Source organism: Gymnoscopelus braueri (genome assembly GCF_963280865.1).
Source record: "Gymnoscopelus braueri genome assembly, chromosome: 16".
Classification (NCBI taxonomy): domain Eukaryota; kingdom Metazoa; phylum Chordata; class Actinopteri; order Myctophiformes; family Myctophidae; genus Gymnoscopelus; species Gymnoscopelus braueri.
Window position 1 is genome coordinate 21,358,225 of NC_137616.1, and position 72,089 is coordinate 21,430,313.

The 72,089-nt window shown below is 41.2% G+C and overlaps 2 protein-coding genes across 3 annotated transcripts in view; both read right to left on the minus strand.

The window, feature by feature from the left end:
* Window positions 1-1,319: 1,319 nt before the first annotated feature.
* On the minus strand, window positions 1,320-50,924 carry LOC308103810 (low density lipoprotein receptor adapter protein 1; the record flags this gene model as incomplete). Its single annotated transcript, XM_080453985.1, has 10 exons — window positions 50,799-50,924; window positions 25,335-25,477; window positions 19,810-19,922; window positions 12,334-12,448; window positions 11,299-11,371; window positions 10,775-10,861; window positions 9,325-9,452; window positions 7,800-7,834; window positions 2,452-2,480; window positions 1,320-1,366 (listed from the first exon to the last, which is right to left on the minus strand). Exons 1-10 carry the CDS (start codon window positions 50,881-50,883, stop codon window positions 1,320-1,322), a joined length of 855 nt encoding a protein of 284 aa, XP_080310111.1. The 5' UTR covers window positions 50,884-50,924.
* Window positions 50,925-56,458: 5,534 nt separating this feature from the next.
* The window catches only part of LOC308103220 (E3 ubiquitin-protein ligase RNF19A), a 23,131-nt gene continuing 7,500 nt past the window's right edge, over window positions 56,459-72,089 (minus strand). The window contains exons 2-10 of one of the 2 annotated variants that reach the window (XM_080453119.1): window positions 71,767-72,089; window positions 69,906-70,396; window positions 66,356-66,561; window positions 65,534-65,681; window positions 64,067-64,229; window positions 62,712-62,826; window positions 57,696-57,827; window positions 57,268-57,517; window positions 56,459-56,943 (exon numbers count right to left, since the gene is read on the minus strand). The exon at window positions 71,767-72,089 is cut by the window's right edge and continues 284 nt beyond it. In XM_080453119.1, the coding sequence (XP_080309245.1) occupies window positions 56,673-56,943; window positions 57,268-57,517; window positions 57,696-57,827; window positions 62,712-62,826; window positions 64,067-64,229; window positions 65,534-65,681; window positions 66,356-66,561; window positions 69,906-70,396; window positions 71,767-71,910 (1,920 nt within the window). In that variant the 5' untranslated portion in view covers window positions 71,911-72,089 and the 3' untranslated portion in view covers window positions 56,459-56,672. Of the gene's footprint in view, window positions 56,944-57,267; window positions 57,539-57,695; window positions 57,828-62,711; window positions 62,827-64,066; window positions 64,230-65,533; window positions 65,682-66,355; window positions 66,562-69,905; window positions 70,397-71,766 lie in introns of both variants that reach the window. The other variant, XM_080453118.1, reaches the window with a different exon arrangement.

Below are 72,089 nucleotides of genomic sequence, written 5' to 3' on the forward strand. Positions count from 1 at the left end.
AACTATACACACTACATGTGGCTGAGACAGATGATACATGTGGCTGAGACAGATGAGAGAGTGAATAGGTAGTTAGATACACATTGTGTATTCATGTAGGCTTCATCTGGCCGCCGACCTGAAAGGTTGCGGGACATGCAGACGTGCGGGGCAGTTGCCTGTAAATGCACTGGTCAACAAACCGAACAATTCCCCTGCATCCATCCAATGTCCGCTACTACACCCCAGTTTTTACCAGGTTGCTTGCAGCCTGGTCTAGGAAGAGACTGATCAACTACTCGACACTTTCTAAACACTTTCTAGCGACCTTTTCATCATTGGCTGTCCTTCAATCCTGTAAGCCAATGGTGAGACTTACCCGAGACTTCTCCATACTGTGAACGACGGGCGTCCTCCCATTCATAGCCCAGGAAAAAAAAAGTGTGGTCGTCGCCATCAAACAAACTGTTAAAAAAAGACAAAGTGTGGTCGTCGCCACCAAAGAAACTATTGACTTGAGCGATTTGTTACTCCGCGAGCGAAAGGGTACAGGACCACGGGTCCATTTGGCTCCGTGCGGGGACGCTGGAGAGAAACTTGGTATTAATATGACTGCGTCATCATTTCCTGTGTTCTATATGAACACTGAGGATTTTACTGTTTAACATGCTCCTCCGTTTTCTGCAAAACCAGGTTGGGTCACTCAGTAAGAGATATGTGCAGTGTGTTGAATATTTGATGCACCCAGAAACATGAAAGAAAGCTCACAGGAAGCTGGTTCTGAAGGGAAGCTGGTTACGAAAATCTTTGTTCAGGTGTGGATTAATTTATCGTGATTGTACAAACAGGGGAGACATTGAATGACACAAGATTTTGGCAAATCAACTGCATGACGGTTTGTGTTTTCTCTGGTAACAACCTCAATTATATTTGTCTGATAGTTGTATACATCGTGTGCAGAATAATATTACATGAGCGACTGCATGAATTTCATAATAAGAGAATAAGAGGCAGGCTGGCTTGCAGGCCTGCTAGTTTATATTGTTATGGTAGTGTTTGACTTGTTTGCAATCATTGCAGAATATCAAGTATAGGTAGTCTTGTGGTTCGGGCTGCACACTGGGGACAGTGGGGGGCAGTGTTGAATGTTCTGCTGTTTGCACAGTTGATGTCTGCTGTACGGTCTTCTGAGCTGGTTTCGGGGGTTGTGCTACATTTTGGCAAACTGATTCCTTTTGTGGCATGCGTGAACTGTGGTGCTGTACATTGAGCTGCCATTGTGGCATCCGAGTTGTGACAGCTCATGGACAAGGGATCTTCAAGGGAAACCCCCCGGAAACTCAGAGCTGCATCGTCAGAGACTGGCTCGGAGCGGGACTCTGCGAGTCTGAGAGAGAGCGAGAGAGCGAGAGAGCGAGAGAGCGAGAGAGCGAGAGAGAGAGAGAGAGAGAGAGCTGCGAGAGAGAGAGAGAGAGAGACACCCCAGATGGACACAGACAGGGAAGCAGACAGAGCAATCAGAGGGTAGAGGTGGAGGGAAATATACTTTAATTGCTAGAGGTCAGAGGTAGAAAATACATATTCATTGCATATCATCAACAGGATATACGAAGAGGTCAACCAAAAGAAAGAGTGAAGAAATGGAAAAAAAAAACAGCAAGGGTAAGGCAGGGTAGTGCAGTGCATTTGAATGATGGAATGACAATGAGCAAATAAGGGAGGTCCATATAAAGAGGTATTTTGCCAAAACTGACCAACAGTGACAGACAGAGATCAAACATACCAACTGAATGGCTACATATACAGTAATGTAATGGAACTAACTGTTGCTTACTAGAAGACCTCATGCTTAAGTGACTACAGAAGCAACAGTTTTATTAACATGCTTTTAGGTAAAATCAAGATGCTGAAGTCACTTTCCTCCAGCAAATACTGGACAGAGGAAAGAAGGCCTGATGGGGTTGGTGGGGTTTTCAATATTCATGGTCTTATGCAGGGTTCGATTTGTAAAAAACAAGAAAAAAACAGGGGAGACATTTTCTTAACACACTTAAGCCATAAATGTACAGTACTTCTTCGTACAACAAAAGGTGAAAATAGACAACAAGCTCACAATGTGTCATGTTGCAATGTGAGCTTGAAGATCTGCTATTACAGCTATTTTTTAATCAATTCCCAAAAAGGGACACCAGGGTTAATGAGATTAACATACATGTTTAATTCAATTGTGATACTATAAGACCTAAATATCAGACAGTCTACATTTCCCAAAAGGAAATGCATTCATTTAATACAGTCTGACCAGAAACGGGCATGGCGAAACATATCCGCACCAACAATAAAAATTAATAAGGGGGGATATCAAAAGGTATTAATCCCCCCCCCCCCATCTCCCCCAGCAAATCGAACCCTGGTCTTATGCCACATGCAGTTCAAGGATGATCTGAAACAAAAAGATCTCACCTCACTTACCAGTGTCCATCTCCTCTACCTCCATATTGCTGTATGCCAGGTATAAAGGACAGAACAAATCATGCACAACACCACTCAAAACGAGGAAAGGGCATTCACTACAGATCTGTCAAAAAAGGCTATGCTCCTCAGGACTGCTCAAAATATGCGGGGGATCCAGTACCCATAAAGGTTGATAACCTCTGCACTAGAAGTCACCTTGAGATAATGCTACGAAAGCTGGTTTGCTGGATCAATTGGAGCTCAAAATAACCAAAAAATAAACAAACGCTGCCTCGGCTACCCATGAGGTTGGTGATTGATTGTGGTGTTTAAAATGGCCTCTGGCTGTTCGGATTGCTATAAAAGGGAGAGAATAAATAACATCTTAAAAGAGGTTACAGCCTCTCATATGTCACTATAGTGGTATGTGTGTGTGTGTGTGTGTGTGTGTGTGTGTGTGTGTGTGTGTGTGTGTGTGTGTGTGTGTGTGTGTGTGTGTGTGTGTGTGTGTGTGTGTGTGTGTGTGTGTGTGTGTGTGTGTGTGTGTGTGTGTGTGTGTGTGTGTGTGTGTGTGTGTGTGTGTGTGCAACTACTGTATAAGGTCAGGATCAAACACTCCATAATCTCTGAGGTTGAGAACGAGACTGAAAGCACCTTAGAGGAGCTAGTGAGGCATCATTTTGTATAAAGCCTGGAAATCTGAACAGGAAACTACCCCATCTGTATAGGAAACAACAAAACCCAAAGCATTTCTGCTTATGCCTCCAGGAATGTCATTGCTTTATTTAACGGCCCCAATTACCACTGTCATGTGTCGGGCGCCATCTAACCTAACGGCCTCAAACTTGCCATGTGTGTCCCATATGACCCGGGGGTGTGCACTGCAGAGAGGCAATTTGATCAGACCAATGGTTTCTGAGTACAGAGAAACCATGGACATCTGTATCTGTCTGACCGCTGGTCTGCGGAGGATGCACCGATTCTGAGGAGGAAGCGACTCAGATACTCTGATGTAAACTTCTCCCCATTGTATCTTGGTTATTTATTAATCTACTTTCTTTTTGTTTGTTTCTGTTTTATTTTTTTATTTTTCTCACATTCAGTCCGGTCTGTGTTTTGTCATGTCCCATAAAAGTAAAAAAGAACCATGGTGATATGTTCACAATGATAACTAAACCTTATCTTATCTCATCTCTGTATGTCTCACCAATAAAAAAAATACGAATACAAAAAAGAACAAGTGGCAGCATGTGCAACAGAATAGAAAGTACGAGAGCTGTGGTCATAGTGAAGCGAAAGAAAGCGTCGATGCGATGCGCAAAATGCGATGCGCGTGGAGCTGACAACGGGTAGAACAAGAACATCAGATGACAGGAGTATTACACAATAGGTGAGGTGCTTAGTCCCGACTTGCATCGTTCCCGATTTGCATGGCCCCGAGGCCTTGTTATGAAGCATTATAAGGAAAAGAAGCTTTGAAAACACTAGTACCCAAAGACATGGTTTTCATAGAAAGTGTTATCAGAACACAGAATGGTAAAATGATCAGAATCAAAATGCATAAGTACTGAATGTTGCCTGCAGAGAAGGAACTCGATAGCAGGCTGCATTACCCCTCTTCCTGTATTCATTGTGTACTGAAGCCAAGACAAATTATTACTTAGTTATGACATGATCAATATGCATAATTTACCATAACACTGAACACCAACTGCTGACATTCCCCTTTGTCTTTCAAAATGTATAACGCACACATGCACACCTGCACACCTGCCTCACATTTATTTGTTTGCTTTAACCAAAATCGTCCCCATCCACCAACATCACAGTGGATCTATTAGCTGGGGGCCGACACAGTTTAATGAGCTGCCAGCTCTCTAATGTCAGGACTACTCATCCCTCCATTCCTCTCCTCCATATCTGGAAGAATGGTGCAGTGCTGTACGACACACACACACACACACACACATACATACATGCAAGCATGCATGGACACACACACACACACACACACACACACACACACACACACACACACACACACACACACACACACACACACACACACACACACACACACACACACACACACACACACACACACACACACACACACACACACACACACACACACACACACACACACACTTTAGCTGATTATATGGGGAAATGAAAAGACTGCGTGGAGTGTTCTGTGTTTTTTCAAGTAGGTCGTTTATATACAAGTCAGGTGACCCCCAAGAGTCCTTGAGGGGGCTCCAGGGGGTCCCCAGCAAAGCGAGGAACAGTTAACACTTAATACGTATTTTACATACAGTACATAATGCATACATATATTTAACCTTGACAATTATTTTCTTATGGGTTTCTGGCACAAAATCTTTTAAAATGGGGGTCCACGGCCAAATACAAACAACATTTGGGGGTCCTTGACGTGTTTGAGAACCACTGGTATACATTTCCTATTGCCTGTAGTGTAGTGTAGAACTTTGCAGAGTGAAATGCTCTGTAGAATGAACTTCTGAGGGCGATCGATGAGAACATAAGAGGCAGCTTATTGGTAGTTTGTCAGAGTTTGACTGTGAAGTGTGCGCATTTGGGCCCACTTACTGTGTGTGTGTGTGTGTGTGTGTGTGTGTGTGTGTGTGTGTGTGTGTGTGTGTGTGTGTGTGTGTGTGTAAAAATGCAGGGTACAGTACAGTAGGTCTGTAACAATTAAACAGACTAATCGATTCAATCAATTATAAAAAAAGAATTGATAATCAATTATTTACTAATTACGATTAGGAATCTATTTTGGGCATTATAGGCCCCTATAGCTGCAGATCTGCCATTTTTGCACGAAATCGTTGTGTGACGAAGCATAAAATACCCCTTAAGTTGTTAATGGATTCCTGGATATATACAAAAAAATATTATCCACCTTTCTAGTTCAGTCTTGCATGGCTCAAGTTGAACAGAATTCAGTGTCTTGCTCTAGGGTCTAGGCTCACTCTTGTATACCAATGAGGGTATGTATGATTTAGCTTAGTACAGCTTGGCTAAATCAGGGAAAATCTTAAAGAATGGAGCCATCAATACCAAGTATAATTGTATTCCATTTGTAGCAATAAATCTAATTTAAATGTCTAATTTATGACTTGAGCGTCCCTAACTGAAATAGTCAGGGCTAGTTCACAATCAAGGCCTTGAACAACTAATTTGTAACCTTGAAATGAGACTAGAGAGCAGATGTTCTATTAGCAAACGCTTTGCTGCATGGAAGCAACAGTTTCATATTGAAAGACGAAACTAAATATTTGAAATACTTATAGTATACTTATGATATACTTGCGTATAGTACTTACATTTTTAGTACATTTTGGAAACCAAAATGAGAAAGAAAAAATTATAATACACAAATAATTAGTAAGTACCTAGTACAAATGTTACACTTTACAAATAAGATGGTGAAGGGTACCACGCTTTCCCCAGCCTCCCCAAGATCAGAAATAAAACAAAACACTACAAAAATAGATTGACAAATGATCATCGCTTTTCTGTCTTTCTGCCGGTGTGTCTGTCACATGATGATGTGTGTTAAGTGTTCAAGTGGACTGTCGGGTATCTGCAGCATCTGGCCATTTGATGCAATCGCAGCGTGTGAGAGGACAGTCTACACAGGGTCTGAGCACGAAGCTGCACACCTCCATGATTCTCTAACAGCCCTGCCTGGCTGGCTACCAGTCGTGGAATACAAGGACAGATGGCTTAAGATTGGACTGGCAACATGTGGTCACTTTTCCCTCCCTCCGCTACTTAATAACTCAGTTAGGGAAAAGATACAAACTTACAGTATTTAAATAATCCAATTATACTTCCCTCAGCATGGAAACAAATCCATTATTTTGTTAACAGCTTGAACCCTGGCACTAAGGGGTCAGTCTCTTTCTTGTAGGATACTTTACAGGCTTGAAATGATATCCAATGATAATCTGAAAAATGACTGTAAATTCCATAACGAAATCTACAAATAAGTATGGGAGGCAATTCTCGATTAAATACACCATAGTTCTATAAATTCCAGGCATACATTAATAGAAGTATTTCACAGACTACACTATTCAAAGTCCAGGCTTTATGCCATAATTCCCCAACAACATCTCTCTTTTACACATAAAAGAGAGATGTTGGGGTATGATGGCATAAAGCCAAACAAGAGACCGGAACTCTTACCCATGAGTTTTGGTCCTGCTCCAATTTAAATTCATTTGGACCCTTATATTTGGCGTTATATCAAATGGCCTATGATAAATCACACCACATCCACTACTTGATTACTTCTTCGGATCAGTGATCAGTAAATCTTTCCATGAATACATTTTGAGGGGTTGGTCCGGCCGGGTGTTGTGCACTTTCAAGAATCTCAAACCTATCTGGTGTGTGAAGGTGGTATTGTCACTACAGTGGCGAGGGAACGGTAATCGTGATTTCTTATGAAGTAGGGATTGGCTTGTGGGGGCCCTGTTCAAGAAACAATGTGCACTCTGCTCCTGTTTGTTTGTTTCTTTTTCTTGGGGGTTGTGTGTGTATTGGGTTTTATGTTGTTTGTTTGTTTCCTTTATCCCTTGTATTTTCTGCATTTAGATTGTATGTGATATTGTGCTAATTTGTATCTTGTTGATCAAGACAGTTTTATTTTCTGCTTTATCACTGCATTTAGCCCATAACCTGTAAAAACGACAGTCATAATAAATGCATTTTGAGGGGCAAGCCATTTCCCTAATATGTACACTGTTGTCCAAATGGAACCTGGGGAATATGCTTCATATTATCACCATACTTTGCTATTCGTTTACGAACTCTTCCTGAAAACATGGCAACACCTATTTGATAAATGGACAGTTTAGAGTGCCATCCCATGCACTTAAAAATATAAAATATAAGATTTGATTATATTTGAGTCCAATGTAGGTCCAATGTATGTTTGAAGAAAAGAAAACGGAAGAAACAACATTGCATCTGTCCTTCAAAAAATAAAAAAGGAATACAAAAGTACAGAACTACAGAAGAGGGCAAGTCCATTGCTACGGTGATCAGTAGGCTCACTGTGTTCTTGAAGCTACTCTGATCACAAAACTATGAAACAACCTTGACATTCACAGAGATTGTGCATGCTGTCTGCACTGTCAAGACCACAATAAGCACGGACTATGCATGTGCAAGTGTCAGTGTCAAGTGAAAGAACAATGACATCCGTTCCCAAATATACTGTAGGTATTGTGAAGTTGGAGTGTAGTATGACCTTGTATTAAGTGATGCAGCACAGAAGCGCGCGTGGCTGCGCGCGTGCATGCACACACAAACACATTTTAAAACTAAATTACCTTGAGAAGGCATCATCAAGGCCATCATCCACATCCTGTTGAGACACAAAAGACAGGAATCAATGCATACATCCACAGTGTACCCATCGACCTCTATTGTCACATTTTAATCAAATGACAATTAATAAACGAGTCACAGAGCCACAATTGAATATTGCCTTTGGAGAAGACTTCAATTTTAGTATCAGTAAAGCAATCAATATTCATAAGCCCATTTTTCAGGATTTATGCTATTTGGCAATATACCGTATATCTGAATAATTGCATTCATACATGGCAGCAACATGGATTTTCTATAGCTAGAAGCTATGCCAAAATGTTTTTACATTTTCTCCAACATACAGTAGAGCAAACGAGACTATCAATCATAAAACCGAGTCAGCAGCAGGAGCAGCAGAGTCTTTATAATGACATCGATATGGACAACCTGATGAGATGTGCATTAATCAAACAATTATCTTCCCCATGAATGAAACTATTTAACAGACCAGAGATGCTTTTTGTTAGGAGATCAGCATGTACAATAAGAAGGGCTATGGTGCCACCTAATGTTAAGTGTCTGTAAATGAACAAAATACAGACTAACTACAGATGGGCGCTCTGCAGAGCACAGAGCTCCGACAGGTAAGGTGGCCTGTCCATAGCTGTGTAATGTCACTTTTTACTGCATAGTATCTAATCTAGAGTATAAGCTATACCCTCCTTCTTTGCTTATCTCTGTGCCTGGACTGCTTCAACGGAACAGGATCTGAAGGAAAAGACTTGTATGGGAGATGACCTCAAGAGTTGGTTGTTCATAGCTACAATGGAGTCTGTACTAATGTATGGGGCCGAGACATGGATGCCAACAGTACAGCCATGGACGGAGTCTACACAAGAATGCTACGAATGGCACGTGGGGTCACAGGGGAGGACCACATCAGAAACCTGGACCTCTACGGGGGGCCTCCCACATGTCACAGACAAGGTCAGAGAGAGAAGGATGAGGCTGGCTGGGCACTGGGTCAGGCACCTGGAGCTGGTGGCAATTCAACTGACAGTGGGAGCCAAAAGGCACAGTCAGTAAGGGAAAGAGGCACACCACCTACGTAGACACACTGCAGCGCAACAGCAGAGCTGAAGACCCTGATGTTAGACAGGAGGGTGTGGAGGGCAGCGATTCAGCTGATGAAATCGATTGTCAAGCACTATACTGTAGCACAATTAGTTGTCAAATTCAAAGCGAAAAACCTTTCACATTGCCTGCATGGCAATGCTGGGACACAACCCCAGATTGAAGACGCCTACCGCAACCAACTGCTTTAACGTACTTATATCAGCATGACACTTTATGCGAGGAGACGGGTGATCATGATTAGACAAGGATACTGTTTAAATACCAGGATATATGGAGCGGACAAAAAACATGGAAACATGAACCAATTATTTACAAATGCCTTTCATAAATAACCTGTCCAAATGTGCACATGAAGAACCAAAGGACAGCCATAGGTCTGAGAGTAGTAACTAATGAGCTGTGTCCTACCCAGGAGTCATGTTTGATGGGTCGTCTCCGTGTCGGGTTGCTCCGAGGTGAGAGTGAACTGAGCGAGGCAGAGAAAAACGGCCGCCTGGGCTTCTCCTCCAGTGTAGTTAGCTTTTGTTTCTCTGAATCTGAGAGAGGCGGTGGGCATGGATGTGAGGATGACAGAGGATGGGGAGGAAAAAGAGAAAAGAGAGAGAGAGAGAGACGGATAGAACAAGGAAATCACAAGCGAGCCGTAGGGGTAGACAGACAAAGACAGACAAACAAAAACACAAAGACAGATACAAGGATAGCAGAGGTGAGAAATGGTGGAGCAGAGAGCAAAGGTCTTGGAGTCTGTACGTCTCCAGCACATTAAGAGAGACATCAACTCAAGCCTGTGGCATTTGCTTCTCTGTGCAAGGCTGCATTTAAAATCATGCTCTTTTCTCTTTCATGTTAAGAGCTTCCTCCTCCGTCCTCAAACCACCACCACTGGGAGAAGAACGACTTTTAATTGGGAGGAAATTAAGAGGGTACGTTTCTCAAATAACAATCTGAACTTCAGCGAATAGATTATTAACTCCAATTTTGCAGACAAGGTCAGGCCTGTAAAGATTCTCCGCTCCGCTAATGAGTATGAAGCTGACAGTAGTAGCATACAACAATCAGGTTATTTTTGGCACAGAGTCTGATGAAAGACCAACTTTAAATGTGTATGAAAGAGGCTTCAGGGCTAACCTATAAGGGAGACTATTCTTAGCACAAAACCAAATTAAAAAAGGTAATGTCAGCTCCTGACGTGACTGACAAATATCACATTTATCTTATCAGGTTTTGTCTCATGGGCTTAGGGGTGGGGTGGATTACTTTAATAATGATTCATTTTACTTTTAATAATAATTTATTCATGAATCCTGGATCATTCAGAGTCATTAAAACCCAGTGTTTAGGAAGTTAAACTAATAATGTATTCTAATGTAAACATACCAGTTGGAATACTATTGTATTTGTTCATTTTAGATGGTTAATATAAGGGTTATGCCTGCAATGACAAACACACAAGCCTGAAATGATGTATTAATCTTTTTCTGTAGTATTTGACTGTGGTCGTTGTTATCTACATACAAACAGTTTCTGCTCAGCCATATCTTCTGTACTACTCAATTTAGCAGAGGTTAATATTTCTCCCCCTTTCTCTCAGAATGACAAAGACCTGAATATTATTAACTGCATACATATTACTTATTTTAATAGCTATTATTGATTGACATCAGAAAAGAATATAGCATTAATTTCATTATTTCTTGGCATCAGTTCACTTTCAGGGAAAATGTAAGATTAGAACAATAATTCCCCTAATAGCATAATACTATTTGCTAAGGTTTCCCTGTTCATCTATGGAGAGAGAATATGCATCAGAAGAACAAATAATAACTGACAATGTGTGTCAGTTAAGAACAAACTATACCTGCTGATACACAGTGTGTATCTGACGTCTCCATCTGTCCTTCACTGGTTGCACAAGTACAGCATGTCCTGCTCTTTTTACCTTTATCTAGGGAGAGAGAGGAAAGACAATGTTCTGATTACTGAATGTCAAACAGACTGGGGCACGCCTATATTTGATAATAAGTTTCCTTGTTTAATTAGTGCTTGCAGAAACACTGCAAGCAAGCAAGCATTGGCTGCTTGCTTGCAGGGTTTCTAAGAACTGCAACTCTCAAACTTAGGCCTGATTTAGATTTAGTTGTGCGACACATTTCTTTAAAAAAAAATAATCTTTAATTATTTGATTACCTTATTAGTGCCGCAGGGGAAATTCTGTTTTCAGTTTCAGCCAGTTGATGGCTGCTCAGATGGCAAACCGGTGACCTTCTGATTACCAGACAGCATCTCTACCAACTAAACTATGGCCACCCCAAAAAAGCTTGCACAACCAAGTGACTCAGGCATTACATGGTAACATTCCCCCGGTTAGACAGACAGACGTACCTTCCTGAGCAACCTCCCACAGATCCAGGGCTACTTTAAAGGCCTGGGCTACTGTTAACGTCACAGCCTGGGCCTAGGGAAATGAAAACAGGTAATGAGCAACATAAATGGATGGAGTCTCACAAAAAGCAACATACAGTAATGCAAAAGTTTATTTTAATTTTAATCATCTACAGCAGGCTTTCTCAAAGTGGGTTCCATGGCACCCTAGGGTCCTGTGACGCAAGTCCAGGGGTGCCGCCCACATAATACTTTGATAATAATTAGAATGTACCAATATCTCTTCAGTTTAACCACTTAGACCCTCTATACTTAGTAAAACGGACTTGAGTTGCACTGTACTTGGTGAGTTATTTTTCATACACCAAATCTCAAAAAATGCAGATCTACAAGCTCAAAATGTGTCGCTTGTCATCTTGTAGATCGGCTATTTTTGCTAGATGTTCCCCCCAGAATAGGGGCGAATCAAGTGGTTAAATGTCAAGTATAAATGTATTTGCAATCTGTCCTAATGGAAACGGATATTCTCTCAAGTTTTCCTCATGACATACTGTATCTTAGGGGGAAATATGTATGTGTTTATGTACTGTACAGCATATGACATAAAAGGTACTATAAAGTATCAATGTAATTCAGGGGTGTCATGAATGAAAAAGTTATTTACAGGGGTGCTAAATGGCTGGATTGTAAAATAATAATAATAATAATAATAATAATAATAATAAATCTCGCTAGAATAAATATGAGGTAACCTTTAAGCCTTAAACTTTAAGGCTTAAAGGTTACCTCATATTTATTCTATCCCTTAAAGTTTACAGGATCACTGTTACCACAAGATGGAGCCCATAAACTTTAAGGGATAGAGTAATGTGAGATAAGCTTTAAGGCTTAAAGCTTATCTCACATTACTCTATCCCTTAAAGTTTACGGTATCACTGTTACCACAAGATGGAGCCACACACCACCTATGACTAAAATGTACCAGACTCATGACAAAATTGCAACAGAAAAGTTTCAAGGTTGCTTTGAACTTACAATCTTCTTCTTTTGGCAGAGGAATGCGTGACACTCCAGCGTTTCATTGAACTGGCTCTGAGAAACGTATGCAAACACCTTGTCCTGAGTTTTGTCGGCTGTGCAGTAGGAAATTCTGGAAGAGAAGATATAATGAAATGTATTTTTTTAACGTTAACTTACAGAGGTTAAGGTGACTGATAACACCCTGTCTCTAACATGCATGACTTTTTGGTGTGAGGAAATCCATCTGAAAACAGGGAGAACATGTCAACTCAACTCCACACAGAGAAGCCCCAGGCAGACTCCAATCAAGGACCTTCTTGCCGCTAACCACTGAACCACTTTGGTACCCAAAAGATGAGATGTAAAACGAATAATCTATATTTTAATACTATTATAAAATATTACAATCAATGTATGTACTGTACAAATTACTGCATTTACAGTGATACTTTACATGTATGAGACATGCAGTATACAGAACACATACTATAGTAAATGTAAAAGATTCGACTATTCTGTGAATGCCCTAGTGTGGACGCACGTAAGACCCGTCGTACAACCTGCGCAGGATCTCTACGCAGCATCTCTGCGAATCTCTTTGGGAAACGCGGCCATGACATTCATGTCCACCTATGGCGAACGTGATTATATTGATGCTGGCTATCACTTTGTGCGATGTGTTATTGACCCCAACAACCTCTTCCATGGTGGCTAGACTGTCTTTTATTAAGGTTGTATAACTTGGTTCCTGTGCCCAAACCTGTTGCATATGCATAAGCAAACCAATCACAGCATGATGTGAGGACAGGTTATGAATATTATGCAGATTAACTTTCACAGATGGGGATGACAGATCGGAGCAATAATGAACAGCAGTGATATCCATGAGAGATGCTTCAGGCTACAGCTGAGGCATTTTGTATTTAATACACTCAGACAACGTGCATGCTTTAAGCACAAGCCACTATATAGCATACATTCGCTGTACCATCTTTCAACAAGTGCAATATGAGAGTGCAGAGAGTGCAATGGGAACATTGGGGAACATGGCACGAGAGGTGAAAATGCAAGTAAAAAATTGCAATAGAAATGCACACAAAACAATATTATTGCAACCAAATATCCAAACTATCTGGGTTTCTGCCATGGGTGGAAAACATAATAACAGAAAATTGATCTTTCCCATGCCTATTATTTCACTGCAGCAACACACGCACGCACGCACGCACGCACGCACGCACGCACGCACGCACGCACGCACGCACGCACGCACGCACGCACGCACGCACGCACGCACACACACACACACACACACACACACACACACACACACACACACACACACACACACACACACACACACACACACACACACACACACACACACACACACACACACACACACACACACACACACACACACACACACACACACACACACACACACACACACACACACACACACACACAGATATTAGACTGGATCTAATATCTGGCTTTCACAGAATCCAATTGTCTGCAAATCCACACAGCCACGGCCTTTGGTTTCAAATGGCCATCTAAAAACAATGCAGACAAAGCGTGCCAGGCTGTTCTCTCACCCCTGACAGCTTGCTCGTGTCCACTGGACCGAAGAACACCAAGCTGATGAATTAGTTTTCCTTTTCTTTTAGGTGGGCGATTAGTATTGACCAATAATGCTTAAGGTCTTAAGGTTTTGCTTCCCTCGACTCATGGATTTGACTGGAAGTCTGGTTTGTGTCCTTGCATGCTAGTCACGAACTTGACCTTATTCTCAGCACTGTGCTTAATTTATTTTAAGCATCACAAGGCAGAAAGTAGGCATATGAATTCTCTCATAGTCCCTGGGTTGCTTTTTTCTTTTAAGGTCCAGATGTTATTTTGATTACACTTATTGTGTAGTATGTTTACTCTAGAAAGCTGTACATTTTCTGCTACAGTATATTGTTACAGTTGGTGTAGGTTTTTATTTCAAATTCACAGGATATGGCGAGCAGGAATAATGAATTATTTATGTGTCTAGCAGGACTGCAGTCAATAATTTCGTAGACTGTAAGGAAATCAACAAAGACTTTGAACACCACACTTCAAAGGGGGCCCTTCAAAATGCTGCTTCTGCAAACAACCATGAAATAACTAGCCGTCATGTCTTTCTCTCATTTTGGTAAATGTTTGCGGCTTGCATCATTGATGCGTGACCCATATAGCAATGCCCAGGACACCCAGCACCGCGTTTCCCCCTCTTCTGTGCTGTGAGTCAATGTGTACATTTGCTGCTTAATTGCTTAAGTGAACAGGCATAAAGTTGGAAGGGATGCCCTATATAAGTTAGTGATATAATTAAAGTCATACTTTGTAACATTCATTTTAGTATTCTTTCTGGTGATGCCGCTCCGTTGTCATTATAGCATAATAACACTATAACTTTTGGATATCAGGAGGTGGCGCTAGAGTCAAGTAATGCTAATCCCTAATTACAGGTCAGACCTGTGTCAATTAATTTCATGTGGTAATGCGATTTAGAGCAATATTAACATTATACTGTAGTTTGCAAGCTACTATACTGTGCCCATCCCGCCCAGTCAGAAACTTACTCTGTGCATTTAGATAACTCAATGAAATTACATTAACTGATTAAGTTGACAAAGTTCACACATTTCCAAAATAGTGTTAATTCATTATGCTTGTCAACTACATACACACCCACTGCCATGAATGCATTCCATCACATTTTTGGCTCCAGTTTGCCTCCCAGTAGCCATGGTCTGATACAGGGAGTGTATTGAAGAAGGACAGGTCAGATAAGTCATATTCTGCAATGTTAAAACCTAGTTGCAACTCCTAGTAGTTAAATCCAACTGATTAATTAAAACTCGATTGGTGTGTGTTGACGCTATGTGATTTCTGCCCAGTGCTCTGAATGTCAATTGGCCGGGTTTCCCAAACGAATTTGAGCTCATGCGTAGCCTAGAAGCTGCGTAAGAGCCTCCACGCAGCTGCGCAGTAGCAACCCCGCCACGCACTATCTTCGTTAGTAGCAGCTGTGTGTGCCCTACGTGCCATCTAAACTGGCTTCAGGAGGCACCATCGTCGTAGGTTCTCAAGCGCACGGCATTACGTGTGTGCTAAAACTACATTCGCGAGACAACATGCACGTAAAGACCTCCTGGACGAAGTCTACGTAAAGCCTACGTAAACTACGTAGTGCTGTCCTACGCTACACAGCAGTTTAAACACCCTTTGCGAAAGTGAAATGGATCATAAAAATACCAGAGCCAACTGTCAGATGTCCTGAAGCAGTCCACTCCAAATACAACTTTTGAATAATATATTTATGAATTAAATTACAGCGGTGAGGTGACATCTGCAAGGTAAATAAAACACTAAAGTGTCCCCATTATGCAAGTAAATTAAATATACTTAAAATACCAAAAGTAAAGATATGCAGAATGTCCCATTTCCCAAATTTAATATGTATTAAAATCTTTTGAAAATAGCAGATCTACAAGCTTGTGAGGCGTTGTGAGCTTGTAGATCTGCTATTTTCAAAAGATTTTTTAACCGTTCATAAACATGGCGAGCGCAAGAGCTGTCACTGTGAGAGGAACTGGGGACTTTAATCATAACGTTTAACTATAAAACTTCGAAATTAAGGAAACATGTTTAGCTCAGCATCATTTATATACCTTTAGTTAACTTGGCATATGCTTAATATTTTTATCAGACGATCGGATCATCTGTGAGAGTACAATTTGTAAACTTCGGGTTCATGCATAGAGGACGAAGCAGCGCAGCCGCTCGCCCTACCCAAAAGAACAGATCTGCAAGCTATCGACACGGCATGTCGCAGTGCGTTGACAGCTTGTATGTCTGTTTTTTTGGGTAGGCATGCACGTTACGCACCGGCACGGCCGTAATTTTATATATATATATATATATATATATATATATATATATATATATATATATATATATATATATAAATTATATGTGTGTGTGTGTGTGTGTGTGTGGTCGGTCGGTCTTTTCATAGATCTATTTCGCTACGATGGGTGTTACGAGCGCCCCAGGGCGCTCGTTACAAACTGCTGCGTAGGACAGCACTCAGGGCTAGAGTAGGATACGCCATTCTGTCTCCCGAATGTAGTTTTAGCAGACACGTAACGCCGTGGACGTGGGAACCGATAGCACGTTGGGCACAACCAGCTGCTACTAATGAGGGTAGAGCGTAGGTTTCGCCGGGTCCCAGGCTCTTACGCAAGCTGCGTAGGCTACCGCATGACCTGAAATCTACGTGGCTGCTATGGTACTGCGCAGCCTGTGTGGACTAGGGCATTAACGAATAGTGATTTATGGTATTCGAATTATTCGACCCAAAAGTATTCGAATATTCGATTATTCGATTTGATTATAAAAAATTTTAAAATTTAAAAATTAAAAAAAATTTTTTTTTCAATTGCATTGATGACTCGACTCAAGGAATGCGAGTTGACGTCACACCAGAGCTCACAGCTGCATGTCTGCTCTAGAAAAGCCACTAAAAAAAAAAATCTAAAAAAAAAAAAAAAAAAATGCTTTTTTTTTTTTTTTTTTTTTTTTTTGAATAGTCGAATAGTGTTTTGATAGTCGAATAGTCGGTTTGATATTCGAATATTCGACTATTCTGTGAATGCCCTAGTGTGGACGCACGTAAGACCCGTCGTACAACCTGCGCAGGATCTCTACGCAGCATCTCTGCGAATCTCTTTGGGAAACGCGGCCATGACATTCATGTCCACCTATGGCGAACGTGATTATATTGATGCTGGATGCCAAACAGACAACAGGCAAACATAAAGCCTAGCCATACCAAAACAACACCAGGGAACTGTACCTCACTTAAGGGAACCGTTAAGGAATCTGACTTTTTTATTATTTTTTGTCCCACTATTTTTTTTCACCCAGTGCCAATTGCCTAAGCTTGTAATCCTGGGCGGTACTCTCCCTCTGCCAGCCTGGGGAGAGCCCCGAACTGAGCTCATGCTTCCTTCAATGCATGAGGAGTGAGCAGGCCGCTTCTTATCACCTGACATGGGGGAGTTTCCCCGGTAGGATGTAGTGCATGGAAGGAACAGGTTATTCCAACCAGTTCCTTTCCTCTCCATCAGGCGCCCCGGCTGACCAAGGGGAGGCAGTACAGAAACCAGGATTACTGCATGTTTTTTGTGAGGGTACCTACCCTAGGGGACATGCAAACTCCACACAGAAAGGCCCTTTCGCCAACCCCACCTAGGGTATGGGCACTGATGACGCGGAGGAAAGAACACTCCCCCAGTGCCCACAGCTGGGGGGGAAATCAGCAGGAATCAAAGCCAGGACCTTCTAGCTGTGAGGAGACAGCGCTACCGACTACGCCACCGTTCCCCAGGAATCTGACTTTTAAGAGGGAATCGTTAAGGAACCGGAATCGTTGAAGCCAGACCCTACCTAGCCAAGGAAGCTGTTTAAGTGCTTAACAAAGGCTAGACTATGCATACCCAGCCCTAACACTGCGATAGCCACCGGAGATAATTACACACAGTACAATTACTTACATTCACCTATCCTATCTCCTCTTTCTATCCCAACTGTTGTATTCATTAAGACAGTCTCATGTAGCCAAACGATCAGAGAGCTGCGCCTGCAGATATTTCTGGTGACATCTAAATTCAGTGTAGAATTGTCTACACAACATTTTGAAGAAAAAAAAAGAAGAAAAAAAATCACTGAAGGGCGCGCTCCCACCGCACTTTTATTTTACCTCTGGGGCGGAATCTGCCAATGCTTTGTCAATGCAAATGCGTGGATTCATGGTCTTGCAGATTTTTTCCAAGAATCCATGCATTTGCATTGACAAAGCATTGGCAGATTCCGCCCCAGAGGTAAAATAAAAGTGCGGTGGGAGCGCGCCCGAAGGGGGTAAAACTAGGTGGAAACAATTCTGGAAAAAAAAGAAAAAAGCAGCATTGCAGAACCAATGCAAAGACTCCAAACGGAACTCAAAACTCATCTTTGTGGTGGTATTTTATGTTGATGAAAATGTGAGTGATGAAAGCTACATCATTCTGAAAGTAGCTAAGCAACTGCCCAACACTGGTGTGTGCAGGTTAAGTCAATCCCCAGTTGCCCTAGTGTGGCCTTGCATCTTATAAAAATTGCCAGGATGGATTTTTTAATTGGGCATGAGAGCGTGCAGCGGTAGTGGGTATTCCTGCAATCAAGGCCTCGGTCATGGTCAAAGGAATAGAACAGAGGGGGGTGTCCTAGACAGGAAAGGAGTGGAGGGGTGATAAAGAAGAAAAGATCAGAGGAGAGAGAGAGAGAGAGAGATCAAACACAAGGATGATTCCCCTGGCCTGTGGTCTGGTGCAGCTGATAAGATGGATCAGACGGCGAGTGGAGCCACACACGTGTATGCACATCAACACATGTACACACACACAGCACACAAAGCCCTTCCTCTCAGAGTCTGTGCTGTAAACACCGTCCAGACGTATAATGTTGACGGTGTAATCCTCAGTGGCATGAGACCCAATCTATAAAGGCTCCTATCGAGAGGAAAGAAGCCTGCCAAATACAATCACAAAAAAGTGGTAGAATCCTAGAATTCTGCTAAAGGGCAAGCTCTCCGTAGTATACACAGCCGATAATGGACAGTCTTTGCTGAAACCACTCGTTACCGGCTTCCAAGTGAATCGATCGAGTGTGAGGCTTACAACAGCTACAGTACACAGTGAAATCCATAGTGTTCTTTCAACTTAGTGTCCATTTGTACACTCTCAGAGCTAAATGATCACAATGGATTTTACTGTGTAAGAGCTGAGAATTGCTTGGTGTAATCACGCAGGGGAGTGCAGGCACCGGACGACACACAAATTGACCTAGATAGTAGGCATGTGAAAATAGGTGAAAACTGCAGCTCTTTCCCTTCAAGACGATGAGGCATTTATTTTTGCCTTGGCTTTGTCTGAGGCTTGATCAAAAGATTCAGTCATTTCATTTGGATGATAATAATTGATGTTATCAAACTAGTATTAGGCAATAAATACCCTATTAAGTCATCAATGCTCAGAATGCTTTATAGATGTTCCTTATGAACATCATTCATCATTCAGACTTCATACTGATGCATGCATGCAAGGTCATATTTCAGGTACCCTTACAATGTCAAGGTAGTATTACATAATGTCAGTATGTATGTATTCTGATATAACAGACCAGGCTTTTTATTTGAGTGCAGTAAAAGAGTGTACCCCCCCCCCCCCCCGCACACACGCACGTGTTTTTTTAAGACATCATTAGTGTGTTTTAGTCAGTGTGTGTGTGTGTGTGTGTGTGTGTGTGTGTGTGTGTGTGTGTGTGCATGTGCGTGTGCGTGTGTTGCATATATTGTTCAAATTGGATATGAATTAAGCATCAATTCGATAGTTTTATACAGGCTACATGACTTACCTGTATATGGACACATTCTCTATGAGATCTGTGGTCTCCGTGTCTGTGAGGAGGATTCCTTTCGGTGAGACAGTCAGGGTTACTTTACGGAACTTCTTGGCACCAGCTCTGGCCTGTTGATATGAAATATGACACATTGTGAGATTCTGTAGGACTGTCCCTGAATATCCAAATATTTGGATACTTGTTCGACAGGCTGGTATTCGAACATGATCATGTGCTTTGTTTTGTACAAACATTTTAATCACTGCACAGCAAGATCATATCTGCACACATTACGGAGTGCAAAAATGCATGAGCAGTGTACAAAACTGCTTTAAAAAGGAGCAATGTTGAGTCACTGAATTCTTATTTTTACATGCCTAGATCATCAACAATAGCCTACATTGCACGATCTCTTCATGACTCTTAAATTTCCTTAGAGACTTACGAATCAATTCAATGGGCTTTATTGGCATGAGAAAACATACGTTTCTCTCTTACACATCTCTTGTGAAGCAGTAAAGTAAAAAAAAAAAAATTCCATCTGCTGGTGAGGCAGTGGCCGGTTTACAGTAGGTTTCTCTCTAAATGGACATAGCGATCCTTATAAATACTTTGCCTTTAAGTGCAAAACTACTTCACAAGAACTTACATGCATTATCAACTACAATACAATGCCAATGAAAACTACAGTGTGTCATCAAGTGATGATTTCAACTCCGCTTTACAGCCACTTTAAGTGCTGGCCTCTGCAAATATCACACTCTCACCACAAAGAACCTTGATTCGATTTGTTGGCAAATTAATATTAGAATGGATGTTCAAACATTTTCTCAGAAAATGAACAGAATATCTAGGTATAGGCTAACGTTTTGATGGCCTGCACCTGCAATAAAAAGAAAAAGTAACATTTCCAGCCAGACTATCTACTTTTATAGATTCAAGTGGTCTTCAAGACTCTTGAAATATTGTCAGGGGCACTTGTTCAATGGCATTTTGATTATGACTGCGCATCCTGGTACACTAGCATCCCAAAGCTCCTTAAAAAGAAGCTAGAAGAGTACAGACCTAGCAAAAAAAATGAGTTAGGTTGATCTGTATACTCCACCACCCCAGAACACAATCTTCTCTCTGCTCATTTTATTAGCCTCAAGTGGCCCAGGGTGTTGGAGAGAGTATCACATTTTAAAATGTGTCTGGTTCACAGGATTGTAAACAAGGTGGTAGCCAAATATCTAGTCCAGACATGTCCCAAAGTCTGACCCAGGGGTCAATCATGGCACCAGGGCAGATTTTATAGTTATTTATGACATTATTGAAAAGTTTTGAAATGTACCTGGGCAGATAGGCAGTTTCTCTGTAGAACTTGTCAGGATTCATAACTGCCTGTTCCTTGTGTTGTCTCATTCTCAAGATGTGTAAGAAAACTATTTTTTATTTTATTTACATTTTTGTGGAGACCTTTTTCACACCTGGTTACATTTGGCTACACTGCCATTTGAACAGAATGTATTGGACAGTCAATATAATAGCAATGCAGTGCACTGCATGCATGTGAAAAAAGGCTGTAAATGTAAAAAAATTAAAAGGTGTTTGTTTTATTCACAGCACAGATGAGTGGCTTACTGTACATTTGGCTACACTGCCAACAAAAGACAATTGATATTGCATGCACTGCAGTTATTATATTTTTTTGTAATGCGATGCATTTGTATGGACCATTTGTTATGGACCAAATGTACAGTATGACAGGAGATGCAGTCAGCCCTATGGTATTTTCATGTTTTCAAATATGGCCCCCTTTGAAAAAAGTGCAATATGTGCCTCATATTTCAAAATACATGTTTATTTGATTGATGAATGGTACAAACTACACAGTTTTGAATTATTGAATTAGATTATGATTAAAATGGAATTTGCTATATACAGTTTACTGAGAGGACCCCTTCTACCATCTGATGACCTGGTCAGTGGTCTGATACAATAAGTTAAATTATTGAATTAGATTATGATTAAAATGGCATTTGCTATATAGAGTATCACTGAAAAAGAATTCAACGCAGTTGAATACATAAATTAATTCAGCAGTTTCTATTAAAAGCCCAGGTAATTGTGGGTTTCACTTTTTACACAAACGTGTTGTTTTGCAACTCAACTGACTGAACGGATATATTCAGGAAGTGACCTAGTTAATTTCATTCACCCCGAAAAACAATCGTACAATCGACATTCAACACTAATGTGAAATGGGTTACCTAGCAAGTCTCAAGTCCATTAGCTCCATTGTTAACTTCAGGTCCTCCATAAAGTAAGTTGGTTGCGTTGGTTCCTTTTATTAAGACCTGGAACGCATCTGTGTAATCTTTTTATTTGAGCTAAAAAGCATTATTTTACACTTTGGCTATTCAAAAATAGCAGATATACAAGCTCATAGTGCGGCACCGAGCAAACATTTTTAAAGCGAACATTTTTAACTCAAATCTTTGCTTCTGGGGGTCCTTGTAACAAAATATTTTGAGATGGGGGTCGGCGGACAAATATATATAATTTTGGGGGTCCTTGACATGAAAAGGTTTGAGAACCACTGATATAAAAACATACGTTTTTCAGAAAACTGTTAGGATTTAGAAGACATTAGTAAGAATCGGTCTTACTCAGGTCTAAATGGGTTAATTGTCTGAAGGTATTTAGTATTGATTATATTTTTCTCTCTGCATTGGTCGAGACAAAGCTGGTCAATAAATGTGACAAAAAATAAAAGATAAAAGATTAGACCTCAACAGTGACTGCAAAGCAAATCTGAAACAGGCTGCTTGAGATGTCCCAGAATGAAATGTGGGGGAATCATAAAAGGTGGCAGAAACACTGGTATGTGTGTCTCACAATGAGAATTGGAGGTCAGGCTGCCACTGAAACATTCAGCTGCACCTGGGACATCAGACAATGAGAATGACACTGACCTCCTGCACTGCAAAATCCCCAGTGTCACTTAAACCCTTACGGGTTCATTTTTTACACACTCTTGGGTTAAATTGACACTTGGGATTTTGCTGTGTACACCCACTTGATTAAACGGCAAATAAACCCTTTTTTTCCTCGTGTCCAATCGATTTCAGACAAAGAATCAATAGAGTGACAGACAATGAGAAAGAGAAAAAATAATTGAGAGAGAAAGAGAAAAGAGACCCAAAATGCACAGGCACAACAACAAAAAGTATTTATGTTTGCAGGGGGACCCAAAACCAAAGAGGCTGACAGTGGCCAGCACTGAAGATGAGGAGGAAGGAGGAGAACGTCATTGCTGAAAAACAAATGGAACATTAAGAAGATCAGGGAGGACAGGAATAGTGCCATGTCTTACTGGCAGAGGGGCCAGTGTGAGAGATGTTAGCATTATAATGTAATGTAATGAGGGAGCAAAAGGGTGGCAGCTTGCTTTTGTCTGCAAAGAGATAAGACACCAGATGTGTTCTGCCTTCGTGTTAACCCATTAACACCGGGTGCCATTTTTTAGATTTTTGGCAAAAATAGCAGATATACAAGCTCGCCGCGCTACAAGCTTGTAGATCTGCCATTTTAGAAAAATCTTGAAAATGTGTGCAAATCTTTGAATATATATATATTTTTAAAGCGAACATTATTATAGCAACAACAGTTTTTTGAAAAAACTTATGTTGCTATAATATCAGTGGTTCTCAAACCTTTTTCATGTCAAGGAGCCCCAAAATGATATGTATTTGGCCGTGGACCCCCATCTCAATAGTTAAAAATGTTTTAAACATAAATATATATTCTAAGATTTGCACACATTTTCATGATTTAAAAAAAAATAGCAGATTTACAAGCTCATAGCGTGGCACTCGGTGCCGCCCTAATAGCCAAAGGAATCAAAAAATGACACACAGATGCGTTCCCGGTCTTAATGGGTTAATAGTGTCACACCATGCGGCCAAAAAGAAAATCTGTCATTTTTCATGCTAAATTGAGTCGTTTCCCAGGGCGGGCCGAATCGGTCTCGTCTCCCTCTTTATACAACATGTACAAAAACTGGGAAGCTCACAAAAGGAATCTATTTGATAACCCCATTCAGAAGAGACAATCGACTTTCTTTTCCACCCCACATTAAATCAATTTAATCTAAAGCCTCCCATCAGGTTGGATTCAGAGTCTAATTGAGAAGTGGAGCAGTGGGGGGGCGGGGTTATTAGCAGGCTATTCTCTGCAGAGACAGGATTCCAACAGATTAACGGAGAAATATTCACTGTGTGTGTGCGTGTGCGTGTGCGTGTGCGTGTGCGTGTGTGTGTGTGTGTGTGTGTGGATTTGCCTGTGTAATGTATGTTCATAAAATCATTTTAATGATCAGGCTTTCCGATTTTTGTATTTCTGCCAGCAGGGAGGCTTATTAGTTACACAGCAGTTTGATAGCAGCTTTACCTATTCTTGGTTGACCGGAGATCCTCAGGGCTCTATACTAGTTACTTTTCTGTTTTCGCTCTACATTAAAAATATCTTCGTTGAAAATAGCCAAGCTTGGAGATTTTCGAAAGTTCTTTTGCAAACATTTTCCCCCCCAATATGGTTGCTGGGGTTTAAGTGGTTAAGAACGACACAGCCTTTTGGAAATTGACAGTTCTCTGAATCCATGTGGACAACCGCATTCAGAAGTCCCTCGTGAGGCTAAGGGCTTTAGAGCCGTATCGGTGTTTTGACTGCTGCAGGCCTGCAACCGATTGATAATCCTGGATTAGTCATGTTTCCTGACCTTGACATACAATAGTGTTTGAAAGCAATCCCTATAGGAAACTAACAAACTATTGTTTACAATATCCTGCCTCATCATACGGCCGCCCTGATGGACAGAGCTGAACAATTACTTGGAAAACATAAAAATGGCTTTGACAGAATCCACAATGGATTTCTGGAGATCAGTTTATATAACGGCTCATAGAACCAATCTTAGTCCACAGAATCACTCTTTTATTGTCCAATCCATACAGGTACAGACTAGTAGTCAAAGATGTACCTTGTTGTGGAATATTGTAACAGATGACGATTCTAACATTTGGAGTGATTTGTGACAGTAACATACTGTATTTGAATTCATAGCCTCAGAATTGTTCTGTTAAGTCAACAGAAACTGGAAACTCTTTCTGGAAAAGGTTATGATTTAACTTCTATCCAAACAGGAATTTCACATTTAAACATGATCTCACATTGAAAGTTACTGTGGTGTATAACAAAGTGTATGTTTTCATGTATGCTATGCTACAGTACAGTGCATTTGGTCAGAAGATGAATGAAATTGTCACTTGTGTTGTCCAGACATTAGGCTACTTCTCTTTTTTAACTGATATTTTGTATCCTGAGTACACTCACACAGAGTGTGATGCAACTTTTATTCGGAACAAGGTACATTTTTCTGAGCTTCCACAATGTGAATGTATCATTTATTTGTCATGCCCCCGATGTGTAAAGATCTAAAGAGTGCAAAGCTGCAAAGTTACAAAGTGCTCAAGCCATTGTGGCAACCTGTCACTCACTGTGGCAACAATTCTCCGGATGGCAGCAGCTGCCATGTCCTCTCCTTTAGGCTGGCCAACCAGAGTCATGCCCAGGTACTTAACGTTGAATGCCATCCCTTCCAGCAGTGTCTCCTTGGTGTCTGTCCAGTTCTCCGGTAGCTCTGATTGGACAAATAGACAGAAAATTGGAATCAGCCATCAAATACAGAAAGATATAATAAATTGTTTCATAACCATTTAGATTAGTTCATATCAAACAGTTAAAGGGATACTTCACTTTAGGGACGGGGAAACATTTAAAAAATATATTAAAAATAAATGAAAAAAGTAATGGAAAATTCATGGCCCCCTCACGCATTAGATTTTGCCATAACTTCTTTCATTTTTTTTTAATATATTTTTTTAATGTTTATTTTATGTGAAAGTGAAGTATCCCTTTAAACATCAAGCAAGTTAAGTTGCTTCAATTAAGAAAGTGCACTTCGGGAATTGCCGGGTGTTCAACAAAGCACAAAATAAGGAGGCAACCAGTCTATGGAAGCAACTCTATTCCTGACAACAGCTCTATTTTTGTAGGAAAGGTTTTGAAAAATAGGATATTTACTTGCGACCCATAAAAATGGGCCCGCAACTGAAAATGGGTCATGACCCTATGTCTGGGAAACACAGAGCTAACTCATTTCACAAAATATGAAGAAATTGTTGTGAGGAACATGTTGCACTGAAATGTGTCTCAGTGCTAAATGTGAAGTGTCACAACAACATGTGAAGATGATTATTTTAGCATCAATAGTGGTAAACCTTTCTATGTTTCTATGTCTGTTGCATTTTTCTATAATTCAGTTTCTCTTTTGTATCTGCAAAGACCACACTATTATGTTTCTGGACCATTTCTTTAAATTATAGGTCAGATCAATAACATCACAGTACAAATTATATTTAAACATCATTATCATTCACTTAATGACACGTCTGAGGAAATTACAAATGCCTGTAACAGAAATACGCTAGACAATACGAAAGCAAAGTGAACTGGTTGCAACATTATGAGCCTAAAAGCTGTCTACTTTAGAAAGCTGCAGTGCCCTACTGCCATCTTGGCTGTCATGTAGCTCTCTACTAATAGCACTACACAGTCCCTTAGGTGGATACTGTGAGGCTGCAAGGAGAACTGTGAGAAAACAGAGGCCATGCAGAGAGCTTAAAATACCCCTCAGTGGCACATGGAACTTAGACAGAACCCTGCAGAAAGGCATCAGGACAGGAATCATACCAAAGTGCTACATGACTCAGGAGAATCAGTCCAACACCATTTCACATTTTTCATATCACAATAGACAAAATAATAGTAACACACCATCTCTTGGCAATTTAAAACCATTCAGACAATATAGGGAAAATGTGGTAATTATTGGAAAATAAACACAATATAATCAACAATTGTAAATGAAATATTGGACAATTGCTTCTGCTTCTATAGCAACGTAAACACCAGACTGTTATTGACAACAACGATCTGCTATCAGGAAGTAACAGACAGCAGAATGCCTTGATTGACCAATCAGAATCGAGTAACTCAATCAAAATTGATTGTTTTGCTTCATTTTTTACTTTGTTTCATGTGGAGACTAGAGGCATTAGCACAGAGAGGATGAGCAAGACGAAGAAGGATGAGGGCAAGAGGGGGACAGAGAGATAACAGGAGCCCAACACCGAAGGACTATCAGCAACGCTCAACGTCGGCCATGCCATCTGTCACCAGCAAGCCCCCAAGCAGCTGTTTAGGCGTTAGAACAAACGCCATCCCCTCATGCCCCTTCCACTGCACTGAATTATTAACTGAGTTCCAATCCCACTCAATGAGCTGGTTCAAAAGCAGAGAGGGGCATTTGATGTTATTTAATGTGACTGGTTATCAGTTCTCATTTCATCGTCCTTTTGATTATTCTGTTTGAGCCGTCAGACAAGAACTGTGAGGAAACATGAACACATGTGGCCAGAAGAAGAGATCCACCTCTACTGGAGACCATTTTAACTCCACCAGTCCATAACAGCTGACAGTTGGGAACAATGATTTTTAAGGGGGGGTGGGGGAACTCAACAGCATTACAGTGATTCAGTTGTAGGGACGTTATGTTATGTTTTATTTTTGGTCACTTTCACTTTATTGGTTAAATTCATAATTCAAAATCTAACACCCGAGATTCTAGGGGGGGTGTTCCAATGAATCCAATGTAGTTATTTAGTCTCAAGCTCTTGTTAATACTTTTCATTGGTTAAATATTAATAAAACCCACATTTTATGTGACACACTTTCACTTACAAAAATATATTTAAAAAAAAAAATTGCAAAAATAGCAGATCTACAAGCTCACAACATGCCATTACGCACTGTGAGCTTGTAGTTCTGCAAATTCGTATGATGAAGTAGGGCATTCATTTATCAAAACAAACATAAAAAGTTGAAATATGGATATACAAGGTCTCTGCCTGACAGCAATGATTTGATTATCAAATCGTTTCACAGTACTGCTGTATTAATGAAGATAAATGCTTCCATTAAAGAGCACAGAAATGTATTTTATTCCACACTGGTAAAAGTGTCAGAAAAACATTGTCTTCCTTCTGCAACAACTCAATGTCAGGCTCAGTTAATTTATTTTGGCTCAATTCCAAGATATCTTTCAAATTTCAAGTCCTGCCAGTGACTGTTGGATGTACTGTAGTAACCGTACACATCACAAAATTCTGTAAAATGATGAAGCCAATATAGCCACATAAGTGCTTAACTAATATGGTCCATATCATAGCTTTGCCAGGCTATAAATATGAATTATTTAAGAGCTTCATGTTGATGCTTTGGGCTTTCAAGTGTATTATCCCTCCAAAGGGGGAATGCTTAATATTTAATAAATCCTTCTCTCTATGTGCACGGGACTATAGAGGGAGAGGGACTGATAAGAGTGACAGGAACAAGCAGAGTGAAACTAATTGGATTTGAAGTTGTTGTTCTTCTAAAGCAAACACCAGAGCTTCACTGAGGAAAATATAAGACTTTGAATTTTCAGGAAGCTGCTGCATTTATGAGCAAATGCTAGAACATGTTTGCATTTGCACATGTGTGTGTGCATTTGTACGTGTACGTGTGCGTGTGTGTGTGTGTGTGTGTGTGTGTGTGTGTGTGTGTGTGTGTGTGTGTGTGTGTGTGTGTGTGAGTGTTCCAATTTAAAATAACATGGAACAAGATTATCAAGGGAGAGGCAGAACTAATGTCTGTATCTTTATTGACACATGCACCTCCTAGGCCAGAAAGTGAAGCCTCCAAGGGATGCCAGGGAGGGCAAATGTAAGAGAGAAGAAAAAGAAAGACAGAAAAATAATTATATACTTTATTTTTTTATTTTTCTCCCCTTTTTCACACACATTTTTGTGTGTTGTCATAGCGGTTGTATCCTACACTCATCTGCCAGTGAGGAACCCCCACCGAGAGGACTTAGAGCCTCCTCCTACTCCTACACTGCGCCACTCGAGAGCCCTTACTTTGTATAATAATAATAATATTTTCACCTCTTTTATAAGTCATTTTGCAATAGAGGGGCAAGAGGCTATAGCTCTCGAAAAGTTTAGGAACCACTGCCTCTTGGGCCTAGGCCATCTGAGAAAGTGCTTTGCAGTTACGACTTAAAAAGTAAAAAGTAAAAATATATTACCATGAAGGCACAGGGGTTACAAGGCATTCATATAGAACCATGATATGCAAACTCTGAGCATTTGAATACTGTAGGTTTGCCTTCTAGCACAAAACATTTAACAGTCCACTGAGCTAAAAACGGTATAGTGCAACATTTCACAGTAGCTGAGGTGACCAGAAGAAGTGTTGCAAGAAGTGGTGCACCCAAGGCTGTGTATGCCTTCAGCCATGCAACACGCAGCTATCACCAGCTGTCTCCTACAGCTCTACACATTATTTAAAATAATACCCTGGTGGATTCTCTCTCTCACACACTGCGGATTAATTGCCAACACAAACACCAGCACAAAGATGTGCACACACACAGGCAGGTTTGCCATTACTATGCAAGCAGACTCGCACACGATTCCAAGTTTTCTACGAAGGACAACCATCACAATGTCATTGCAAAGGCTGGCCTCATAACGGTTTGCTCTGGAATAAAACACAAACATTTGCTGTTTTCCTCTTCTCATATGTCTATATTAAGCTGGCTATTCATTCTGTGATGCTCTCACACACCGACTTGGCACCAGCAGCTGGTTTAAATCAATGCTTCCATGATCTGAAGGACTACAAACACATGAGGAAGTGAAACATTCCAGAGCACTCTCTTCTCCAATCCAGCTGACCCACCTCGTATAAATGTGTTTTACTCATCCTTCAGAACGTTGAATCTAGGCCACCACCTTGACGGGAAAATAGGCCGTGTATGCAGGGAAGATGGTGGGCTGGGAACGGAAAGAGGAGGACTGGAACTGGGTTTCATTCTGATTCTGCCTTGAGGGGGAAACCAGTAAAGCCAAGTACTTCCTTTCAACAACTGCCTCTTCTTCTTCTACCATTCTTTTTAAACCCTCTGTTTTATACTTTTTTCCATCTACACCAAATCTCTTTGCCAAAAATAGCCAATCAATGCGCCGCGTTGCACGCAGATGTGCTATTTTTGGCCAACGTTCCCCCCAGAATAGGCATGCTGGGGTTCTAGTGGTTAATTATTTCATACATACTCACTTACTATACTCATTACTTATGGTGGGATAGTGAATGAGAGAAAGTATCATGAAAGGGCTAAAGTAAAGTAACAAAGAAAAGTTACAGCTATTTTAGACAGTCCCGCTGTCATGCAACAGTGTTGCTCACCAGAAAAATAAAAGATTATAATAATACAAAAGTACAGAACAAACAATTCCAACGTTTGGAAAATAGTCAGCAGTATGTCAAGCATACTGTGAGTTTAGGCCAATAGGCTATACTTGTCAGACCACTGGTATGGTCCTTTAAAAGGTTGTAAGTGATATTGTTTTTAGGAGGCTTGCTATAGAGTGTTTTGTTCAGTAATCACCTCTTCTCTCCAGCTCTTCAGTAAACAGAAAATACATTTTCAGGTAGGTTACCAATGTTATAGTTCAAATTTTGTCTGCTCATTTTTGGTTTTGTTTCCTCAGTTTTGAACTTCCGAGTCCATGTATTTATCCTGTACAAGTTCTCTCTCCTGATTGGAGGAAATTGGTATCCCGACCAGAAAAAAGTATTTTCTGTTCACTAAATAGCTGGAGAGACAGAAAGACGGCTGTTATTGAACACACTCTATAGCATTGATTGCTATGGGAATATAGAGCTATTTAACACAAATCACTTACCAGCACCTTTAAGTGCTGCATCATCATAAGTAATACCTCCCAACACAGATGTAGAGCACTGGTTCTCAATGTCTGGTCTGGGGACCACCAGGGGTCCAAATCGACCTACCAAATGGACATACGGGTCTGTAACTCTGAGAGTATACTAAATGGAACTAGATGGACCCTTGGTTCCATTTGTACACTCTCAGAGTTAAATTAAAAAATCATTCACAGTGTAGACTGGGGTCCCAGAGATTACCCATTGTTATTTGGGCTTGTCTAAGGACGACGTAGAGAGACAATTTTGGAGTTACAGACCCCGTAAAGGTGCAGTTGGACCGCTGGTAGTCCCCAGACCCGACGTTGAGAACCAGTGGTGTAGAGCGTCTCTCTCAATCACAACTGCAAAACACTCACCAACGTTGCTAGGCAACCACAGCCATTAGCTGTAACAATCCAGCAGCTGTCAGGAGGCGGTGCCTCCAAATTGCATTACCAAACACCTTGGCTGCGTATCAAATAAAAAGGCAAAAACACATCAAATGCTGGGATAACACAGGAGTGAAGTTGCTCTGCCAAGAAATGGAGCCCCTGGTAATACCCTAGCAGGCTAGCACTTCTGGAATCACATGTTCTGCACCCCATGGTGCCGGTGCACAAACAGCACATCATGGCATGTTGCAAGACATAGGACCACGAGGGAAACAAGTTCCCAGGATATTTTTGTGTTATCCTTTTAGCCTTAATGTCTGACTGTACCTCGTGCCGTTTACTTTTCTGACTAATAAAGTATTCAATCAATCAATTTCATATACATACCATACATCACCACCATATACATACTGTACCATAATTCATTAATTATTTGTTCATTGTGTCATTCATTCAGTCCCCCACTTTGGAGTATTTCTTGTCACTGACACATTGAGGTACATTGAGGCAAATGAGGCAACAGAAAACCAATAACAGTCATTTGTCACTGACATTTGGTATCACAGTATGTTCTGTATGGTAGTCATGTAAATGGACGACCTTTAGACTGAGCGAATTGTAAATAGTGAATTTTATGGTACGTGACCACTATAGGAACAAGAGCACGCTTGATTTCCGTGATGCAAATTACACAGTAAGTGTATATTTATTTGAAGACAAGAGGGAGAAGGGAAGCACTGCTGGGTCTTGGTGTGTTGTCACATACGTACAGGTCTTTGGATGGTTCAGGTGTGGTACAGTTAGTTACTCATACGGAAGGACTGGTCGCTGGAATACATTCTTCTCAAGTGAGAGTATCACAGTAAACATCAAGTCTCTTTCAATAAACCAAAGGCACACGGTTTGTAGGAAAAAGGTTTCAAATGGGTTTGTTTTACCGCGTTTGTTTTACACAAAGTTGCAACCTGCTCTGGTCTTCATCAGATAACGAAGACTTGCTGCTTATACTCTCACCTGAGAATATATCGTTTATTATACCGACCAGTCCTTCATTATGTGTGACTATTATATTTATATGGGGATAACAATTGAGTAGAAACTGTTGTTACTATGTAATTAGTAACAGTTAAAAATATATTAAAAGTCCTTAAGATATTAAGATTTTATGTGTTTGGCAATAATGTTCTAGCAAAAGCAAACATACCTCTATAACATACTTGGAAAGATTATTCACTTTTACTTTTATTCAACAATAATTTACCATGTTCCCTTTTCTTTCAAACATACCTTTAGGCTAAATCAACAACTATAAGCTAACACAAATGAGTCTTCCAAGTCATAATGAAAATAAAAGATATCAGTACAGCCATCAAACCCGCACATCTTCTTAAGTCAATTTAGTTAGGGAGCTTTAGATAATTTTCCTTGTCAGGAAACGTGTCTCTGGAATTAAATGCATTCAACTTTATATATGCCCCGGGGTCCTTGGTAAAGTCACTGCTAGTGTGGGCCTTTCAACATAATCCTCTATTCACCAAGAACACCCATTAATTGCTTTTGCTTCCAACAACCTATCTGCAGTTAATCGTAATTGTAATGCAAGTTATCAGCTACACATGGATGGGCAAATTGAGAAAAGGGAAAGCTTTTTGGTCTACTCTATATGGAGGAGGAAGTCTTCTTAATTCAGTACATTGGGAATTTTGCTTTTGAATTTGAATACAGAGTTGCTGCTCTTTAATTACTAGGGATGGACACGTTTGTCCAGCAAGCTTGATATAACATATGAAGATGTATCTATATATCTATATGTGATAATATGCGTGTCTGTGTATATTATGCAGAATATTTGAAAAAACTAATATTTATTGTGGTAGGTAAATCCTGGCCTGAAAAAGGTACAGTAATTTATTCAGGAAAACCAAAGACAAGGAAATACATCAAAGGATTTCCTGTGCTAAATGGTAATTGCCTTTGGCTACATCTAGAATGCAAAATACAACCCTCCCATCATGAAGCTTCTTAAGAAGGATCAGAGGATCCCTAATTAGAAAAGCGCAAACCACTGTCCCAGTCTTATCTTTTTTGCTTTAAGTAGTATGTCTCGTCTTATCAAGTGTCCAGAGAATGAAATGGGATTAGGTTAGGGGTTGCTTTAAGTGCAGCCATTGCCGTTGAGCAAACAACAGACTTTTGAACTTTATCCCTGATCAACTACTAACCGTGCCATTTATGGATCACATTACATGTCGTAAAACATACTTTATGTGCAAATATCGTAACAGTCAAGGCCAATATGTGAGTCCAAATAATACACTACTACTACAGTACAGTGTATTAGAAGCATCAACTTATTTCACTGAAACTAACAACAGTTCTATTTTCAAACACTGCTAAAAGAGCCAATCTACAGTCTCACAACGTGTTCCATAGTGACATTGTTGCAGATTAGGGATGTCCGATATTGGCTTTTTTTGCCGATATCCGATTTTCCGATATTGTCCAACTCTTAATTTCCGATTCCGATATCAACCGATACCGCTATATTCAGGCTTTTTTCACCAAAACTAATGTCAGGTAACAACATCTCCTGTCGTGGAATTAACACATTATGCCTAATTTTATTGTGATGGCCCACTGGATGCATTCATAAATGACTACACTGATATTTTCCGATATAATTTTTTTATATTATGGTATTTTAATATCGACCTACCGTTATTATCGGACATCTCTATTGCAGATCTTATATTTTCATTGTGTGTGTGTGTGTGTGTGTTGAGGGTATGGACACCAAGGTTAATGGTTAAATTAACTTAGTCCTACACAATCCCAGGTATGTGCCACAATTGGCATGTCTTGCAGAAAGCTACAGTAGACTAGGTACTGAGAATAGAATGAGGCAAGGGAGGTACTTAGGCACTGGTGAGCTTCATTAAACTGCTTACATTTTCTGACTCACTCAAGCTGACATTACAACAATCTTCTTTTTCTTTTTTTTTTACCATTATTTTGTTTATAATTCATCACTGGTTGGATTAACTTCCGCAGCCAAACCTTTGAGTAAGGCTGTATTTGATTAAATAAGATGGGTCAAGTTATTTAAAATTCACATTATTTAATTCATGAAAACCACCACATTTGTTTATTTCGTTTTCATCTACCAATTTTGCCCCCAATTCTGTTGACAATGCATTGACCATTAGGAGATTCTTTTGAACTTGGTGGGAATGATCAGTAGGCCCTGATAAGAGATTATTAACTTTTGGATCTGAAAGGTGAAAGGTGAAGGTTACAATCAAGATCACAACAAAGATCAAAATCCAGAATGGCTAGGGCAGATTTTCATTAAACTTGATGGGAATGATCAGTAGGCTGCTCCAAACAGATAATTAACTTTTGGATGGAAAGGGTGAAAGATCAAGGTCACAAGATAGGACAAGGTCAAAAATCAATCAAAAAGTGGAAATGGAGGTTCAGGTATATGGTCTACAGTCTTCCCTCGTAATTTAGCAACAGAAGTGATACACAATAGAATGTGCTACTGCAAGCAGAAAGAAAGGCCTCAAGAAGCATTTGGTGGAAATTAACACAAGTGTGCCGAACCAAGGCATATCTTTCTGCCCAATGATCTGTGTGTATATTTGCTCTATAATTAAGTCACTTCAAACGTTTCTAAACAGCCCCGGGTCTCAAATCTGCTGACATGATCACTTTATTGTCTGTCACCACGGAGACAAATCCTACTGTGAGTGTGAGGAGCTAATACTTGGTAGGGGGGTTATTCAACACCTACATGATGGGTGGGCCTTATGGTGCACCAGAGGAAGTGGCAGACTTGTCAGAATTGTGGAAGAACAATATTTCCACATTAACGATGCAGAGGCTTCCACACTGGGGGGGAATCTTTCCTTGCGGATATTTATTCATAAAGCGTAATCCTTCAGGAACGTGGAGGAGCGGTTTTCATTAGCAATTCAAATAGTGGATGTTTTTCTCTCCACTGACACGGAGCCCCCACCCCCCCTTCTGTTGGCTTTCATCTCCACATCTTCATCAAGTATATAAATAGTTCTTTCAATCACTTAGAGACTTCCATTCATGAATTAATAGACTGAAATTGTGTTACATTTCAAGGGAAAGAATGTAAGGAAAACTCAAATAAAAAAGGCAACGCTGGGCCTCTGCAATTGAAACTTCCCGTGTTGTCAAGTTTGTTACTCATGAAAATAACCTGGGACAGCCATTAGCTCTCTCAGCCATTATCACACCAAAATAGAGAGCGGAGCTCTTTCAAGAGCTGCTGATCTCATTTCAGAGAGTGTGTCTTCATGCCCCTTTAATAGATGAGGGTTTCCCGTGGGAATCCCCTCTAATGCATACAGCTCCCTTAGACCCCTCCAACTGATTGATGGATGCTAGTCTGACACAGCCGGATGCCTCAGCTTCTGATCCTCTGGTGTCTGGAGTGTGAATGATAATGGAGGGGTTACCACTGAGCAGTGTTGGAGCGAAGCCACATGTGGTATAGGAAATGACTTGAAACATAAAAGATACAACTAGGGCTGCAACTATCGATTATGTTCTATCGATTACTTTTTTGATTTAATTTAATCAAATCATAAATCAATGTGCTTTTTCATGTTTTATGCATTTGGTTTACATGTTTTTTTCCTGTCGTTCTTCCTTTGTCATACAACAGTGTGGCACAATAGTGTCACAAAAGTAGTGAAAATAGCCGATCTGAGCCGGATGCGACGGGTTGTGAGCTTGTAAGACGGCTAGTTTTGCTTTTTTTATTTTATTAAAAAATATATATATTTCTTCGATTAACTGTTGCACCCCTAGATAGGACTGTGTGATGCTGGCCGTGCAGATGTTACATTCAACCAAACCATTTAGCAGTTAAGATGCAAATCCCATTTTACATCAAATACTGTATGTAATTAATAAAATCCTTAAAGAAAAGAAAAACCGATTTCAGAAGGATTCCACACCTTGCCTGCACCAACTAACATTGTGTTACACTTCTTCATTCCTAAGCTATGGCCCATGTAGGTAATTTTGATCATGACTTTGATGATGGTTACCTTGACCTTTGACCCTTTTCAGTCAAGAGTCAGTAATCTCTTTGAGGCAACTTTCTGATTATTCCCATCAAGTTTTATGAAAATCCACTTGACCTTGACCTTTGAGACCCAAAAGTTAATCATCTCGTTGGGGCAACCTATATATCATTCCACCAAGTTTTATGAAAGCCGCCCATCTGTTCAGTTATTTGGTTCACGCTGAGGCACAACCCCCCCCCCGTCCGTCCGTCGGTCAGAGAAAAAAACTAACTCGGCTACGTGATTACTAGTGTCAAGATGATTACAGAAATAAATTAAAATGGTATCCACTCATGTTGTATTCAACATCAAACCGTAAAGACGCCCAAGATAAGGGCTGCAAGGCTTACTTTTTTGATTAATCAAATGATTGAGAAGCGCAGTTTTTTAAATAATTTGTAAATGTAATATCCTATAAATTCACAAAATCTATGTGTGCGTGCGTTTCAGTGTTTGTATCTATTCACACATCTCGAGCACTCCCCGACCGATCAATTTCAAACCCGGTGTGCATATCTCCCCTCCGGTTATGTAATATCCCCGTTGTACTTGTCTGCCTGTGTCCCTTGATGCCCATATATGGAGAGATCTCGTCTGTCTGTCGGCCTGTGTCCCTTTTATGGAGATCTCTAATGTCATCATATGCCCATATATGGGCATATCTGTTGGCTCAACATTTTGGACAACTAGATCTATGCCTATATAGTATACTGTATATGGACATATCAGTCGGATCATCGGCTCTGGACAACTGCTGATCCAACCGACCTCACTCCGGGCACCACACTCCCTCGGGTCGTCTGTTATACGCACGCAGAGTTTGAATTTATAGATAACCTCCATATGAGGATTTGTGGATTTATAGATATCTGTGGAGAATCGCTCATCCAACCGACGGTCGCACTCAGCACACAACTCCCTCGGCACCTCTGCGATACGCACGCCAAGTTTGAAGTAGATCGGTCAGACGGTTCTTGATAGGCGAGTGAAAGACACGCAGAGATTACTCCAATTTATAGATAGATAGTACTGTACACAACGATAGGATGTCTTATGTCTGTATTGTGACGGCCCTGCCCCTCTGCCTCACTGTTGGCTAGCCGGCAGCCTTGGTGATTGCCAGAGTGGAGCAGGCCGTCAGGCTAACTGAGCACACCTGGGGTTATGGCTTTTGTTTAGGTTTGCACCTTTTTATTCAACACTCACACACTCCACACATTCACACACTGCATAGTGCATACATGACTGACTACTGACTTATTCCAACCTCATTCCATTCCCTTTGTTTATTGCCTTATTTCTTTAGTTTTAGTCAAATAAATATAACTTAAAATGTGTGGACTCCCTTATTTTGCCATGTAAACCCTAGTGCATGACAGTACAGTATATAGTAATTCAATTGAACATTATCTGCAGATATCACTTTTTTTTTTAAATAAAATTGTTTTATTATTTTTTTTAGCTAATGGCCTCTGACCTACAGTATCAGACAAAAAAAATATGAGAACGAAAATGATTTCTTTTTTTACTTAGAAAAGCATATGCATAAGCATACTGCATAATGCCAAACCATAAAGTACATGGCCCCCAACATTATTTATTTTGAAAGTGAGAGGCTATGTAGTTTTCAGTGCGCAGGCGGAGCCCTGGCATGTCAGAGATGGTAGAGACTGGGAGTGTTTGTAATTTTAAGAGAACATGAGACAGTGATAGTATTCCACCTGCCAATGGAAGGAACAACCTGCGGGTGATGTACTGTAGCCAGAACAGAGAAAGGCTTCCACACTCCCTGAACTCTCTTTCTCGTTTTTTCTCAGCCTCTGACAAAGACACACACACACTTAATTGATAAACAGAACAATGGGATAATCTTCTAAAAAGAGCCTTACAATGTAGTGACAGCATATCAAACAGCTGCCACAGACATCAAACTCAGAAGGGAGCCTGGGCCGTCAAAACGTCAGGACATCTATTTGCATCCTTCAAAGGAAGCTAAAATGTGGTGCGTTTGCATCGTTTGTGCGTGCGTCTCTTGTGTGTGCATTTGTGCGTGCGTGTGCGCGTGTGTGTGGAATGATCGCTCATACGTTACTACAGCAGCATGAGCAAGCAGCTCTCCCCGAGATAGGATGTCTCAGTTTCCTGCTGGTGTTGCATAATTCACTTCAGGCCTGGGATCCTAACTCTGTTGAAGAACACTTCAGAGTTTGCACATTTTGAAAGCATATGAGACCAGAACCAGAAAGAAAGAGAGGGCTTGCAGAATAATGAATAGAATTCAGAATAGAGCATCCAAGATAAATGGACATTCTTCCTTTTCCATCAAGCAAGTGTTAAATGATAAGTGGTGCATTTACAGCACCTTTGAAAGTGCTTTACAATACATTACATTCACCCATACTACATTCATACTTTTTACCCCAAGAAGGGTCTTATGTTGTTGCCCATGTTTTAGTTTTTTCCCTTGTTATTTTTATGCCCTTGGTTTTAAACCCTGTAGCACTTTGTGATTAAATAAAATGTACTATTATTATTATTACATTCACACACCAACGGCGGAGGACACCATGCCAGGCATCAACCTGCTCATTGGGAGCAGTTAGGGGTTCACTGAACTGGGAACCTTCCGATTCCCAAGCGGCCACTCTACCCCCCCGAGCCACTGCCACCCCAGCAGTGGCTCCATATCTGAGTTGTGTTGCACGGTGTGTTGCACATGTGTTGCACCATATCATCAAGACAGTTCCTCCATATGTTGGCCATTATAAGAACATGGCCTAGGTCAGTGGTTTTCAACCCATTTCATATCAAGGTCCATTATTTATTCGGCATTTGAGCCACGGACCACCGTTTGGTGGGATTTAGCCTCTCAGACCCAAAATGTAGAATATTTTGTTATCGTTGGATACGATTTTGTCTACAATTCCATGCTGTATTGATGTGGCACCATATAGAGATAACAGGCAAACGTTGATCAAAATAACAATTCTTTAATTGATCAAAATAACAATTCTTTAATTAAGTAATGCAGATGTTTAACAAAAATGTTACTCTTCAGAGCGTAAAATGAAACCAAATGGACCCGTAAGGGTCCATTTGGTTTCATTTTACACTCTCAAGAGTTCAAGAGGTGAAAGCTGAACTGTGACAGTGGGGGAGTTGGTTTTAGAAACAGGTGCTTCTTTGATGTACTGTATTAACCACTTTCAACCTAGCATCGCTATTTTTTTTCACCAAAAGAAATACCAATATTGCATATTCGCTATTTTTGCGCGACACAGGGTTTAAAACACTTGGATATAAAACAGTGCTTAAGTGGTTAAACAAAGAACCACTAGCAGATGGAACTGCATCAAGTACTGTGTTTTTAGGTGCACTACAGTATCTATTCTGTTCCTGCTTGAACCTTGTACTGTATCTACTGTAGTCAATTTATGTATATAATCACACACTCTTAACCATTTTTATTACACCGACTGAGAATGACATATTTTTTGGCCTAGATATTAAAGACAAAATGTACTGATGTAGGCTAAACTAGACCCTTTACAAGAGGCCAATCACATCATATGGGAATACACTGTAGCTTGCCTTCACACGACTGTCAAGCCCCACACACAGAAAATCCATATTCGGAAAAAATCACTTTAGTGTCAAAGCCAAGAGCAGAATATGATGTGCAACAGTTTTAATAACAGGCGGCTGAGGCTTTCTAATCGATATGTGTAGTGTGCCACGTTGCAGAAAATAAATGTAATGCTTCGGAGGAAGCTGGTACACAAAAATACAGTATAAAGCAAGCTAGTGGGAAAAAAACCTGATTCTTCTAATCTCTTATACTGTACATTGTCAAATACTTTATTAGAAGAGGATACATTTGAGCAAAATAACTAAGGTTCAACTTAACCACTGGGAATTAAATCCAGCCATCGTTACTCACACCCATGGGCTAGCCTAAATCTTTCAGACTTCATCTAAAAAGTGAACAGTGCATCAAATGGAAAGCACTTTGGGTCACCTCCTGTTGTTTTTAAATACTGTCGGGCAGAAACCTTGTATCTCCCAAGTTTCAGATTTCAATGTTTTTGCGTAAATGAAAGCATAATACAAGAATGTCACACAAAAGTAGTGAAAATAGCAGATCTTCTTTGTTTCGTCTAGGGTCAAATAGGACTCTTACTTTAACAAAATATATTATTCTATTATTCATAACCCACAGGGAAGGAATAATGGAAATTGTACTGTCTCCTTGGCACATGGGATTTTAAGGGATATTAATACACAAAGCATAACCATGAAATGCGAGACAGATCAGCCGTCTCAAAGCTTTGATCAGGATTAAACCCACACCAGTGCCTGAAAGAATATGTCTCAATTCCTACGGGGTTTTTATTGAATTCTTATATTTAAGAAAGAAATTTAAATATATATGAACTGTGTGTGTGTGCGTGCCCAAGAGAGGGAGGAGGGGGGGGGGGGGGGAGAGAAAGAAAGAAAAATCGGTCAGGACATTACCAAAAACTAGGAGTCAGTGTCATGGCAGGACAGTGGGTTATACCTCCAGGCCATATTCTGGGCAGGAAGGTGGATTATTCCCCTGGAGCCATAGTCACGGCAGGACGGTGGGTTATACCCCTGGAGTAACCCTGGAGTAAAGGCTAGGACTTCAAATCAAAAAGATTATTTAAAAATGTTGCCTCGATTATGATTAATGAACGCGTTGTGAGCCTGTAGATCAGCTATTTTCCCTATTTTTGCACGGCACCATTGTGCAACGAAGTACTGTATAATACAGTTAATAAGATTCATCAATTTAGCCGATTATATATATTTTTTGATATGTTGATATATTAAAAAAATATATTTTTAATAAATTAATTGATTAAACTACATGAGCAACATTAAGTCGGTTCGAGGTTCTAAATTCGATATATTTTTAGGTTAATTGCCCAACCCTAACCTGGAACCACATTCACGGAAGAACAGTGGGTTATTTGGAGCCAATTATGGCAAAACAGTGGGTAATAATTAAAAAAAATAGGCCATAGTTTGATTAAAATTTAGTTTTTGATGTAGTAGAGGCTTGCTACTCCAGCCCTGCATGGGACTGTTTTCTTAGCCCTGCTCCATCTGGTTTTATGACCACTTTGATGCCTGCTCCCGCCCGCAGCAAAGTTTAAGTACAGTCTGCTCCTGCAATATTTCCATTGGGACCCAAATACATTACAAACACAGAATGATAGAGAGAAAGAGAGAGAGACAGAGAGAGAGCCGCTATTACAGCACCATGGACAGCGACACCGTGGGCTAGGCAATGGTGAAAAACACTTACAGTATAATTAGATATAACACCTAAAGTCATAGACATAATCTTGTAGCAACTGAGAAGTCCTTCCCAGTAAAATCAGCCCATTTGTACTCAGAAAGCGTCGAAATTGACCTATATCTGTACATTTTTTACACTTTCAAAAGTTTAATTAAAACTAAAAAAGGCAACATCACTGTAAATGTAAGGGACAAGGCTCCACAGATCCAGCTGTGTAAATGAAGAGTAGAGTTGAAGAAGAGGCTGAGACAATCTTCACAAAGAGCAGTCACATGGGGCATAGCAGCTCTTTGACGATAATCCAACTAATCAGAGACAAAGTTCTGTTCTGGGTGAGCTGAAGGGAGTCAAAGGGTCTGGAACTCATGCAGACGTGCTTCTGTAATTATGCCTTCCCCAGCGTGGACTCTAACCACTTAAACCCCTTGAACGGAGTCCCCGGGCTGTACTAGGCCCCCTCCTTTCCCCCCCCCCCCCCCCCATCTACACCAAATCTCTCCGAAAATAGCAGATCTACAAGCTCACAGCGTGTCGCACGTGATTGTAAATTTTACCCCAAAATACGGATGCCAGGTTGACAGTGGTTTAATTTAACTCTGTAAGTGTAAAATGGCTTTACTGTGTACTGTTAAAGGTGGATCAGCTGAACATATTAATTACAAATTGAATGTTATTTGAAACATTACTTCATATCTCTTGATTGATTATCATGACTTCCTCCTGACACAGAATCTAGGGTTGTGCCTCAGTGATTCACAGTTTGAATAGGTATAAATCAGCACTTTCCTGGGCCAGGCCACATCTTTCAAAATTGGCAACTACCTTTGAAATATGATTCCTCGAAGGCTCCACTTGGCAGGTAGCCTACTACTTCCCTCAAAGCACCTTCTATGAAAGCTCATTAGTCAGAACACTTTCCCCACTAATCTCTCCCATCAACTCAATGTCATGACTGTTAAGGCTGTGAACATGAATTATGCAGGTTGCACTCTAGGTAGCATGTCCCGTAAATGTCTAGTACATATTTGATGTTATGGCTTTATATAACTTATTATTTTAATTATGTTTTTTTGTTGTTTTTTTAGTACATTCTAAAGTCAGTAATTCTACTTTCACTGGCGTAGATTATGGATGAAGTATTGTAATCAACTTTTGGAAAGAGAGCAGCCATTTCTTCTATGGCACAATGAGGACAATATTCCATTGCTTTGAACCCCCTTTCCCTCATAAAAGGCAAATCTCTGATAATGTTTTCTCATGAAGAAAAGATGGAGTGCATTACTGAATTGAAGAGGGGTTGGTTGGTAGAGCATATTCATATTGAAATGCTTATGTGCAGGATGCAACATCAGCCCTTTCACAGAGACCATATCATCACTGTCAGGCAGACACATTGTATGTCTACAACCGTTACTTTTCATGAAATGGAAAAAAGGAAAATAAAAAAAGATCCATAGTAGTTATTATTTAGTCACAAGCGTGTTAATAATTCTAATTGGTTGAATAGTTATGAAACCTAGAGATAGACAACCTGGCATCCCTATTTTCGGCATGTCAACAACATATGAGCCAACAGTTTAAAAAAAGAACACATTTACAAGCGTATGAGCTTGTACAGTAGATCGGCTATTTATGCTGCTTTTGGTGTCATACTACAATGTATAAAATGGGACATTGATTTATGAAAAAACATGAGATGAAACGTAGAGATACAAGTTTTCTGCCCGACAGCAACTTTATAGGGTTCACAGTATGGGCTGGAAAGACAATGTACTACTGTATATAGATTGATATAGTAACACCTGCATTTCTTTCTCCATCATTTCCCTCTTATTATTACTCTCAGCTGTGAGTAAGCAAGTGTGTCAATCAATAAAAGGGCTGAATAGATTTTTGCACGCCTATGCAATGTAAGATTTCCTTCCATTGCTTATTATATCAGGCCATCAGGGACATCCCTCTGAAAGCAATGTTACTGTATTTCCATGCAATAAGACTGCAATAATAATAATGCATGCAATAACACTTTTAAAAAAATACTTTTGCAGATGTTCCCCTAAAACCACCTAAAAATGTCTTATGAGGCCCCCCAAGTAAGAACCAACATTATATCGGACAAGGCACTGAATAATATTAAATATGATTGCATGGAGTGTATGTCTTTCTAGCTTGGTTCTCACAAGCCTTGGCTCACATTTAGCTTCTGAAAAAATCATGTTTTAACGATAATTCAGCTGCAATTTGTCTCTGCAACATTCTGCTTAATGTATGCTTCAGTCCGTACTACGATGTTGTCATGCACAGAATATACCAGATCTACAAGCTCACAACACGTCATGCATGGGACACATTGTGAACTTGATCGGCTATTTTCGGCACATTACACCATAGTACGACTACAAATAATTCTGATAAAAAATGGCTTGCGAATATTTGGTCTGAACTAAAAAAGCTGCACTGATGACACTCAAATGATGCCTCATAATGCAAATCCAAGCAACACATATGCCCCAAACAACCAAGTCACACTCATATTCATCACGCTCCAAGAATTATCCTACGATTTTATGAACATTGAACAATCATCCCTCACTGACATTCCCTTCATCAATGGCCCACGTTTTCCCTCTAATCACATCATTTACCATTCCTCCTTCTCAATGGCATTTCCCTGACTCATGAGTTTCTGTCTTAATGAGACGCCGGGAGATAATTGTTCCTTGAGGGGGCAGAAGCAACTGACATCACCGTGTCTTGCATGATGTCACTCTGTCATGGCCCTGTCAGCTTTAATAGAACAAAAGGATATCAATACCGTCATTCAGAAACCTTGCATCTCCACATTTCAAATTCAAAATGTTATGTTTTACAAATGTTGCCTAGCAAATATAGCGAAAGTCGCCAGATCTAGAAGCTCACAATGCATTGTGATACGGTGCATCGTGAGCTTGTAGATCAGCAATTCTTTGTATACTTAGAAAGATTTTAAACATTGAAAACTTTCACCTATAATGACATTCCCAAAATAGCTACGCCAGGTTGAAAGTGGTTAAGTCGGTCTGTGGGTTTTATGAATATTTAACCATTGAAAAGTAACAAGAGCTTGTGACTAAAATAACAGCACTGGATCCAGATCCAAGGTTTCCGGTTTTACTTTACCACCAGCGTTTCTTCCAGACTAGTGCAGATCTTAACACTTTCGAATCAGCAGTCCTGTGCCCAGATTAATTGAACTATCTACTGTAGTTGCAGTGCAGAGCATGATGTCACTCCAGGCAATAAATTATGAGAATATAATACGAGTGCACTTCAGTTGTTCATTGCAACATTATTGTATGGAAATAATGGAGCTAGTTTTTATCATTTGCATGGCTTTGATATCTCACTTTAAAGCCATTTGAAACATTGAAAAAAAGAAAAAGAAAAAGAAAAAAGAAATTACATTCCAAAAACTGACACATCCATTCTACATCTATCACAGATTCCACACATCACGGAGCCATAGTAGTCTTTTGTCCTGTTGTTGATATTATTGTCTCCGCCAGCCGCCAGGCCGAAAGGCATGGCGAGAGTATGTTTTACCCCCTGTCCGTCCGTCCGTCCGTCCGTGTGTCCGTCCGTCATTCTGTCATTTTGTGTACAGCTAATCTCTGGCACCGTTGGCTTGATCGCAGAGAAACTGTGCACACACACTCCCTGGATGCCAGAGCAGAACCTCTGCCCCAAAATTTTCACATGGGCCTGTTATAGCGCCACCAGGAGGCCGCTTTTTGCAAAACAATTTTTTTGACAGTACTCCTACAGATTTTATCCAAACATCACGCAATTCGTGAGTACACAGTATCTCTATAGTCATGTGATCAACACGGATCTGTCCAATTTTCCATATTCTATCCTGATTGGCTAAGGTTGGCTTCCAAAGTTTGCAGGATTGCTCCGTTTTCAACAAAATGCCTCAGATCATGAACGCAGCTTGCGATTTCTGTGAGATTTCACACACACATTCCCACTAGGCTGAGGAATAAATGTCAATTGAAATGTTTCAAATCAGCCTCATGGTGGCGCTATAAAAGGAAACTTTGCACGCACACTCCCTTGAGGCCAAGGAAAAACATCTGCCCTGCTTTTGTCACATTTGCCTTTCATAGCGCCACCAGGAGGCCGACTTATGTAAAACAAATGTTTTGATTTAATCCTTCAGAATGTATCCAAATTTCACGCAAAGCGGTACACATGATCTCTATAGTCATGTGATCAAGATGGATCTGTTTAATTTGTCATATTCCATCCTGATTGGCTAACATTGACATCTAAAGTTTGCAGGAGTGGCCCGTTTTGAACAAAATGCCACAAATCATGAACGCAGCGTCCGATTGCGGTGACACTTTGCACGAACATTCGCACTACGTTGAAGAACAAATAACACTCTTTTAACATTGCCCTATTATAGCGCCACCAGGAGGCCGATTTTTGCAACACTTTTCTTTTTTATATTACTCCTACAAATGTTGTCCAATCATGCAAATCGGTACCCATTATCTCTATAGTCAAGTGATCAAGATGGTTCTGTCCGATTTTTCATATTCCATCCTGATTGGCAAATTCTGAACATTGCTGCCCCACAATAACCTACCTGACCTGGCGGAGACCTGTGCTCCGAGGAGCACTTTTTCTAGTTTAATGTAATTTAGACCATAAATGTTTAGATAACCAGCAGCCAAAAACATAACTTTCCATTTTATTGCGAAAAATACAAGCATTCACATTTTGGTGAAGTTGTAAATAGCATTGGCCTACTAGACATTTTTACATGATAAACCATTAAACTGATTATTGGATCACTAGAATTGTATTTGATTACCGGTACCAATTCAATTAATCGTTTCCCCCCTACAGCAAATGCCACCAGGGTCTTGTTTTCTAGGGGGGATGGGGGGAAAATCCATACCTCTGCTTTTGATATCCTTCACTCATATCAGTGGGATATCCCTGCTTCTGGTCATACTGAATTAAATACATGCATTTCCTTTTGGGAAATGTAGACCGTCTGATATGTTTGACATTGTTATTATTTTGTATTATTATTCATAAATAGTGAAAGTAGCTGTATACTGTACAAGCTCACAATGCTGCGATTCAATTCGTTGTGATCTTATAGATCAGATTTCCGGTATTTGATATACAAAGAAGCAGGACCTAAGCGATAAAGATAATGTTGTCCCCTCTGTTTTTTGTTTTTACAAATCGAACCTTGAATGCCACATGTCCAACCTTGAACCTACGAAAATGGGATTGTTTTTGAAACAAAAAGGCTGGGACTGCCACCAGGGTGATACAAAACGATAGCTTGCACTATAGGCACATGCTGTGTCCTTTTCTGTCCTTCCCATACTGTTGCTGTGAGTGACCCTAACAGATGACAACGGGCCAACAAGAGCAGCATGGGGGAGTGCTGCGCATGTACTTGTTCTGTTGGCTGAGGAAATTAAACCTGCCTTTACTTGGACTTGGATGCAAGATTAACTGGCAACGGTTATCTTATGTGCCGGAGGTACATTCAAAGCCTGATTTTCCCTTGTTACATTAGAGAGGAAATCTCTCCTAAGCCTTATTACTGCTAGTGGGAGGTGTGGTAGTCCACATACAGTAGCTGATAGAGTTATACTAGCTGCTGTGACGGCCCTGGCTTGTTTGTCTTACCCTTGTTCTGTGTTTAAGCAGGTAGGCTGCCTGGTGGGTGGTGCAGGAGATCCAACCATCAGGATGATTCAGGCCAGCTGGCCTGGTTTTACCTGTCCTATAGGCCAAACATGCTCATTGTCCTCTTATTTTTTTATTTTGGCTCCGCTCTCTCAAAAGCCTTTATATGGTGTTTGGCTTTTTATTTTCCACCATACCATACCTTGAACACCCACCTCACCATATTCCATTTCATCCACTCACTCACTACTGATTTACTAATAATGCAACTTGCCCATTGCATTATTCTTTAACCTCGTGAACCCTAGCACATATGACAGGCGGCGATGCCGCGGACATTCAGCAAAACCAGAGAAACATTTGGTGAAAATAGGCGAACATTTAACGAAAATGGGAACATGTAAAAAAAACGAGAGCTTGTAGATCTATTTTCGCTATTTGATGTACAACACAGTAGGGTTTAAGTGGTCAAAGTTTGTCTAGTTATTACATTTTTAGTCAGAGATTCTTGATAATTTTCCCCTTACATTGTTTGTCTCCATTTGTGTTGTGGCCCTATCACTGCAGAGATAGTGCAACAAACTCCTCTCTCAGCTAGAACTCTCCTTGAAAAACTATCTTTCACACTAGAGTCTAGACCAAATAGGCTGTCTCGACACTAACATGGAAAGGACTTATGATGGTGATAGAAGTAGAACTATTGGCAGATGCGATTGATGTATCCATGATATATCTTCTTTCTTTCATGATATATTGATATGTGGACACTGAGCTATGTTGTGATTATCTGAGAGGAGAGCAGGACTGTGAAGGCAAGCGTTTGCAGACCCAGTGTCCAAGTACAGTTTTGAATAATTCAACAAGGTACTTAGCCTAAAATGTCCTTGTCATTGGTCTGAATAATACCTAGACTCATATGCCAACTACTGCTCGTGACTGGACTGGAGCAACATGAGCTTTTAACAAGGTCAGTTTAACTTGGAAGCCCTCCAAGTTTCAGAAATTATTCAGTAGTGTCACGACACTATGCCTAATAATCTAAACATGAACTGCAGCCGTCGATTATCTCTTTAAGCACTGCTGTCATCTGTCAGGTCTACAACAAAGCCACTGATTCCTATACATCTCTCAATAGAGCTTTGGAAAGCCACACACAGTCAACTGTCATTACTCCCCCTAGGCGACTACTGCAATGTATAAGCCTCGTACATTGTTAATCTATTTATCCATTTTTCTGTTTGGGGCCCTGAATAAAATGGGGTTGAACATAGAAGAAAATGCATTACAAAAGTACAAATCCTTTCCCTGCACATTCAAGGAATGAGGAGAAAAGAAAACTGAGGAGACAACACCACCACAATTTTCTTTCTTCCAACTGAAATCACACGTGGATGTCTGGCAAGTGGCCGAGATGTTAAGACTTGTTTGCACTGCGGCAGCCAGCATTCACATCACCACATGCTGGCAAGCAGATTCTTCTGTCCTCAGTTCAAATTTCTGCTAACTAGCTTGTGGACATTAGCTGTCACTCTAATCTGTCGCTTCACTGTTTGTGACTCTGCTGCGTTCACATTGCTTCCAGTCGGATACCTCTGGCGGCTCTCAGACAGAAATTGTTTTTGTCATACGGCACCATAATGCAGTTGAATTCTTCTCTAATAGGCAAATGCTATTCTATCTTTCTCCCTTTGTTGTGCCTGCAACAATGAAAATAAAAGCACATGCATAGGCTCTGATAAACAATTTGGCAGTCAAATATCCTTCAAATTCCCAGGCTACAGGATACTGTAGCTTGCATTAGTTACTCTTCTCTTCTATCATACAAAGACATCGGCGAATGGTGAGAGTAAAGTTGATAATAAAGTATTTCAACTATGTCTCAGATGCCAAGGGGATAAATTAGCATCTTGAGATCAGTCCACTCAGTCCATCTGCCAATATCCCAAATGGCTTTCCACTTTAACACACTGATATCTTGTTTCTGAATTCAGAAAAGTAAGGCATTCAAAGACAGATGGCCTCATTAAAAATAAACTATCCAAAGAGGCCATGTCTAAACCCTGCAGGCTCACTTTCAAATTCAATAATCAATGTAGAACATTTCCTCTGAGGAGAGCTAAGACCATGTTAATGCCTGTAAAATCTGTTTTGTGAATGCTGTTCAGGGTGACAGTTGAATGCCTTGCCAGAAATACAACATGATGAGACAAAATTATTGTGTACCCTGTGAAACATTAGAGTTGTAAGGTTTCTGGTGCATTCTGTTGGGGGTTTCCTTTGTTTCCCATAATAGCCATATTTTGACTGATACCACACATTCAATTTCACCATTGTGGCACACCATATTGTATGTCCTTGTGTGGTTCAAAATTTCATGTAGAAGGCTGATGAGATTATTGTTTAGTTGTCTCCCATTTAAGTCTGCACACAAGGGAAATAATACAGTGGGAAATATCAGCAATTGTTGCCTTGGAGGAGGACTGAGTCCTCAAAACATTTCACACACCAGAGAGACAGCATGACCTGCCATGGGCCACATATCATCACTCTCACTCTCCATCTGTCACAGAACATGTGACAAGGTGACATGGGCTTTCTCTAGCCTTGGATCAAGACTATCATAGATGTATTTTTTATCGAGTCTGACTTTTGCTTTCGTATCTACGAAAGCAAAGGTCAGACTAGATAAAAAATGCATCTATGATAGTCATAGTCTTGATCCAAGCCTAGCTTTTCTCTAACGTCTCATTCATCAAGAAAAAGGCCCTGTACACTTCCTCATGCAAATGTAGCCAAAAGCATCCCTTCACATGTTTTGACATATTTTCTAAAATAATTTCATTGTGCAAGATCTTTTTGATTAAACACTACTGCTAGACTAGCCTATGTAATGTTACACAATATTGAAGGAAATGTTTTTTTTATTATAATTATTCCTGGATATTTAATACAACATTGTAACCAAAATATTCACAATAAATAGTCCTAAAGTGTCACATTTATATTCAGTGAACCAACTTGTGAAAAATAGGCTATGTTTTGTTAGAATACACAATACACTGACTATCCAGTATGCTATCCAAGCTATAGAGCATATTTATACTACTAGAGCATTGATTCCCAAATACTGGGTCGCGACCCATTTGTGGGTCGCGTAACCATTTTTATGGGTCGCGAGTAAATATCCCTTTTTTATTTCCTACAATTTATTTTATTATTGCAAAATATATATATATATATTTGTTTATTTTATCCCAAAAAAAATAACATTATTCAAACGAACTTCATACATTAAAATATTTTTAAGAAATTCCATTAATATATATTTTAAGAAGTAGTGAAAATAGCAGATCTACAAGCTCACAATATGCAACGCGTTGTGAGCTTGTAGATCTGCTATTTTCACTAGTTTGGGTCTCTGTACTAGAGCATACAGCATGAATAGCCAAAGGCATCGTCGTACTGTTCTCTCTGAGGTCGATTTCACTGCATTTTCAAAAAGCTGTCGCGCCTGTCTTCGCAGCCCCTTTACATCAATTCCACAGAATTCGAGACACTTACTTTCGTGCTTTGAAGTTCCCCATGTGTGCCGCGGAACTCCGGGACTCTTGATAATGGCTCTTCCAGCTGATTTCAAAGCATCCATGATGCTGATAAAGGGGTGTGTGTGGTCGGCAGGTGGGTGCTCCGTGCTCCGTGGACCACAAACAGGAAAGTAGCGTTCGCTGAATTATGGGCAAGACAGAGAAGCAAGTTCCTTCCCAGTTCCCGTGCAAACCCCGTATTTTCCCCTCTGAAACTGAAGTCTGCACTGATAATTTGATGGGGTAAACACGCACCTCTTCACTTGCCGTTGTTATAAGTGAGTGGCAAGCATAGAAGTATAATGTATCGGTGGCAAGTCACACAAATTTAGGGCGTTCCCTTCGCATATTGTACACACACCCACTTCTAAAGTGTTGCCGTTGGTTCAACGGTCCTATTACCGAGGGAGGGGTCGTGGAGGGTTGTTGGGCGAAATGTCAGCGTGGAATAAAAATGTCAGATGCAGAAAGAATTATTAAAGTCAACGGGAAACTGCATGTCTTTTTTACACTAGAAAATAAATCCCCATAATAAGCCTTATATTAATTTGCTAAGGAGGCGTGGCTATAGAGACTGCACTGCTGTATCCCTCTATATGATATATATAAGAGGGATGCTATTGATCCTGTGGAAATGTCAACAGTATAGTAGCCTGTGTCATAAAGAGAACAGTTTAGGAGATCTACAAGCTTGTAGATCGGCTATTTTCTAACAGCCACATTTTAAATAGGGCTGGAGTTAATGTATGTTTTGTAATTATAATCAAAATGTACAAAGTAACTAGCGACTAAAGTTTTTAGATAGATAGATAGATAGATAGATAGATAGATAGATAGATAGATAGATAGATAGATAGATAGATAGATAGATAGATAGATAGATAGAAAACACTTGTGGACACGAATCCTAATTCAGGTGTCCACTCGTCCAGGTGCACAGTTATCTCCACCCCTAAGTGCCACTTGTCCAAGTACCCACATGTCCCTATTGCCCAGTTATACCGGTGCCCACTCACTCGTCCAGGGGCCCAGTTATCTCCACCCCTAAGTGCCCACTCATCCAGGTGCCCACATATCCCTAGTGCCCAGATGGTTTTGGTGCCCACCTCTCCAGGTGCCCACTCATCCAGGTGCCCACTCATCCCAAAAATATGGTGCCCAGATGTCCCTAGTGCCCACCTGCCTTTGTATAGCCATACCGCAGAGCCGTGAGCCATACCAACATAGATTGTGTGTGTGTGTGTGTGTGTGTGTGTGTGTGTGTGTGTGTGTGTGTGTGTGTGTGTGTGTGTGTGCGGGTGCGGGTGCGTGTGCATATGTGTGTGTGTGTGTGTGTGTGTGTGTGTGTGTGTGTGTGTGTGTGTGTGTGTGTGTGTGTGCGCGTGTGCGTGTGTGTGTGCGCACGGCACGCACGCTCACAGTAATTCGTCTGTCATGCATTGCACACACTCTTCCAATCCCTCACTATAAGCTTCGCCTGAGGGCCTCAGCCTAAAAGTTCAACTCGGTGTGAATACACAATTCAGCCTCCACGGGCATACATTGTTACACACACATATTTATTTGCACTGACTGCACACAAGTCCACCCAACCAATTAAGCTACACTTGTGGAAAGACACACTCTATCTCACACTGCATTCTGTCTGCATCTCTCACAAACACATACAGATACAGTCACTTTCTATTCTGTCTGCATTCTGTCTAGCCTTCTCTCACTCTTGGCACATTGGTCTACTAACATCTAATTCAATCCTTTCTCTTCCAATGTGTGCTCATCTACTACCCTCTCCTTCACCCACCCTTCCTTTTTGGGCAAATTATTCTTCATCCACAGTATAATGCACTTTACCATAATTATGGTCATTGGTCACCACCACCCCCACCCAGCAATAAGGGCTACCAAATACAATTAAGGTAACATCAATTTACTACCACCCCAATGAAACTAATTCTTATCAGGTCAAGTCGATAAAGTTGTTGGTTTAAGCTATGTAGAAGCTGGGCCTACATCATTATCCTATTCAGTGATTTTACATACTGTATACTGCCTTGTGGCTCTCCATACTAGCCCTAGAAGGAAATACTGTCCATAAATTAATGCGGTATTAGCACTAACCTGTTTCTCATTAAGCAAGACTAGGGGTTGTATTGGGAATGTTGGCCTAAGGGTGGCGCTAAAGCTATAGCTATTGGGTCCACAAAGTCCGTAGGGGTCATCCTCATGGATGGCAATCCGCCCATTCGATTTTGAGATGTCATGTGGAAACTTTGGCTTTGGGCTGAAGTTGGTAGAGGAAAGGCCATTGGGTTGCCAAAATCAGGAAAGGCCATCGTTTGAGCAGCATGAAGGTGCACACGCATATAGACTATCTATCCAGTTGTTTTTTAGATATATTGTCTGGGGGTTAAATGGTACAAGTGGAAATTTTAATAATGGTGGCACTAAAGGAAAGGTCATTGGGTCACCAAAATCAGTAATGGTCATTCTCTGGATCACGGAGGTGCACAGTAAATTGTGGAATGGTAGTCCAGCCAGTATGTTGTTTGGGATCAAAGTGGTCTGACCGACTGACATCTCCACTAGCCAGGATAAAAGGTGCCCACAAACTTCAAACTACCTCATAAAACATATTTTCGTGCATACAATAGGTCTATATGTTCATGTTCACAAAATAATAAAGAATCAGATGGACTTTACATATTTACCTTTGTCTCTTTTTTTTTATAACAACACATTGATATTCGTAAACTGATTCAACTACAGACTCATGTTGTTGCTACTATATTATGTAAAACCACCACTGTAGCCTTCTGTAAATTACTGCAAGTCAGGATTAAATTATTTATCGGTCAAAATAAAAAAGAGGGGGAACTAGAAAAAGTGCTCCTCGGAGCACAGGTCAGGTAGGTTATTGGGGCCTCCTGGTGGCTGCTATAATAGGCCAATGTGAAAAGGGTGCTATTTCTTCCTCAGCCTTTGACAGCAATCGGACATGGTTTGAGGCATTTTGTTGAAAACGGACCAATCCTGCAAACTTTGGAAGCCAATGTTAGCCAATCAGGAGGGAATATGAAAAATCGGACGAATCCGTCTTGATCACATGACTATAGAGATACTGTGTATCGATTTGCGTGATGTTTGGACAAAATCTGTATGAAAAGAAAAAAACGGCCTCCTGGTGGCGCTATGACAGGCCGATCTGAAGAATTCGGGGCAGAGGTTCTGCTCTGGCATCCAGTGAGTGTGCGTGCACAGTTTCGTTGCGATCAGGCCAGCGGTAAAAAAGGCATGGGTTTCCAAGGCTAGGCCAACGGTGCCGGAGATTAGCTGCTCACAGACAGACGGACGGACACACAGACGGACCGACAGGGTGCAAAACATAGTCTCAGACGCTCGGCCATCAAATTGTGATGATGAAAAATACCTGTCTTCAGCTTGGTCCTCCTCCTGTACCGTTCTTATCATTGTGTACTAGATAGTGGTCATGTAATCTGCTTTTGTGAAACATGTTCCAAAGCTAATACTTATATTATTGGTAACAACATTGCACAGTTGTGTAATTCAAGCAATATGCAGCTGTATCACCTGTTAATGTGGGCCAATACTTCTGTATGCATAATTTTGGTTATGTCTCAACGGTCTCCACCATTTAAAAAAAAATCTATCTATCTATTTAGTTATTTATTTATTTTTCAATTATTTGAAAGATCCATTGAAAAGCTCATTAGAATCCTATTGGTTTGAAAATACTGGTTGATGTAACTCAATGGTTGAGTCCTATATTTGCAGTCTATTAGCGCCCTCTATTGATGTAAAACAGCTATTACAAAGTCTACTGTATGCACAGGTCTACATGATGTCCCACACTGTAGTGTACACAAATGGTAAAATGATAGAATGTTGGCAAAAATTTCTCTGACAGTAAATCAATTGCACGTGCAATGTTTGTAAATATGTGATAATGCGTGCATATTCAATTTTGCAACATCAGTGGCAAACCTGATGTTCAACTGAAGAAAATGAAGAGCATCTTACACACAGACACAAAATCGTTTTAAGTCCTTCATGGTGAAATCTTTATTTAAGTTCTCTCCACAACTCAGTGTGGGCTTTCATGTCAAGTGTGATCATCAGCCTACAATAGTTAATCTCACAAATATTTCACACCCAGGAAGGAAATCATGTTCATTTAGAAAGGATTATTACAGTATAGCCTGAGGTGGCATGCTGCCGTTATAATTTCGGTGCTCTGTGGTCATTTGAGATGGTCTCTAGAATTTTTCCTGTTTTCAGACACTACTGCAGCTACATACACTTGCTGTTATTTGTGTGTGTGTGTGTGTGTGTGTGTGTGTGTGTGTGTGTGTGTGTGTGTGTGTGTGTGTGTGTGTGTGTGTGTGTGTGTGTGTGTGTGTGTGTGTGTGTGTGTGTGTGTGTGTGTGTGTGTGTGTGTGTTATCCTGGATACACAGCGCGTAGTAGAATCATGCAGCTATTGTTATTGTTCTGTGTCTTTCAAAGGATGCTGTGGTGCTGCTACCCCTAATGCCAGTGAAATACTGCATCAGAATAAGCTTTTTAATAAACTGGAAAGCGAGAGAGCCATGTTTTCCACAAAGTGTCAACTAGCCTCCAATGAAGGCCAAAAGTTGCAACACCGAAAGAATGCATGCCCTCCAAAGACATTGCTTATTTCCTTCCATGGAAGACTCTGGATGTGAAACTGATTGACATTGTTTATGGTAATTATAAGCCCTCATGTCATTTCAGCCAGACGATGACCCAAAGTCAGAGAACATTTTACCCCAATGATAAAGAACAAAGTAGTCTTGTAATTTCTGTCTGTATACTCTCAGTTCGTTCACCATTTCTAGAATTCCTTCTGAAGAACTGATCCAGCGCAGCATGCGTCTTCTGCTTACGTTTGCATATTATTCTGGTACGAACACTGCATCTTAAAACACCAGAGGGTAACCTTGAGAGAAAGCTTATCGCTGACCCTGTTTGCACAGTAGCCTATCAATGTATTTTCAACAATATGGCATCAGCTTGGGAAGCATTGGATATTTCCTCAATGACAAGACAAGTTGCATGTTTAATCGTAACCTCCCCCACAGAACAGATCATGCTTCTGGAACGGCTTACATTGTTCTCTCTCTGTGGGGATGGGGGGAGTTAGGTCAGTAGAAGAAGTACAATATTATAGCCAGAGGAAGAGGGGGCTTCATAACAAATGAAGGAGGCTAGTTTTAGATGAGGAGTAAGGTAGTGTCTTTTAAAAGGGACAGAAAATAAGTAGAAAGAGGCTTATACCCACTGAACTAGTCAGCTAGCATGCTCTCAGTCATTTCTGTTCAAATGTCTTCATTTCTATCCTCCCAATGACGGACAAGTGCCTGCCTGCTTTATCATTTATTCCCATCCAGACTTTTCTGTCATTGTCTCATGTGCATACTACTACTACTACTACTCTCTCTCTCTCTCTCTCTCTCTCTCTCTCTCTCTCCCTCTCTTGCCCTCTCTCTCCACACACACACACACACACACACACACACACACACACACACACACACACACACACACACACACACACACACACACACACACACACACACACACACACACACACACACACACACACACACACACACACACGCTCTATATTCTCAGTTTTCTAATTTACTCTCCCTCTCTAATTCCATATCTTCCTCAAGGAGGGGAGCTAGAAGGCAACTGGTGGGAGGGGCCTATGGTGGAAGCAGGACGTGGCCTTGGCCAATGATTTTCAGGTCAAGCCAAAAGTCATATCAGTCCATGGATTCGTTGACTAGCAAAAAACCTGACTCCACTCAGACGACATCTGTTTCAAAGACGGGCCAGGCAGTCCCTTCTCCTTCACCTCCCAGTTTCTCAGTCCCTTCCTGCTCCTCTCCTCCTCCTCCACCTCCTCCTCCTCCTTTTCTTTCTGAGGCACAAAGGTAGTCTTGCGACTGGGACTGGTAGTGTCCCAGGGACTCCACCGAGAGGCTTCGGCTGGACAGGACGCTGCTCAAGCTGGACTGGCGGGCGCCTCGAGGCTGGGTTTCAATTTCCACACGAACCTCAATATTTGTTCCTTCCCTGTGAAAAAACATTGCAGCCTGAGTTATACTAAACAATCAACAATAAAAAAGAACAAAAACACACAAAAAAACAATCAACAATAAAAAACAAAATATAAAGAAATCAGCCATATCAGGCCATATCCAAATGATAGTGAATAAAATTGTCTTGAGCCTAGACTAGAAAAGATTCAATGGAGGGGGCAGATCTGATAGGGAGGGAAACCAGTTCCACAGTCTAGGAGCTACAACAGCAAAAACACAGTGAGAAGTGCAAGTTTAGCAGTGTGCGGACTCTACGCCTTTTCTTTTTTTTCTCTTTTTTTCGAGAAAGAAGACTAACCTTAAAAAGTCAACGTTGCTGTCAGGCTCAGGCACAATAACCACCTCGCAGTCTGATTGGCTGTCCTGCTGTGTGAATATGTGGCGTTTCGTGGCTTCATCCAATTCTGTATAGCTCCCAGGTTCTGGAGGCGTGGTGCTTGTACTTGGGAGCACACCCACTTCCTGTACACTGACCCTGACTTCTTGGAGGCTGGTGTCACTGAGCGCTGGGTTTTTCTGACCCGACTGACCCGTCCAGTGGTCACTGACTACATGAGAGAATAGGAGATCTTCAAGAGAAGTTGAAAACCTCATCAGATCAGGCCACACTTCAAAGCAACAATCATAATGCACTATTACCTAGTTCCATTCAATTAGCAAAAGGACATCCGTCCCCTGCTGTCTAACCTGACCTAAACCCAAGTACTGAGTGAAATCTATACTCACAGCTGGCTAAATCCTCCAACTGGATTTTGTGTGTTTCAGGGGGCTCGTTCTGTGGCCGACACCAGCCATTCCTGCAGAGTGACATGGGAACTACCCCATAGACATAAGTCAGCATGAGCGGCACACCCACACCTGCAGAAAACACAAGCATGAGCAACAGATTTAAGTTACAGTATGTACGCCAAAGAGAATAACATGATTGCATTTAAAGTAGCTTAGAGAAGTACGTCTTTTGTTAGCAAAAAAAGGCTTCATAATTATGCTTAAATGTAACAGTGCTTAAACCCCCAAACATTTTCTTCCAAGTTACAACAATGACGTGTGTTCACGTATTTGACTATTTCACCACCCCACTTTCACTTTCAGCAAACTCCTGAAACTTGATGAGCAGAAGCCTCTTCCTGTGCCGTGTCAGTGTGATTACACGACATGTGATCTCACTAGGAATTTGGGCATACAAAGCAGGGCACAGAACTAACAAAAGGCCATCATTAACGCGCCCATGAGTGCTAAAACACTGGGACACCATCTAGCCTACAAGGCAACACCAGTGCAAGAGGTTGAGGCTGCCTGCAGCATAGTCAACAGATAGAGACAAAGATGAGAGGATAGAGAGAGAGTGTGTGTGTGTGTGTGTGTGTGTGTGTGTGTGTGTGTGTGTGTGTGTGTGTGTGTGTGTGTGTGTGTGTGTGTGTGTGTGTGTGTGTGTGTGTGTGTGTGTGTGTGTGTGTGTGTGTGTGTGTGTGTGTGTGTGTGTGTGTGTGTGTAAAATAATGCAAAACACCCAAAGCAAAAGACAGAGAACAAATTAAGACAGATCAGAGGAGATGCATAGCAAAGTATGGGGAAAAATTGTGAAGGTTCATGATAAAGCAAACGATAAAGACAGGTGCTTTGATCAACGGGATGACAAGAATTGTGTGGGACAGAGAGAAGAGAGAGAGAGAGAGAGAGAGAGAGAGAGAGAGAGAGAGAGAGAGAGAGAGAGAGAGAGAGAGAGAGAGAGAGAGAGAGAGAGAGAGAGAGAGAGAGAGAGAGAGAGAGATGCAACCAGAGACAAAACGGTAGCGGTGTAAAGACTACAGGGGATTGAAGTGGGAAAGAGACAGAACAAAAGAGACATCAGAGCTGACCTCGTCCGTGAGAACAGACAGGGCCTTTCAGACTGAAAAATGTACGAGGGGGAGGGCGGCGGGATGGAGGGATAAACAGAGAGAGAGGAAGGAGGTGGGATGAATCGGGAAGTGTGGCCAATGCGATGTGCTGCTAAGCCCATCCGTGCACGGTACAGTGATGGACACAGACAGTAAGACCATGCAGAGGCAACGGCTGTGCATGGAGCTCCTGAGGCTGAGAAAGGGATTCCTGCCATAGTCGACATGTTGACCCACAAGTTGAAAGTCATGTTGACAGACATGTTGCCTATAGGCACGAGCATGACCATCACACAAGTCCACCAGCTGTGAGAGGTAGCTGGCGCTGTGTGTGTGTGTGTGTGTGTGTGTGTGTGTGTGTGTGTGTGTGTGTGTGTTTGTGTGTGTGTGTGTGTGTGTGTGTGTGTGTGTGTGTGTGTGTGTGTGTGTGCGTGTTCATGTGCGCGCGCGCGTGTGTGTGCATGCGGGCATGTGTCTGTGTGTGCATGTGTGTCCATACACACATACAGTTTGTCTTTGTATATATTCTTCCATACACTCGTGAGACCTATATTAACACTCCAGATGTATTGCTGTGTATATGAATGGGTCACAGATGGAAGGACAGTTGAGAATGTATATATTCGCTAGGATGTGTAAAACAGCAATGAATCCCTGAGGTACAGTATATATACTTGGTTAGACACAGATGGTTTCTAAACGTGTGGGTGTTCATATGGTGGGTTTATATCTGTACGTTACAGATGAGTACAGTGGCATATTTAAACATGTGAATACACTCCAATGAAGTTATTGTGAGCTTTATTGCATGGTATGGTCCTGTTTTTGTTCACACGTGGATGCAATACAGTCAGCACTCATGTCAAGCTATTTTCATTCACATCTGATCAACAGTGAATATTTGCTGTGATATTTTGTACAAAGTTCCCTTCCCCTGTCAGGCAGTGAATTGTTCTTGTTCTGGCTCAGACTAGAATACATGGTTGGCAGTGGATCTACAGTCAAACGTACTGCATCATACCTTGAGATGCCAACGCTATTTATGAAGAGTAGCTGTGTGGTAGGTATGTGTGATTTGGGCTCTGCTGTGGGCGGAAATGGGGCGTGACTCACAGAGACAGTGCCAGGATTCATTCATCTGCTTTTCCAATTTTTATTCTCTAATTGTGCTCTCCTCTTTATAGTGATGGTATCTGTTAACATGCAAAATTTTACTTTAATGTACACATCAATACTGAACGCCATACACTTGTATCGTTGGCTGGAAGAACACTTGTTGTTTGCTAGATCTGTTGAGGGAATTGGAAGGTCCCCAGTTCAACCCCCACTCCCAGAACAAGACACTTAACAACTAACTGCTCCCCGGGCGCTGAAATAATAGTGCTCACTACTCCTAATAGTCAGAATGGGTAAATGCAGAGGAGGAATTGTTACGGTGACATACCCCAACAACTAAAGGGGACTAAATTATATATATGTATATATATATATATGTCACAGGGAAATTGCCATTCCAGGGAAATTGAAAAAGGAGCGCTCATTTTTAGGCGTGGGGCTTCCGCGCGAGGCGGGGCTTTTAGAGAGAGGGTTTTTTACGTGAGGCGCTCCTCCTCGCGAGGTGGAGGAGGAGGAGGAGGGGCTTTGATGCGAGGCGGCGAGAGGAGGAGGAGGAGAGGGCGCGAGGCGGGGCTTTGATGCGAGGCCGACCTGGCTTTTGTTTTCCCCCCCCACATAGCAACCAGGAAGCTACGCTAGGGGAACGCTGAACATGCGTTCACACGCACACGTGATAATAGTTATTGTCCATGACGGAGGCGAGGCGCGCCGACTTAGCAGAGCTTGAGGCCGAGGAGGCGTGCCCGAGCGCCTCCAGGCGCGAGTGCCCGTGCCGACCGGCCGATGGTCTGCTAGTCGAATCAGCGCCGTCCGAGTTGTAAACCGATAGGGTGAGAATAGAACTTTTCATGGGTTATTATCCACGTGTGCGTGTGTGTCGTGGATAAACTAAAACAAATGTTAAAAGCCAGAACACAATAAAGTTATCTTAACAGTCATGCTTTCAATAAACCAAATTGAAAGCATGAGCGTGCGTCCGCACGCGCGTGCGCTTGTGCAGGCGTGCGTGCACACGCATGCGCGTTCATGTCTATGCACGTCTATGCACGTAGTGTAGCTTGCATTGCCCTCTAGTGTTGGTTTTACAGAATTGCCTGGGGGGGCGGTGAAAACGAGCGCTCCTTTTTCAATTTCCCTGGAATGCCAATTTCCCTGTAGCATATATATATATATGATTTTTTTGATTTTTTTTAATTAGTATTATTATTATATCCCTCTACACCAAGTTGTGAGCTTCTAGATCGGCTATTTTCACCAAATGCTTGCCCGTTTTCGCTGAATGTTCGGCTATTATTATATTATATTATTATGACATGCCCAAAATAGGGATGCTATAAGGTTAAAGTGGTTAAGTACTTCAACAGCATCCAGGACTCCACAGATGTATAGCTGTGGAAACCTGCGCTGGTAAAAAGGTACAGTAGTCCCTCTGGGAATTCCCCACAGTGCAGGTAGGGAGTTGTTTGATAACACAGCATGTGCTGCTAGTTGCCAGCCATGGCATTACACAGCCATTGTGTGAAACACCGCAGCCATGTTTGGTGGCTGATTGTTTCCTCCATGTTTGACATGGTGAACTCCTTACTCAGCAGCGTATGGTGAATTTTAACGTTGACCGGGCCAGAATCGCGCAACAACGGCTGATAAGTCTATTGAGAACAGGTTTGACAGCTTAACTGGTTTTCTGATGGCCACTCATTAACAATTCGGCCGAATGCAAATGAGCCCCATTTGAAAACAAAGACGACTTATAGGTGAGGGGCTGCTAATGTTGTTATGTTGATTTTTAGTTTTTTTCTCCTGGCGGATCTTGCCCCACAGACCGGGCCATGGCCTCGTTGGCCCCAATGACCGTACGCCCCTGTCCTTACAATGGTCTCTGCACTAACTGGCTGAGCCACCAGGAACTCCCTCGGGAGTCACGTTACGATAGATGGTTCTCTTGTGTGTGTGTGTGTGTGTGTGTGTGTGTGTGTGTGTGTGTGTGTGTGTGTGTGTGTGTGTGTGTGTGTGTGTGTGTGTGTGTGTGTGTGTGTGTGTGTGTGTGTGTGTGTGTGTGTGTGCGTGACTGCGCACGCGTGCATGTGTGTGAGTTGCGTTACCAGATGGGAGAGCAGTGAGAGGTAGTTAGCGTGGTCAGTGATGTGTGAACAGACATGAGACCTATCCTTCTGGCCTCAGCTACGGCCCTGACTCATTACTTTAACAGGGAATATCCCATCCTAAACACAGCTAGCACCCAGGCGGCATGCTCAAGAAGCCCCCCAAGATGCATTCAGTCATTTCATTATTGAATGACTTGACTCTCCTTATTAAAACTGCTGTAGGTATAGTGTTAGGAGGGTTAGGAATGGTGTGTAAGCCAAAAGGTTCATATTGGGGAATTTGATACAGTAGCCATGTACACACTGTGTTCATTTAAATGGGGTGTAAATGATTATGTTTTCTTAAGAGGTTAAAGCTGGAGAGAGAGGAACAGTTACTCAACAAACACTCCATAGAAATTGGATCTATTTTAACAATCAAGTTTCACTTACACCTCCTTTAACTCAAGTGTACAAATGTAACCAGCGTGCGTACGGTTCCATTTGGTTACATAAGTACTCTTTCGGACTGACAAATGGATAAATGAACACATTTTTGTACCTTGTTTTGCCCCTTCACCACCCTCTTTAATATGTAGGACAGAAGACGTTATCATTACAACTGGAGTGGTAGTGACTTATGCTGGTCGTTTGTTCCTTACCCACAGTGACAGCTGCTATGACCGGTGACACAAACACGGACATCATCACGCCACTTGCCACCGTCAAGTAGTGCTTACTTCCTGAGATATTATTTTTCTTACAACGACCATGGACCTGTAAAGCGACGAAGACAATTGAAATCAACAAACCGAGAATTGGCTTCACTCCCTTCAAAATCAAACAGGTTAAACACTAATTAACTGCTTAAACCCTCTAAAATAGTAAAGTCGACCTGAGTTGGCTCTGTATTTGGTGCACACTTTTTTCCCTCTACACCAAATCTCTTCACTGAAAATAGTCGTGAGGTTGTAGATCTGCTATTGTCGCCTAATGTTTCCACCAGAATAGGGAACACAAGGGTTCAAGTGGTTAAATCAACATTAATCCTTCTGTGTTCTTTTGTAGCTACAGTATGTGTGTCATGTATATTTATATTTCATGTGATGTTCAAAGAGTGTTCAAATTTATTTGTACAGCAACCATTTAAATGAAGAACACTGAAATCCTTTTAACACCATTCTTTTGTTTGCTTTAAAATACTGTATGCGGGAGTTCAAGGTCAAAGGTGTGGTCTTATTTTAGGGGCACTTTTGTCTTGAATATACCAAATGACATCAACCAATCCCATAAAAGCAAACAAATCCACTTTAAAATCTGTAATTGGATGATAGTGTACTTATGTCTGGGTCCCCTGAGTCCTCTGAATCAAAATTCTGGATAGAGGATTTGCAGCAATGTGTTTCAACTGATGAGTGGGAAGATGCTCGCAAAGAGGCCCAAACACAGATGGCAAATATAACTGGCTAATGTGCACCAGAGGTCACGTTAGGTCGGTCATTGCTGGTTTTGGAAGTTGATGTTTTCTTTATGACAAAAGCCGGAAATTACAATTCTCTCCAGACATCCTGGCCGGCAAAAAAACTAAACAAAGAACATAGCAATTTATCATTATCACCATAAATCAGACACATTTCAAATGGTCTGTTCCTCGGCCCTCTGCATCATCAACAACTGTTAAAAGAAATGGAAAGGATGCTGTGTCAGTGGAGTAACTCTGAAGAGGATTGACAAACCTGTCTGCTATGTACAGGATGGACTGGCATGCCTGGCGATGTGTGGACTGTATGGTGAGATAAAGATGGACATTGGGAATTGCTGACAGAAAGTCATTTGTGTTTTGATTTGAATAGACTTATTTTGTTTTGCTCATTTTAGTTTTAGATTTGTGTCTTTTGTATTGTGGTTTTGTCTTGTTTTGTCACGCTTTTGGTTGTGACTGTGTATTGTCTTTATTATGTTGAAAATAATAGAGTGTAAAAGAAAAATAGATGCAATTGCACAGGGCATGTTTTACCTTACGGCCCATGTAGATGGGTATACCCACAATGATGACAGGGATGGCGATGCCGGCTATGAGAGAGATGACAACCGGTGCTCCAAGCAACATTCCCACCTGCCACAGAACCTTGCGAGTCTGTGACCACGGCTTCTTGCCCCAGAATGTACAGCCCGAGGGACTGAAAGAGATGGGAGACAGAAGCGGTGAGGAGTTCAGGACAGACAAAAAGTGAAACATTGGAGAACGGATTCACAGCAGGTTCTGGAGTCTTCATTAGAGCAAGAATTTAGTGTGCGTGCGTGCATGTGTGCGTGCGTGCGTGCGTGCGTGCGTGCGTGCATGCGTGAGAGAGAGAACGGGAGAGAGAGAGAGAGAAAGAGAGAGAGAGAGAGAGAGAGGAGAGAGAGAGAGAGAGAGAAAGACACACACAGTAATGGCAAATCCCAAAACATAAATTGTATTTAAATGTGATCTATGTTGGGCTACAAAAGGCATACTGTAAGTAGGGGGATTATAACAACATATTCTAGTTGTGCTCTGTTGTTATGGCAAATCTGCTGTGAGATGCTAAAAGCTTTGCCCTTCTACATGACGTCCTCAGTTGTCTGTACCACAAAAGACAGACGTGGATGCGAGAGGGAGGGAGGGATAGGGGATTAGGGGAAGGAGAGGAGGAGGTAAATTGGGAGGAAAATCTGACAACTGAAGGAAGTTCTCTCTCTTGCACAACACATAGCCTAAAATATTAAACCAATGATGTACAGTACAGTAAAATGAAGCTTTTGTAAAATATCTACAAGATCCACATCTTCGCACAATTACAGCAGCAAGATTAAGCTGCTCCATTTAAATAGAGCTAATCAGCTTCTAACCAGTCTCTTCAACTCGGGTTACATACTGTTGCAGGGAAATATAGATGCAGATAGAGCTGATTAATTGATGAATTGTGAGCCAATGGCTCCTGTCCAGGACTGGAAAAATCAATGGGTGGCCTGGACTAACATGCTTTTTGAAGATGTGCCGTTTCAAAACAACATAGACATGACTGACTGGCTGGCTGGCTCCATGGTGCATTATTGCTGGTGCATTTGGTATTTTTTGCTGAATACGAAACCATTTAAATTGATGTCAGATTGTAAAAAGAATCAAAGAAAGGACCACACCCTTAAAAATACCAGTTTTCAGCTAGTGGCATCAAACATTATCTCGCTTGTAGAAAAGCACATTCCTGAAAGTGTGGGTTAGACTTTTGCTGATGCTGCGTCGCCTGTAGAGTGTTATTGTAGTGAATTTGCACTGTCCATATCCCAAAAACAATATGTTGAAGGTCTGTAATTTCTAGTCAAGAATAAAAATTACAGCTTTTAGTTTGGGCATACACAAAATTTTGGGAATTAGAGGTAATGGCTGGTTATGAGTTTGTGTACTGTACAGTACATGCATGCATTGTCTGAGTGCACAAACACAACAGTGGCTAACTACCTGAGGTAATGCACATCTGTGATCTCCTGCATACACAACCAGCAGAACTGACAGGCACAAACAGTGCAGTTCATACGATTACAGCTGCCATCATTGGTCTTCATGATGTAGGCCCCACAGCGTGGGCACGCCTTGATTTCCTCTGCATCTAGAGGAAAACACAGTGACAGAGAGCGTGAGGGAGCACCACTCACTACAACAGGGGTTTTCAGCTTGAGAGCCAAAAGAGAAATGTGATGTCACCCCGGGATCCAAATTCACATTATAGCTCGTAGATCTGCTATTTTCACTATCTTTGAACATTTTCACACTTTTTAATATACATTTCTGAAAATCCTTATAAAAATGTTAGATTTTCTTTCTTTTGTTTTCTTAAAAACATTTGATTATTATTTTTGACCGTTGTAAATGTTTAAAATAGCATAATGAACATTACCCCCATGAGTATTAATTTATAATTGTCTTGGCCACTCTGCTGGCCAAGCACCTTACTAGAACATTAATTTACTCTTTTTCTTTCGTATGATGTGACAGTAAAGCACTTAAGGGTTAAAGAAGTGTATAGTTCAGTTTCCTAATACAGTGGTTCTCAAAGTGGGGTCCAGGGACCCAGGATCCTTGGGGCAGGGGGGGGGGTCCCCAGGAAAAAAATACAGCATCACAATCATTTAAACCCCTTGATCCATATTTTATACGATGGCTATTCTAAAATAGCAGATACATGCTCACAGCAAACTTGTACATCTGTTATTTTTGAACATTCTTAAAAAAAAACTTTAACACAAATCTCTTCTGGTTGGAAGAAACCAGTGACTTTCATACCTCCACCAGGCTCCTCGTTGAAGACGTACAGGGTTGAGGCGTCATTGCCACCGGACGTGTGGCGCGCTCGCTGACGCCGGGCCTGGTCACACGTCTGGTCCGGGTGCCACAGCTGTCGGCAGTGGTAGCAGAACTCTGTGTCACATCCCTCGCGGCCACAGCTCAGCTTGGGGCATTCGGCACAGCCATAAGCTATTACTGCGTAGCTGTGGATTCAACAGACATAATGGACTTGTTGTTCAGGTTCAACATGCCAGGACTTTCAATGACTTTCAACGTGAACTGTAGTATTATGATGACTATGGAAGTTGTTCAACTTATCCTCTGTTCATATTATGCAAAGCATATAGCCTAAATATTTTAACAGTAAGTCCAGTGACTGACATCAGGCTATCTTCTTGGTGTCTGCTTGTGTTTCAAGATGTTTGAGGCTTCAGCCTAGAACAGCGGTTATCAAAGTGGGGTCCCCTCAGGGTTCCTTGGGGGGGGGGGGGGGGGGGCAAATGGACCCTTACATGTCTGTAACTCTGAGAGTGTACAGATGGAACCAACCATTTGCTCAGAGTTATGGGGGTCCTGTTCTCGTACCTCCCGCTTTTACGCGAGAGCGAGTATGGTATTTTAGAACTGCCACTTTCTGTGGCCCTTGTAATTCATTCAAATTTTATTTTGCCTGCGGATACATCTATAAAATATAACTGGTGCCAAAGTATGAAGATTTCAAAATAAATATAATGATTATAAATGAAAATAATCCAAACATTGGCCCGGACCGCAGGCCTTGCGGTCCGGGCACCTAGGCTGCAATGTCACGATCCCGATGACCTTTTCTGCGTGTCACTCCCATCTCTCTCCCCCCATTTCCTGTCTATCTACTATATTCTATCAATAAAGGCAGAACATATATAGTATATATATCTAAAAGAAATAAAATAATAAAAAATCCAAACATTGATTAATCTCTTCTCATATCAAAAGGTCAAAAGGTTTATTTTACAATGTTATTCTAAGATCCACTTCCAGGAATCTTGTACTGATTTACAGTAAGCTAAATGTAAAGACCATGCTCACGTTCTTCCAAAAAAGCTATAGCACTGACATAAATGTTGAATATGATATGTCTCAAAAGAATGTAGACGACATGAAGAATTAGGTGACAGTTTGTCTGAACAAATACGTGGTGGATGTAAGACATACAGTAGATGTATTATTTCAATGTTATTTTTATTTAATCTGAGTACCTCTCAGAAGCCACCAAAATACAGGAAATTGATTTCTTTGTTCGTAAACATTCCTACACCTACACCCATTGTAATTAGTTTCTAATACTTGCTTTTACATTGTGAACCATCAAGAAGTCTCAGGTCATCCAGGACTGGTCTAGTACCGGTCTGCTGTCTAACTAGGTCTCTTTAGGAATGAGACCTCAGGTATCAATGAGGTTACCGGTATCTAAATATATAAATACTAATACTAGTTCAAACAAATCATGGTGAGGCATGCAAACGATGCTTGTCTATTTATTGTCCTGAATTATATGCATTTAAATGTCTTTGAATGCCTTTTCATGCATTATGTAGAGCACCTTGTATTGCCTTTGTGTATGAAATGTGCAGAAAATATCCTAGCCTTGCCTAATACTTTACTGAATGAGTGCACAGCCATTAGCCTAATGTGTTGAACTTATTTAAACCCATTGTACAAATTCAAACATGCGCAATGCCATAATCTTGTAGCATGTTATTAGTAATGTTTGGACATGTGTGCATGTGCACCACGCACATGCATGGGAGGGGGCGTGGTGCATGGGGCGGGGAGTGGGCTTGGCAAATTGACAATAAGCCCATTACTTCATATTAGACTGCACCACTGTGTCTGTCAATCCAAGCTCACCAAATGACCAGTTCTAACAAAACAGATCTAATTGATTATCATTCAGAAACCACTACACCAGGATCATCCATGCAGCAAAAAAAGTTAAATGTGCATAGCGTAAAATGCAGAAATCCACTCCAACACACACTCAGAGCTCAGAGCTGACATAATCTCCTATAAGCTTCTGTCACTAAGACCTCTAGGAATGTGTGTATGCTGGTAGAGACATGGCAATAATACACAAATCATAGTAGCGAATGACCATGCAGCTTATGTAATACAACAATTCAAATACTACTTTCTCCCACAGCGCATGTCTTCACTTCAAAACGGAAATGTTGTATCATTCATTCAAAAATGAAAGATCAAAGACCAAGTAACTGCATCGTAGATACAATAAATAGTACCGTAAAATAGCATACAGTTTTGTCATAATTAATTCAGCACAATAGATTAGATATAGATTTTTGGTGTAATGTTTTAGCATGATTAGACTGTGAACACTGACAGTAGTACAGTCAGACAACTGACAGACTACTGGGCACACACACATACACACACACACACACACACGCACGCACGCGCATGTACGTGCGCACGCACACACACACACACACACACACACACACACACACACACACACACACACACACACACACACACACACACACACACACACACACACACACACACACACACACACACACACACACACACACACACACACACACACACACACACACACACAACACAGTAGCACAGCCCCATTATGATTTCCCATTAGCCGGCCTATCCTCTTACCCTCCCACATACATCCAGCACTGGGCAGCATGTGCTTAGTCATGTTCATGTGTCCTCATCAACAGAAGATATCCTGTACACAGTACTGCATGGTGTTCTGTTACTATCTGTGGCCAGAAAACAAAGGCATTATACCATCGAAGGACCACGTGTCTTCCCAGAGCCTGTGCCTTCAATCTGATGCGCCTCCATTACTTGAACCTCAAATACGGCATTTATTTGCGATAATTCAATCTAGCAACTTAAAGCCTTAACAAGCCTGTGGTGGGATGAAAAGAAACAGGGGGCAACAGGGGTTGCCATGGCAGACTTGCTAGAGTGATACAGTAGATATGAACAGAATAAAGACACACATTTTGGAAATCTAGAGCAGTCTATTTACTTCTGTTTACTTGTTGCTAATCACTGGCAACCATGTTGTAAAAGCAATAATACTCCTGAGGTCATGACATATCACGGCTATTGGCATTTAACACCCATACTGTAGCTGTGATATAATCACAATATACCACAGCCATGCCTTGTGTGTTATTGCTTAAATAATAGTTACTTGTATTTATTTTAGGGTAAGTAGAGTACAGGGTATAAAATCACAAATATCTTGGGAGAATGAATGATGACAATGATGAGGAAGATAACGATGATAATGATCTAAATTATATCAGTGGTTCCAAAATGGGCCTGGACCCTCTGGGTTCCTTGAGGGGGTTCCAAAATGACCCTTACAGGGTCTGTAACTCTGATGGGAGTCCTTGAAATTAAAAAGTCTAAGAGCCACTGGTCTACTGCTGCTGCTGCTGCTGCTGATAATGTAATAATGTCAAGCCATTGGAGGCTGTGATTGTGGTGGAATTCTGAGCGCTTGAATCCTTACCTGCAGTCGGGTGCAGGGCACCAGCGTGTATCCGGGTCGTTTGCCAGGAAACGGCGCAACTGGTACTCCTCAAACCGTTCCAGGAGCGCCTGATCGTCCAGGATGGCGCGGACGTCCATCGGCGCCAGCGCTTCAGGGCACAGCGGGCACGCGATGCCCACCCGGCTCTCCGATATCTCAATGCGGAGATACTGTCGGAGGCAGTCGGAGCATGTCCGGTGGGAGCAGGAAGTGAGTCGCGGGAAGTGGCAACGCGGTTGGCTGAGCAGGCACAGTGGACACTCCTCCAGGTGTTCCTCTAGGAGCTGGTCCTGGCTGGAGCAGGACAGGGACAGGACGCCGGTGGAACCGCTGCACGCTCCGGCCGCACATTCTGCCGTGGTCCCACCTTCCTCACCCGGTTCAGCCACCGTGGTTATGCCTCCTCCTTCTTCTCTTTCTGTTCCACAAACTCCTGATCCTCCACCCTCTTCTGTGGTGATGTTCTGGTCCTTAAGGCAGAAAACTCAGTTAGGACTGCAACAGTTAATCAAACTAATCGATTGAATTGATTATAAAAGTATAATACATTTTAATACAAATAATAGCAAAATGTACAACCTAACAATGGCTTGTGTCGCGTCACAACATGCTGTGAGCTTGTAGATCGGCTATTTATGCTATTTTGCATGACATTTTTGTATGACAAAGTATAAAATAGGGCTTAAGCAGATAATCAGACTACCGGTAATCAATTTAGTCTGAGAGAGATTTATAAAAACTCAATTTTAATTTATTCATATGTTCATTATTTTATATATTAAAAATACAAAAATATATAAAAAATGCACTTCAAGATTATTTGCGAAGAATGAGAGAATAATCTCTACAAAATAATCGATAGTTGCAGCTATTAACACTTATTCACAAGAGAAAGGCATTGATTCAGGGTTAGCAGGGAATATGTGTATCTGTGAGTATATGGGTGTGCTTTGTGGGAATTGGATACTCATTTGGGTTATTTGGTTCCTTGGCAACAGAAAGGATTGAAATTACTTGGTAATTAAACAAACACTCTAATGGATTTGGTTTATGTAGATATGGGGTTGAGAGTAAGAAGGGAGCAAGCATCAGTTAATGATCTACAATGTCCCCACAGGTTCATGTACTCAAAATTAGCTATTCATTTTGAAGCGAGGTGAAGTAGAGATATAATCCTTTGATGATAAATAGGCACAAATCAACACATTGTCTATAAATTGTTAATGTATTTACAATTGCCTGTTTTCACACAATGTATGATAGCAGCCATTTTACTTTCCCAAAATTGAGTACCAGGACTAATCTGCTTTGTTTTTGTTCATTTATGTGCTACAAATTTGAACGTGAGACATGCCATGTTTTGCCATACAATGAAGACATCTAATCTCTATTTCTTTGACCAAAGATAACAGAAACAACAGCTGAAGATGATTGACAATATTGTTGTAATTATATCATGATCAGTTACTGAAGCAAGTAACACATAGATTTTAGGATCTAAAACAGTTCAACATGACTTTAAAACAAAAGATAAACCAACCTTTTGCAGAATGTATCTAAAGCACTCACTCACTCACTGACTGACTGACTGACTGACTGACTGACTGACTGACTGACTGACTGACTCACTCACTCACTCACTCACTCACTCACTCAGACAGACAGACAGACATTGACTCCAGATAGACCCGAAGAAGATTTTTTGCAAGTTGTATATTGTTGCTGTCGGGTGGGTGTCAAATGTCAAATGTTGAAAAATAAACACAAAGTTAAAATACGGAGCTGCAAGGTTTCTGACCGACAGCGACGACATGTACCTAAACACAAGCCTTTCTCTCACCTGCTCTGGATGCTCGCTGGGAGTCAGGGTGATGGCCACCTCGTCCTTGGGCCAGGCGTCCATGGGCCTCGCCTCCGCTTTGGGCTTCCTGCTGAAGAAGTTCAGAAAGCTCAGGGGCCCCGCCTGCTGCTTGGGCCTCTTCATGGTCTGGCGGTAAAGCAGGAGCTGCAGCTGAACTGGGTTGGCCAAGGACCATGGGCGGGATTGCAACTGTGTAACTGCTTGTGCGTATGTGTGTGTCTATGACGAGTGCTTTCGTGTGTGTGTGCGTGCGTGGGTGTGTGTGTTTAAGCGTGCGCGCACACACCCCGCACACAGCTCAG